The sequence below is a fragment of the Arachis ipaensis genome, chromosome B8 (genome assembly GCF_059453495.1).
Source record: "Arachis ipaensis isolate K30076 ecotype BB chromosome B8, ASM5945349v1, whole genome shotgun sequence".
NCBI classification, from domain to species: Eukaryota; Viridiplantae; Streptophyta; class Magnoliopsida; order Fabales; family Fabaceae; genus Arachis; species Arachis ipaensis.
This window is the reverse complement of record NC_142443.1, coordinates 129894626-129955573: the sequence shown is the minus strand read 5'-3', so window position 1 is coordinate 129955573 and position 60948 is coordinate 129894626. Positions and strand designations below refer to the sequence as shown.

The 60948-nt window shown below is 34.8% G+C and overlaps 5 protein-coding genes and 2 non-coding genes across 8 annotated transcripts in view; 5 read left to right on the top strand and 2 right to left on the bottom strand.

The window, feature by feature from the left end:
- Positions 1-17316: 17316 nt before the first annotated feature.
- On the top strand, positions 17317-17424 carry LOC148549846 (small nucleolar RNA R71). The gene has a single exon (XR_015897291.1). It is a non-coding gene; the product is annotated as a small nucleolar RNA R71 (small nucleolar RNA).
- A 9670-nt stretch (positions 17425-27094) lies between these two features.
- On the top strand, positions 27095-31499 carry LOC107611575 (putative choline kinase 2). 2 transcript variants are annotated; one of them, XM_021109823.2, is made up of 9 exons: positions 27095-27192; positions 27350-27817; positions 28386-28507; positions 28613-28808; positions 28912-29029; positions 29209-29256; positions 29338-29438; positions 30332-30455; positions 31239-31499. In XM_021109823.2, the coding sequence occupies exons 2-9, from the start codon at positions 27449-27451 to the stop codon at positions 31334-31336; spliced, it is 1176 nt and encodes a 391-aa protein (XP_020965482.2). In that variant the 5' UTR covers positions 27095-27192; positions 27350-27448; the 3' UTR covers positions 31337-31499. The 2 variants fall into 2 exon arrangements, with proteins under 2 accessions (XP_020965482.2, XP_020965483.2); XM_021109824.2 differs by having other exon boundaries at positions 30332-30460; positions 31239-31346.
- A 2414-nt stretch (positions 31500-33913) lies between these two features.
- Positions 33914-37299, top strand: LOC107613902 (proline-rich family protein). The gene is made up of 3 exons (XM_016316093.3): positions 33914-34354; positions 36099-36233; positions 36758-37299. Exons 1-3 carry the CDS (start codon positions 34172-34174, stop codon positions 37130-37132), a joined length of 693 nt encoding a protein of 230 aa, XP_016171579.1. The 5' UTR covers positions 33914-34171; the 3' UTR covers positions 37133-37299.
- Positions 37300-52418: 15119 nt separating this feature from the next.
- Positions 52419-53924, bottom strand: LOC148549845 (uncharacterized). The gene has a single exon (XM_088496802.1). It carries the CDS (start codon positions 53922-53924, stop codon positions 52419-52421), a length of 1506 nt encoding a protein of 501 aa, XP_088352928.1.
- A 643-nt stretch (positions 53925-54567) lies between these two features.
- On the top strand, positions 54568-54671 carry LOC148549844 (small nucleolar RNA R71). Its single transcript, XR_015897361.1, has one exon. It is a non-coding gene; the product is annotated as a small nucleolar RNA R71 (small nucleolar RNA).
- Positions 54672-58297: 3626 nt separating this feature from the next.
- On the top strand, positions 58298-60087 carry LOC107614323 (dirigent protein 21). Its single transcript, XM_016316533.3, has 2 exons — positions 58298-58686; positions 59654-60087. The coding sequence occupies exons 1-2, from the start codon at positions 58372-58374 to the stop codon at positions 59888-59890; spliced, it is 552 nt and encodes a 183-aa protein (XP_016172019.1). The 5' UTR covers positions 58298-58371; the 3' UTR covers positions 59891-60087.
- A 619-nt stretch (positions 60088-60706) lies between these two features.
- Positions 60707-60948, bottom strand: part of LOC107612104 (uncharacterized) — a 4383-nt gene continuing 4141 nt past the window's right edge. The window contains exon 4 of the mRNA XM_016313928.3: positions 60707-60948. This exon is cut by the window's right edge and continues 591 nt beyond it. Coding sequence (XP_016169414.1) covers positions 60775-60948 — 174 coding nt within the window. The 3' untranslated portion in view covers positions 60707-60774.

The window sequence follows — 60948 nt, the reverse complement described above, 5'->3', positions numbered from 1 at the left end:
AATTGCCCCTGACATCAACCCTAATTTTGGTGTTGGGATTGCATCACCCACCAAGGAGGAGGTTCCCAAGAAGAAAGTACCCAGAAGATGGAGGAACAAAAAGATCCCTACTGAAGGTTTCTCCCCACGAATGAAGGTGGTGTTGACTAGTAGTCTAGTGTTACCTCATACAGTGAATAAGATCCTCTCTCTTGAGCATATTGAGTTAATCCATGAAAACACAAGGATTCGTTCACAGTGAGAAGGGAAGAGTTGAAGCACTATGTGATGGTAAAGAAGTGCTTGTTGGGAGGCAACCCAACCATAGTTTCCTTTTGATTTTGTGCTTAGTTACTTTACTTTTTATTTATGTGTGTATTTTAATGATAATTCTATAATTTTTCCTTTTTTTATATGCCTTTTATTCATGCAGAGTGATTAGAACAGGAACAGATGCGATCAGATGGAATTTCGGACACCCTAGAGGAGCTAGACTCGGATTGGGTGGCGCCTAACTTGGCTCCATGAAGTTAGGCGCCACATCAAACGCAATTTTTGAAAAAACACCCTGGGGGTAGCGCCTAACTGACACCACATGATGCATACAATTGGGGAATTGTTGCTAGGTGGGTGGCGCCTAACTTAGCTCCATGAAGTTAGGCGCCACCAATGAAGTTTTTCTTGCAAATTGACACTACAAGGGTGGTGCCTAACTTGACATTTTTGAAGTTAGGTGCCACTCCTCAAAAAAAAAAAAAAAAAGAAAAAAAAGAATAAGAAGTGGGTGGCACCTAACTTGGGCTGCACCAAGTTTGGCATCAGCTAATGGAATGCGTTGCTGAGCATACGACGCCCAACTCAAGTCCTACCAAGTTAGGCGCCAGCTTTGTGGTTTTGTCCCCATTCAACATAAACCTCATACAATTCCTGAACCAAATCCTTTGGATTTGTTCCCCACCTCATGCCCGTATTCCCTTCCCAAAAAATTTTATTCTCCAATTCCATCCATCCTTTTTTTCCTTCCCCATAGATTCCTTCCCAAAACCCTTTTGACTAAAGACTACTCCCCACCAACCCTCCTGAAACTAACGTCCCTCGCCCCCATCATTCCCTATATAAGTCACCTTCCTTCAAACCAAAACCACACACAATTCAATCCTACATTCAACCCCCTCCCCTTACCTACGTCTCCTTCCTTTTCTTTCAAGTTCTCAGCATATAATTTTTTTTATTATTTCCATTCTATTTCCTTGGCCCTCTTCCTCCCAGTAACTCCTCCATATTATCCCTACTCCTTCTCTCTTTCTTCATCTTTGCTATATTCTATTTTTGCTCGGGGACGAGCAAAGATTCAAGTTTGGTGTTGTCACCTCACTTGTTATTTTTCTGTTTATTTTCATGGCACCAAAAACTATTGAGGCCTCAAGAAAGAGGAACGGCAATGAATTGGCCTCAAGAGACTCAGCGCCACGAGCTTTTTCAGCTAAGACATGACTTTGGGTGACTGAAAGGATCATATGGACCACATCCTGAGGAATGAGATGGTCACCGTGGCAACTGAGGTGGTTTAGTCCTTTTTTCACTTCCTATTTCCTTCTGTCACTCTTATGTTATATTCATGTTTTCTGTTGCTTTGATTGCCTGTATAATCTTTAGTATTTTCAGTTCTTAGGTTTTTGTTTCATTCAGTTTCCTTTTATTTTACTTTATATGAAAAGATTTCTCATGTACCACTCACTGATCTTGAATCTAAAAAAAAAGAAGTGATGTATTGCATGAGAAATTGAGCCTATGTTTAAGAGTATTCTTATTTACTTAAATGTGTTTGTATTATCTGTTCTTCTGAATGCATGATATGAACAGTGCATATTTGAATTTGAATCAAAGGATGTTGATACATGAGAAACAGGAATTTAGAGAACTATTATGAATTCTCTGAATTAAACAAAAACCTAATCCTTGAAGCAAAAGAAATAGCAAAAAGAAAAGCAAGGTCTAAGGCTCTGAGTATCAATGGCTAGGAAGGTCAAATATGATTAAAAGCTCAAAGAGTTATTTTCCTGGCCATATGCTTGTGATGTGAATGTGTCAAGTAACCCTTGAGACAGAGCACTAAGAGTCGAGATCAAGTGCAACTAACAGAGTATGCCAAAGGCTTTGAACACCACTGTTTGGGAGTAATTAAAAGAAAAATAAGATCTCAAAGAGAGTTTCCCAGTTAAGTGCTTGTGGTGTTTTTATGTCAAGTAAAACTTAAGACAAAATATTTAAAGTCATGGCTAGGCTCAAGGTGCAAAGCACTAAAGAAAAGAGAATGAAAGTAAAGTTTCTGTGTTCAAGGATTAATCCGAAATAAAGGGCCAGAGAATTCATAATACTATCCGGATTCTAATCCCGAATGACAGTGACATTCCTCATATTCAAAGGACAGTGAGATGCCAAAATTATTCAGAGTTTCAGTGTTATAAATCCCACTTTGAGACAGACAGGAGCTTAATTGAGTACTCACTTCTCATACAAATTTACATCCTAAGTTTGTATTAGTTTTGGTTACTTGAGGACAAGTAACAATTCAAGTTTGGTGTTGTGATGCGTGAGCATCTTTCCTATCTTTTCCTAGTAAATTTGCATTCGAATTTGTTAAGTTTAATCAAGATTTAAGTATTTTTTGAGCCACTATAAATGCTACTTTGAGTTGTGTACAATTTGGTTTATTTCAGGTAGTATTCAGACGGATTTGACAGGGTTCGTGTAGAAGAAAAGGAAGAAAGTGGATGATGCTGTCAACCTTGAAATTATTGCACTCCAACGGATATAACTTGAGCTATAGAGGTCCAATTGATGCGGTTCTAGTGACATTGAAAAGCCAACATTCAGAGCTTTCCAACGATATATAATAGTATAAACTTTTTCACCAAACAATACGGCCTTGGTGGTGCCTAACTTGGGATTCTCCAAGTTAGGCGCCAGATGAAGAAAAAGCCTCCAACCCATGTGGCCTTGGTGGCGCCTAACTAGGGTGCCAGATAAAGCAAAAGCTATCAAAGACACACGACCATAGTGGCGCCTAACTTGGCTCAGCCCAAGTTAGGCGCCAACCTTGAAGAATCAAGTGGTCCCCTTCGTCCTCTAAGCGCTATTCGAAGATTTTATTTTATTTTGATTAAAACTTTATTTTATTTACAAATAGGAAAAGATATTATTTAGTTTTAAAAAAATATATATTTTACATTAATTAAGTTAGATATAAAAGAAAAAAGATTCAGCCCTTTGGGCTCACTTTTCTCTTACGCACCTCATTCTACAGTTTACACTTTGGAACCCTAGTTTTCTCTCTGACCCATGAGTAACAAAACCTCCACTGTAAAGGTTAGGAGCTCTTTTTATTTTATGGATTGATACTATTACTATTCTATTTTAATTAATATATTGATTTCAATTTCAAGAATCTTTTTTCGTTCTTCATCTTAAGGATTTGGGTAGATCGGAAGAATAACCCTTATTCTATTTGAGTTCTTATAAACCTTGGAAAAGTAATTTATTTGAACAACAGCTTGAAAATAATTTCTCCTAAATCACTAATTATCTGAACTGAATGGTATACGTGACACTCTTATATTTGGATAGTTAGGGTTTTTGTGGTACATAAACTTGAATTGGACTTAAACCTTTAATTGAAATTAAGTGACCAAGGAATTGGCGGTTAACTAGGTTAGAGGAGACTAAATTACTAAGGAATTAGGGTTTAGTCAAATACAGTTTGCCATGAATTGAATCTTGCATGATTAAAATAGTTGGTAAGAAACAGAAATCAGGAAGATAAACAACTCTGAAACCTTAACTGTTTTCTCTCATATAATCTTCACAACCCGTTTACTGCTTACTTTCTAATTCTCTAATTTTACTATTTAATGCTATTGCACCCTCAAACATCATTTTTTGTTTGTTTGACTAAGCAAATCACTCAATCATTGTTGCATGATCCATCAATTTTCGTGGGATCAACTCTCACTCACCTGAGGTATTCCTCGGTACGACCTAGTGCACTTGCCGGTTAGTTTGTGGACATTCTAATTCTGCACCACTCACATAATTAGCCTTTTTCTCAATTACAAAAAGATGACTTTAGATAGCCATAACAAAAAATCAGAAATGAAGCACAAATAGAAGAAAAAGAATTCAGCTCAAGTATGTTTGGATGATGCTCTTGAATTTTCTCTCTTTTTCTTGTCTTGCAAATGTTGGAGTGAGGCCAGTTTTATAGATGCATCTTAATCTTCCAGTCCTTCTCCATTGCTTCTTCCAATTCCTTGTACCATGTGCCTGTTGAGGCTGTCTCCATTGACATGCATTTCTTTTTTCATTCTGCTCCACTAACTCTGCTTGTAGAGGAGTTGCTCCACCACCTTTGCTCTATGAAATTTCTCCACTACCACTGCTGTCCTTGTGTTGCTTTGTTGCTCGTTGCATTTTGCTCTTTCTTTTCTCTGAATGTTGATCCTCTGATGTCCTTGTAGTGGTGTGTTGATGTCCTGGTGTCCCAGATGTTCTTGTTGTGATGTTAATGTCCTTTTGTTTCAGCTGTCCTTCATTTTTCATAATGAAGACAAGTTCCCCTTTATCACTTTGCAAATTCAGAGCCTTCTTTTCTTTGCATTTTACTGAACGGTGCTTGTTAAAGGCATTGGACTTAAACATTGAATTGAAGCATTAGAGGAATACTCAAGCAACATTGTTGGGCTGAGAAATGAATAATGGGCCTGCATCACTAAAACACACATTAAACCATATTTGGGCTTTTAATCCAATAAATGTTTGTCATCATAATTTATTTATCAAAATCAATCTTAAATCAACAATCTCTTCCTTAATGACAAACATGATAAAAGAGGATAATTGAATTTAAAATGATAATTTAAATGAGTTGAGAGCATTTCCCTTTGATGACCGTACCATCCGAAATGTGTAGTGCTCCCCCTTAATGTTAGCATTTCTCCTCCTTAATCATGGCTTCCTCTTGGAATAGAGATTACACAGAACAGCCACAAAACCAAATGCAATATAACAAGGAAACAATAACTAACAATAACACAGCAGATAAAATCAACACTTAATAAAACAAGTGTCACAAGTGTCACCAAGTTATCATCCTAATCCAAATATTTCTAAGCCAATCCTAACATCTTTTTTTATTTTCTCCTCCCTTTGGTCATCAAGGAGGGAAACGAAAGACCTGAAAAAAACTGTTAGTGGCTAAACACAGGCAGTTTTCAAGTATTTAAAGTAGTTAAAGGTTTACAATCATCCAGCATGAAATAAAAGAAGTCTAAAAAAAATAATCCAAGTCACAATAGAGATGAGAAAGCCTAGGCATCAGAGTTTAATTCATCAGAGGCTTCATCATCATCCTCATTATCAGTAGTTGTGAAGCTAGCCTCAATCTCTTCCACATAGTTCCTGAGAATCCGAATTCTGCCTTTAGTTTTCTTAGGTGCATTTTCCTCCATAACTTCATTCCTTTTGCGCTCAGCTCCATAGTTGATAAGAAGATTGGTCAAATTAACGAATTCTTGGAGTAACATTCTTCGTGGTTCTGGTCAGGATTCTGATCTTAGAGGAATGTGATTTGGGAATTAGGGGATCGTCATCATGGGATGGAGCGTCAGTGTCTTCATCAGTGCTGCGACGCTTAGTTGCTGTTCTTTTTGCTGCACCACTGCCTTTTATGTAAGAATTACATTCTTGAGAAATCTCAGCCCTGAAATCAATATTATAATATTGAAAAAGCATTTTTTGAACTAACACAGGCATGCATGTGTCTCACTAGTAAATAAGCAAATGAAATACGAATTTTGGAAAGAAGAGCAAACATAACCAATATATCACAGAAGGAAACTCATTGAAAAGACCCACTTTGAGGCATAATGATGTGATTCACAATCCTGTGCAATTGGGCACGGATTGGACCAAGTGATTTGTGAGTGGGAGTGGTACCTTCAAGCTGAGGAATGTTGACACAGATAGTCCTTAGGGCTTCAAAGTATGACACATTCAGAGACTCATCCCACTTACCAGAGGTGAACAGTCTAGTCCCCTATTCTGGTAATCTAGGACTTTGCTGATATGATACTTATCGAGAATAAATAGTGCGACCCTTGACAAAGGAAGTGATTCTCCCTTCTTTGTAGGACATGTTACTATAAAACTGTCTCACTAGATCAGGGTAGACTTTTTCACGAATGGGGATCCATCCTTGATATACAAACAAAGGCATAAAGTTCAGACCTTTTCTACGAAGTTTTTCGAGATTGACAAGTTTAGAAGGACAGAGAGTACGTTGACTGATGTCTTTGCAGAAAAAAACATATGGTTCATGAAGGAGTTGTAGCGACGAAAATCATAGGAAACTTTTGAAAAATCAGCGTAGAAGGATTTATAGGAAATGGGATTTGAGAGTTTAGGTTCAAAAATAGGGCAAAGTTGAAAATCAATGACTGTACCGTGACTATGGCGAGCAGGGGATGGAGGGATCTCATTTTCTTCTTTGCAAATGGGTCTCTTGCCACGGGATAAACTAGGTTGAGAGGAACTTGGCTGAGAAGCATTTGGCTGAGATGTGGCTGGCCGAGGGGTCATGCCAGGACAGCGAGCAATAGTTTTGGTGCAAGAATTTGGGAACCTCATATTCACACAACATAGCTCTTGCCATTTCTTGCAAACTTTTATTTCTTCTGTCCACAACACCATTTTGTTGTGGTATTCTTGGATAAGAGAAGTTGTGGGATATGCCATGTTCATCATAAAAGGATTCAAAATGTTGGTTTTCAAATTTCTTTCCATGATCACTCCTAATTGAAATCATTTTTAAACTCTTTTCATTTTGAATCTTCTTGCTAAAATTTTCAAAAACAGAAAATGCTTCATGCTTATGAGCTAGAAAGAACATCCAACTAAATATAGTGTAATCATCCACAATAACCATTCCATAACTTTTTCCTCCAAGACTTTTAGTCCTAGCTGATCCAAACAGATCAAGATGCAACAGTTTTAATGATTTCTTAGTAGAGACATCCTCCTTGGGTTTAAAAGAAGTTTTTGTTTGTTTACTCATTTGACAAGCATCACAAGTGATGTCTTTATCAAACTTAATGTTAGGAATACCTCTCACTAAGCCTCTTTTAACAAGTTTAGAGATTTGGAACATACTAGCATGCCCTAATCTCTAATGCCACATCCATTTTTCAGATTTCATTGATGAGAAACATGTCACATTTTGGACCTTAAGATCATCTAGTGTGAGACCATAAACATTGTCACTTCTTTTTGCAATAAACAAAATAGCCCCTGTTTTCTCATTAATGACCCTACAATCTAATTTCCTAAAGGTTACTGCATATCTAAGGTCATACAATTGACTTATGCTCAATAGATTATGCTTTAACCCATCTACTAAAAAGACACTATCAATGCAAGTAGAAAAATCTTTGCCAACTTTATCAATGGCAATTATTTTTGTAACACCCTACCACACAGAGCTTTATGCTTAAGCCATAAAACAGAGGTGGCGTGGTATTACGACCTCTAAAATAAATATATATATATAATAATATTAAAAAATATGCAGTATACAAGGAGCCTTGAAAAACGGATAAGGCAAAAATCGCAAAATAAAAAAAAAACACAACACTCGGGAGGCAAGATTACTTGCGTGCGAAGAAAACTAAAGTTCATAAGTATAACTAAACAGGAAGTAGGAGTAGAGAGCAAAGAGTACAAAATAACAAGCTCTAACTCAGCCTGCAAAGTCAAGGCTGGCCGGAGAATATTTACATACAAAATATACAACCCTTAACCTAAAATCCATATTTAAAACCCTAGTTCTCCATAAAACCTCTAAGAGGTACAAAAGCAAAGTATATATACAAACATGAGGAGAGTCTATACATATATATAAAAATATCAAAAGTAGGGTCCCAAAATATCCACTTCGCTACAGAACTCCAAACGCCTACCGAGGTGCCTCTCGACCTGCATCTGAAAAATAACAATATTGTATGGAATGAGAACCGAAGATTCTCAGCATGGTAAAGATGCTACGCACATAAGATATAAGGTCCTGAGAATGCCAGAGGCAATTCTAGAATGCCGACACTTAGATTATAAGGCTTAACGTACTAAAACAGAAACCATAACAGGTGGTCTTCTAAGGATATCTAAGCCTAACTTAAACTTAACTTTAACACTAAGTCATTCCACCTTTCCTCCGTTCCTCCATCTCCGGTAAATTTGCACAGACAGACAAGCAGACAATGACAAATACAGGTAGATTACAACTAATACAGATAGCAAATATAACAATTAACATGTTATAAACAATTAGACATTCCCAAGTAATGCACAAACAAGCAATTCAAACAATATGCACATGATGCATGCCTGTCCTATGGCTGATGAGGCTCATCTGTTGCTTATCAAGCCAACCCGACAAGTTCAGCTGCTAAACCCTGGACTGTCCCCCATCGCGCATCTCCATGAGTCTACACATAGCTTTTTCTCTTTCATTCATAATTCATACATATATATAACTTTACTCAATGGGGGTTAACCTTCCTGGGAATTTATAAATGCCCGGTCATCCTTACGACGTAGGGTCAACAGAGTATCGAGTCTCGACCTGGAAAACATAGTGGCAAGCCATGGTACTTTACCCAGGAAAACTCGTATCTCACATAATTGAGTGCATAAGCCAATAAATATTCATAATTATTTGTAAACATTGATATTCATATCATCAAAGTCATAGCACCAAATGCACCCCAAGTATTCACATTTTCCTTATATAATTCATCATTTTTACAACCTTATTTCACCCCCAAATTACCTCAATTTCCTAGCTTTACCTTATCTCACAAAATTATGATCCTTAACAACGGCGCCAAAAACTTGGTGCTCAGAACGTAATTCACACACTTTGTCACAACTTCGCACAACTAACCAGCAAGTGCACTGGGTCGTCCAAGTAATAAACCTTATGTGAGTAAGGGTCGATCCCACGGAGATTGTCGGCTTGAAGCAAGCTATGGTCACCTTGTAAATCTCAGTCAGGCGGATTCAATTGATTATGGAGATTTAATAATTAACAGATAAATAAAACATAAAATAAAGATAGAGATACTTATGTAATTCATTGGTGAAAATTTCAGATAAGCGTATAGAGTTGCTTAATTCCTCCTGAATCTCTGCTTTCCCACTACTTTCATCCAATCCTTCATACTCCTTTCCATGGCAAGCTGTATGTTGGGCATCACCGTTGTCAATGGCTACATCATGTCCTCTCTGTGAAAATGGTCCAATGCGCTGTCACTGCATGGCTAATCATTTGTCGGTTCTCGATCATACTGGAATAGGATTTACTATCCTTTTGCGTCTGTCACTACGCCCAGCACTCGCGAGTTTGAAGCTCGTCACAGCCATCCCTTCCCAGATCTTACTCGGAATACCACAGACAAGGTTTAGACTTTCTGGATCTCAGGAATGGCCATCCATGGGTTCTAACTTATACCACGAAGACTCTAATATCTCGGACTCGGTCCCCTGTATTAGATATCTAATAGATACTCATTCTGTCTCGTCTTCATGTAGAACAGAAGTGGTTGTCAGGCACGCGTTCATAATCATCACATTCATCATGTTCTTGGGTGCGAATGAATATCTTAGAATAGGAATAAGCTTGAATTGAATAGAAAAACAATAGTACTTTGCATTAATACTCAAGGAACAGCAGAGCTCCACACTTTAATCTATGGTGTGTAGAAACTCTACCGTTGAAAATACATAAGAACAAGGTCTAGGCATGGCTAAATAGCCAGCCCCCCCAAAACGTGATCAAAAGATCAAAAGACAATCCAAAGATGTAAATACAATAGTAAAAAGTCCTATATATACTAAACTAGTTACTAGGGTTTACAGAAATGAGTAAATAATGCAGAAATCCACTTCCGGGCCCACTTGGTGTGTGCTTGGGCTGAGCATTGAAGCTTTCATGTGTAGAGGTCTTCCTTGGAGTTAAACGCCAGTTTATAATATTTTTCTGGCGTTTAACTCTGCTTTGCAACCTGTTTCTGGCGTTTAACTCCAGAATAGGGCAGAGAGCTGGTGTTGAACGCCAGTTTGCATCGTCTAAACTCAGAAAAAGTATGGACTATTATATATTGCTGGAAAGCCCTGGATGTCTACTTTCCAACGCAATTGAGAGTGTGCTTTGGATTCTTGTAGCTCCAGAAAATCTACTTTGAGTGCAGGGAGGTCAGAATCCAACAGCATCTGCAGTCCTTCTTCAACCTCTGAATATGATTTTTGCTCAAGTCCCTCAATTTCAGCTAGAAAATATCTGAAATCACAGAAAAATACAAAAACTCATAGTAAAGTCCAGAAATGTGATTTTTAATTAAAAACTAATAAAAATATACTAAAAACTAACTAAATCATACTAAAAACTATGTAAAAATAATGCCGAAAAGCGTATAAATTATCCGCTCATCACAACACCAAACTTAAATTATTGCTTATCCCCAAGCAACTGAAAATAAAATAGGATAAAAAGAAGAGAATATACTATAAATTCCAAAGTATCAATGAAACTTAGCTCCAATCAGATGAGCGGGACTAGTAGCTTTTTGCCTCTTGAATAGTTTTGGCATCTCACTTTATCCATTGAAGTTCAGAATGATTGGCATCTATAGGAACTTAGAATTCAAATAGTGTTATTGATTCTCCCAGTTCAGTATGTTGATTCTTGAACACAGCTACTTTATGAGTCTTGGTCGTGGCCCTAAGCACTTTATTTTTCAGTATTACCACCGGATACATAAATGCCACAGACTCATAATTGGGTGAACCTTTTCAGATTGTGACTCAGCTTTGCTAGAGTCCCCAATTAGAGGTGTCCAGGGTTCTTAAGCACACTATTCTTTTTACTTTGGACCTCGACTTTAACCGCTCAGTCTCAAGTTTTCACTTGACACCTTCACGCCACAAGCACATGGTTAGGGACAGCTTGGTTTAGCCGCTTAGGCCAGGATTTTATTCCTTTAGGCCCTCCTATCCACTGATGCTCAAAGCCTTGGATCCTTTTTATTACCCTTGCCTTTTGGTTTTAAGGGTTATTGACTTTTTTTGCTCTTGCCTTTTGGTTTAAAGAGCTTTTGACTTTTTCTGCTTGCTTTTTCCCTTTTTTTTTGCCATTTTTTTTCTTTTTTTCTTTTTTTTCTGCAAGCTTTGCTATTCACTACTTTTTCTTACTTCAAGAATAATTTTTATGATTTTTCAGATCATCAAATAACATTTCTCCTTTTCATCATTCTTTCAAGAGCCAACATATTTAACATTCATAAACAACAATATCAAAAGACATATGCACTGTTCAAGCATTCATTCAAAAAAAAAACAAAAAGTATTGTCACCACATCAAAATAATTAAACTAATTTCAAGGATGAATTCGAAACTCATGTATTTCTTGTTCTTTTGTAATTAAAACATTTTTCATTTAAGAAAGGTGATGGATTCATAGGACATTCATAGCTTTAAGACATAGACACTTAAATATTAATGATCATATAGTAAAGACACAAACATAAATAAAACATAAGGCTCAAAAACCGAAAAATAGAAAAATAAGAACAAGGAAATTAAGGAACGGGTCCACCTTAGTGAGGGTGGCATCTTCCTCTTCTTGAAGAACCAATGGTGCTCTTGAGCTCCTCTATGTCTCTTCCTTGTCTTTGTTGCTTGATGACAAGTCATCTTAGCCTAGTTTTACTAGCCTTTTTCTTTGTTTTTACTAGGTTTTATGCACTTTCTTGTATTGTAAGTAAGTAATTTAGAATGGAATTGCATGATTTCTTTGAATCAATCAACCACCCTTTAATTGATGCAAAATCATGAAGTTTAAACTAAAATTAATTGGTTTTAAATGAATTTTAAGCTTTGTGAATTTTGTGATAATTTGATTAGTTGTTTTGATTACTTGTAGGTGAAGAAAAGAAAAAAATAAGAAAAGCGTAGCCTAAGGAGCATGATCTAAGCAAAGAAAGAAAGCGTGGCACAAGGAAAGGAAGCGTGGCTCAAAGAAGGAGAAGCATGGGTGCATTCAAGAAACAAGGGTATAAAGCTCTTGCCAAGAGCTTTAAAGCTCTTGTGGAGAGCTTTCCTTCAAAGAATCAAAAGCCAAGCTCTTGCCAAGAGCTTTGAAGCTCTTGCCAAGAGCTTTATCAAGAACACATGAAGAAGGAACCAAGAGCCAAGCTCTTGGCAAAGAACTTTGAAGCTCTTGCCAAAGAGTTTTTTCGGGCATGCCTTGGAGAAAATCAAGAAGGAAAAGCTCACTAATGCACTCACCAAGACTTGAACCCATGACCAAGGGAAGGGGGCCAGCGCTACTTCACAAGGAAAAACAAGCCAAAATTAGCTTGTTTTCACTCACCAAGGTTCGAACTAGGCACCTCAAGGAAGCAAGGCCTTGTGCGCTACTCATTTGCCAAGGAAAATGGCCAGCAATTTTCTTCACCAAGGATTGAACCGGGCACCTCAAGGAAGCAAAGCTTTAGGCGCTCCTCTTGTGCCAAGGAAATTAGCTCCACAAGTGCTCCACCCAAGACTTGAACCAAGGACCTCAAGGACAAGTAAAGCTCTTGCCAAGAGCTTTCAAGATCTTGCAAAGAGCTTTGTTCTCTTGTCACAAAGGACCGTGCGCAACACATTGGAAGGAAAGGGGACCAAAGCTCTTGGCCAAAGCTCTTGCCAAGAGCCGAACTCTTCCCTGGGAGGTGCACCATGGGCTGAAAATTGAACTAAAATCCCAAATTAATTCATTTCTTCACCAAATTAAAAGCCCATCCAAATTCCAAAATCCAAGAATAGAAAGTGTATAAATAGGAGCTAGTTTAAGGTAATTAGAACCTTTTTTTGAAACCTTTAGACTTTACTTTGAATTTTTCCTTTTATTTTTCATTTTCATTTAGAGCTTTTACTTTTGAATTTAGATCTTAGAGAATTGGGAAGGAGAATTGATCTCTCTTCTTCCTTGTTCTTGCTTGAGCACTCCTTTATTTTCTTGCTTTTGATCTTGGGTGAAGAATTGAAGAACTTCTGTTTCAATCTCACCTTGAGATCTCTTATTTACTTTCTCTGCATAATTGAATTTCCATTTCTGTTTACTTTACTGCTTCATCTTCTCTTTAATTCTGCAATTTGCTTTTCTTTATTTCTTTTGCAATTGTTCTTGTTGGATCAAGGAAGGATTTGAGATCTAGACTTGTTTTCTAGTCTCTTCCACTCCTGAGATCTTCAACAGCCTTTTAATTTGCTGCAATTTAAGCACAAGTCATTTTCTGTTTTAATTTTCCAAGCATTTCTACTTTTCTATTTAGATATACTTTACTTCAATCCACATTCTACTCTTCTATTTTATTGCAATTTACTTCCTCTTATTTAAATTCTGCAATCCCAACTCCCAATCCCTTTTACAATTCAAGCAATTTACATTTCTTGCACTTTAAGATTCAATCATTTACATTTCTTGCAATCTAAGTTTCTACAATTTACATTACTTGCACTTTAAGATTCAGCACTTTTACTTTCTTTGCTCTTTCATTTACTGCAATTTCCCCTTCTCCCTTTTCATTTTAAGCAATTTAGTTTCTGTCAAATACAGACCACTCAACCAATACTTGATTCGCTTGACTAAATCAACCACTAAACTAAAATTGCTCAATCCTTCAATCCCTGTGGGATCGACCTCACTCATGTGAGTTATTATTACTTGATGCGACCTGGTACACTTGCCGGTGAGTTTTGTGTTAGATCATTTTCCACACATCATTGCTCCTCCCTCATAGATCTTTGATCTTCTCTAATCTCATGGAGAATGATGGAATGCTCTTGATGCTCTACCCTTAGTTTTCCCATGATGGAACTTAGTTCTCCTAGGGAGGTGTTGATTTGCTCCCAATAGTTTTGTGGAGGAAAGTGCATCCCCTGAGGTATCTCAGGGATTTCATGGTGAGAAATTTCCTCATGCTCTTGTTGAGATCCATGATCTCTTATTTGCTCCATCCTTTTCTTAGTGATCGGCTTGTCCTCTTCAATGAGGATATCTCCCTCTATGTCAATTCCAGCCAAATTGCAGAGGTGGCAAATGAGGTGAGGAAAGGCTAACCTTGCCAAAGTAGAGGACTTGTCAGCCACCTTATAGAGTTCTTGAGGTATGATCTCATAAACTTCCACTTCCTCCCCAATCATGATACTATGGATCATGATGGCCCGGTCTATAGTAACTTCAGACCGGTTGCTAGTAGGAATGATTGAGCGTTGAATAAACTCCAACCATCCTCTAGCTACAGGCTTAAGGTCCAATCTTCTCAATTGAACTGGCTTGCCTCTTGAGTCAACTTTCCATTGAGCTCCTTCTACACATATGTCCATGAGGACTTGGTCCAACCTTTGATCAAAGTTGACCCTTCTAGTGTAGGGGCGTGCGTTTTCTTCCATCATTGGCAAGTTGAACGCCAGCCTTACATTTTTCAGACTGAAATCTAAGTATTTCCCCCGAACCATGGTAAGCCAATGCTTTGGATTCGGGTTCACACTTTGATCATGGTTCTTAGTGATCCATGCATTTACATAGAACTCTTGAACCATTAAGATCCCGACTTGTTGAATGGGGTTGGTGAGAACTTCCCAACCTCTCCTTCGGATCTCATGTCGGATCTTCGGATACTCATTCTTTTTTAGCTTGAAAAGAACCTCAGGGATCACTTTCTTCTTGGCCACAACTTCATAGAAGTGGTCTTGATGGACCTGAGATGAATCTCTCCATCTCCCACGACTCAGAGGTGGAAGAAATTGCCTTCCCTTTCCTCTTTCTTGAGGTTTTTCTGGCCTTAGGTGCCATTAATGGTTATGGAAAAATAAAAAGCTATGCTTTTACCACACCAAACTTAAAATGTTTGCTCATCCCCGAGCAAAAGAAGAAAGAAAGAAGGAGAAGAAGAAGAGAAATGGGGGAGAGGGAGAGAGGTGTGTATTCGGCCAAGGGTTGGGTTTGAGAGGGAAAAGAGTTTGAATTTTGGAGGTAGGTGGGGTCTATGGGGAAGAGAGGATGGATGTGAGTGGTGAAGAGGTGATGGGGAAGAGTGATTGAGGTGATTAGTGAAGGGTATTTGGGGAAGAGAGTTATGAAAAGGTGTGAAGAGGAGAGAAGAAAAGGTAGGAATCCTGTGGGGTCCACAGATCCTGAGGGGATCCAGTGGGTCCACAGATCAAGTGGGGTCAAGGACTTAACATTCCTGCTCCAATTAGGCATGTAAAACGCCCTTAGCATGCATGTCTGGTGTTAAACGCCAGCTTGCTGCCTGTTTTTGGCGTTAAACGCCCAAATGTAGCCTGTTTCTGGCGTTTAACGCCAGGTGGATGCTTGTTTCTGGCGTTTAAACGCCAGACTGCTCCTCCTCCAGGGTGTGCTATTTCTTCTGCTATTTTTCATTTTGTTTTTTATTTTTCAGTTATTTTTGTGACTTCACATGATCATTAACCTAAAGAAAACATAAAATAACAATAGAAAATAAATAAATATAATTAGATAACATTGGGTTGCCTCCCAACAAGCGCTTCTTTAATGTCAATAGCTTGACATTGAGCTCTCATGGAGCCTCACTTAGATGTTCAGAGCATTGTTGGAACCTTCCAACACCAAACTTAGAGTTTGACTGTGGGAGCTTTGGTTGACTCTGCAGTGAGAGAAGCTTTTCATGCTTCCTCTCCATGGTTACAGAAGGAGATCCTTGAGTTTTAAACACAAGGTTGTCCGCATTCAGTTGAAGGACTAACTCTCCTCTGTCCACATCAATCACAGCTCTTGCTGTGGCTAGGAAGGGTCTTCCAAGGATGATGGATTCATCCTCTTCCTTCCCAGTGTCTAGGATTATGAAATCAGCAGGGATATAAAGGCCTTTAACCTTTACTAACACGTCCTCTACTTATCCATAAGCCTATTTTCTTGAGTTGTCTGCCATCTCTAATGAGATTCTGGCAGCTTGCACCTCAAAGATCCCAAGTTTCTCCATTACAGAGAGTGGCATTAAGTTTATTCCTGACCCCAGGTCACACAGAGCTTTTTCAAAGGTCATGGTGCCTATGTTACAAGAAATTATGAATTTACCAGGATCCTGTTTTTTTTTAGGTAATTTCTGCCTATCCAATGCATTCAGTTCATTGGTGAGCAAGGGAGGTTCATCTTCCCAAGTCTCATTACCAAATAATTTGGCATTCAGCTTCATGATTGCACCAAGGTACTTAGCAACTTGCTCTTCAGTAATTTCTTCATCCTCTTCAGAGGAAGAATACTCATCAGAGCTCATGAAGGGTAGAAGGAGGTTCAATGGAATCTCTATGGTCTCTAGATGAGCCTCAGATTCCTTTAGTTCCTCAAAGGAAAACTCCTTATTGGTTACTGAACGTCCCAGGAGGTCTTCCTCACTAGGATTCACGTCCTCCTCCTCCCTTGTAGGTTCGACCATGATGGTCAAATCAATGGCTTTGCACTCTCTCTTTGGATTTTCTTCTGTATTGCTTGGGAGAGTCCTAGGAGGAGTTTCAGTGACCCTTTTACTCAGCTGGCCCACTTGTGCCTCCAAATTTCTAATGGAGGACCTTGTTTCATTCATGAAACTTACAGTGGCCTTAGATAGATCAGAGACTATATTTGCTAAGCTAGATAGATTCTGCTCAGAATTCTCTGTCTGTTGCTGAGTGGATGATGGGAAAGGTTTGCTATTGCTAAACCTGTTTCTTCCACCATTATTAAAGCCTTGTTGAGGCTTTTGTTGATCCTTCCATGAGAAATTTAGATAATTTCTCCATGAGGGATTATAGGTGTTTCCATAGGGTTCACCCATGTAATTCACCTCTGCTATTGCAGGGTTCTCAGGATCATAAGCTTCTTCTTCAGAAGATGCCTCTATAGTACTGTTGGATGATTCCTTCAATCCATTCAGACTCTGAGAGATCATATTGACTTGTTGAGTCAATATTTTATTCTGAGCCAATATGGCATTCAGAGTATCAATTTCAAGAGCTTCCTTCCTCTGAGGCGTCCCATTACTCACATGATTCCTTTCAGAAGTGTACACGAACTGGTTATTTGCAACCATGTCAATGAGTTCTTGAGCTTCTGCAGGCATTTTCTTTAGGTGAATAGATCCACCTGCAGAATGGTCCAATGAAATTTTAGATAATTCAGACAGACCATCATAGAATATATCCAGGATGGTCCATTCTGAAAGCATGTCAGAAGGACACTTTTTAGTCAGTTCTTTGTATCTCTCCCAAGCTTTATAGAGGGATTCACCTTCTTTCTGTTTGAAGGTTTGAACATCCACTCTAAGCTTGCTAAGCTTTTGAGGAGGAAAGAACTTGGCTAAGAAAGCCGTGACCAGCTTATCCCAAGAGTTCAGGCTGTCTTTAGGTTGAGAGTCCAACCATATTCTAGCTCTGTCTCTTACAGCAAACGGGAAAAGCATAAGCCTGTAGACCTCGGAGTCAACCCCATTGGTCTTAACAGTATTACAGATCTGCAAGAATTCAGTTAAGAACTGAAAAGGATCTTCTGATGGAAGTCCATGAAACTTGCAGTTCTGTTGCCTCAGAGAAACTAATTGAGGCTTTAACTCAAAATTGTTTGCTCCAATTGCAGGAATTGAGATGCTTCTTCCATGTAAATTAGAATTTGGTGCAGTAAAGTCACCAAGCATCTTCCTTGCATTGTTATTATTTTTGGCCATGTCTCCTTCTTTTTCGAAAATTTCTGTCAGATTTTCTCCAGGGAGTTGTGCTTTAGCTTCCCTTAGCTTCCTCTTCAGAGTCCTTTCAGGTTCAGGATCAGCTTCAACAAGAATGTTCTTATCCTTGTTCCTGCTCATATGAAAAAGAAGAAAACAGAAAAGAAGAGGAATCCTCTATGTCACAGTATAAAGATTCCTTATGTAAGTATTAAGAAGAGAAGAATAGAGGAAGGAAAAGATAAGAATCCAAACACAGAGGGGAAGAGTGGGTTCAAATTCTTGGGTGGAAGAGAAGTGTTAGTAGATGAATAAATAATTAGAAGGAGATGAGAGAGAAGAATTTTCAAAAATAATTGAAAAGAAAAGAAAAATATTTTTGTTTTGATTTTTAAAATTAAAGTTAAAAATTCAAAAATTAAGAAAGAAAAATAAAATTAAATCAGATTAAAATTTAAAACAAACAGTTAATTAAAAAGAAATTTTGAAAAAGAGGAAGGTGATTTTCGAAAATTAGAGAGAGAATTAGTTAGGTAGATTTGAAAAAGATGTGATTGAAATAGTAGACTTTTAAAATCAAACAAAAAGTCAAGTAGTTAATTGAAAAAGATTTGAAAATCAATTTTTGAAAGATAAGAGGTTAGAAAAGAAGTTAAAAAAGATTTTGAAATTGATTTTGAAAAAGATGTGATTGAAACTTAATTTGAAAAAGATTTGAAAAAGAAATTTAAAAAGATTTGATTTTTGAAATCAAAGTTGATTACTTGACTAACAAGAAACTAAAAAGATATGATTCTAAAGTTTAAAGATTGAAACTTTCTTACTAGGCAAGTAACAAACTTAAAAATTTTGAATCAATCACATTAATTGTTAGCATTAATTTCGAAAATATGAGATAAAAATAAGAAAAGGATTTTGAAAATCAATTTGAAATTTTCAAAATTTATAAAAGAAAAACGAAAAAGATTTGATTTTTGAAAAAGATTTGAAAAAGATAGAATTTTTAAATTGAAAATTTGATTTGACTCATAAGAAACAACTAAATTTTAAAAAGTTTTGAAAAAGTCAACTCAAATTTTCGAAAATTTATGAGAGAAAAAGGGAAAGATATTTTTTTGATTTTTGAATTTTTAATGATGAGATAGAAAAACATCAAAAAGACTCAATGCATGAAAATTTTGGATAAAAACACAATGCATGCAAGAACACTATGAATGTCAAGATGAACACCAAGAACACTTCGAATGTCAAGATGAACATCAAGAACATATTTTTGAAAATTTTTAAGAAAAGAAAAACATGCAAGACACCAAACTTAGAAATTTTTAATTTTTAGACACTAATATATTGAAAATGCATATGAAAAATAAGGAAAGACACAAAACAAGAAATTTTAAAGATCAAACAAGAAGATTTACCAAGAACAACTTGAAGATCATGAAGAATGCAATGCATGGATTTTCGAAAAATGCAAGAAATAGATAAACATGCAATTGACACCAAACTTACAATTTTGACACAAGACTCAAACAAGAAACACAAAATTATTTTTTTGGTTTTATGATTTTATTAAAATTTTTGGTATTTTTCGAAAATTTTTTGGAAAAATCAAAATAAGGATTTCAAAATTTTTAATAGGAATTCCAGGAATCTTGCAATGTTAGTCTAAAGCTCCAGTCCAGGAATTAGACATGGCTTACTAGCCAGCCAAGCTTTCATTGAAAGCTCCGGTCCAAAACACTAGACATGGCCAAGGGCCAACCAAGCTTCAGCAGATACAAATCAGACATACAACAGCGGATACTTCATCCAACTTCATTCTATGTGATAAGTGGAAACTCCAGTCCAAATGAATTAGACATGGCTTTACAGCCAGCCAGGCTTCAACATGCTTCATGAAACTCTAGAATTTATTCTTAAAAATTCTGAAGAACATAAATTAAATTTTTTTTTTTTGAAAATTTTTCAAAAATAAAAATAATAAAAACAAAAAAAGCTTAAAATTAAAATAAAATTACCTAATTTGAGCAACACGATGAACTGTCAGTTGTCCAAACTCGAACAATCCCCGGCAACGGCGCCAAAAACTTGGTGCACGAAATTGTGATCCTTAACAACGGCGCCAAAAACTTGGTGCTCGGAACGTAATTCACACACTTTGTCACAACTTCGCACAACTAACCAGCAAGTGCACTGGGTCGTCCAAGTAATAAACCTTACGTGAGTAAGGGTCGATCCCACGGAGATTGTCGGCTTGAAGCAAGCTATGGTCACCTTGTAAATCTCAGTCAGGTAGATTCAATTGATTGTGGAGATTTAATAATTAACAGATAAATAAAACGTAAAATAAAGATAGAGATACTTATGTAATTCATTGGTGAAAATTTCAGATAAGCGTATAGAGTTGCTTAATTCCTCCTGAATCTCTGCTTTCCCACTGCTTTCATCCAATCCTTCATACTCCTTTCCATGGCAAGCTGTATGTTGGGCATCACCGTTGTCAATGGCTACATCCCGTCCTCTCTGTGAAAATGGTCCAATGCGCTGTCACTGCATGGCTAATCATCTGTCGGTTCTCGATCATACTGGAATAGGATTTACTATCCTTTTGCATCTATCACTATGCCCAGCACTCGCGAGTTTGAAGCTCGTCACAGCCATCCCTTCCCAGATCCTACTCGGAATACCACAGACAAGGTTTAGACTTTCCGAATATCAGGAATGGCCATCCATGGGTTCTAACTTATACCACGAAGACTCTAATATCTCGGACTCGGTCCCCTATATTAGATATCTAAGAGATACTCATTCTGTCTCGTCTTCATGTAGAACGGAAGTGGTTGTCAAGCACGCGTTCATAGGTGAGAATGGTGATGAGCGTCACATAATCATCACATTCATCATGTTCTTGGGTACGAATGAATATCTTAGAATAGGAATAAGCTTGAATTGAATAGAAAAATAATAGTACTTTGCATTAATACTCAAGGAACAGCAGAGCTCCACACCTTAATCTATGGTGTGTAGAAACTCTACCGTTGAAAAAACATAAGAACAAGGTCTAGGCATGGCCGAATGGCCAACCCCCCCCCCCCCCAAAAAACGTGATCAAAATATCAAAAGACAATCCAAAGATGTAAATACAATAGTAAAAAGTCCTATATATACTAAACTAGTTACTAGGGTTTACAGAAATGAGTAAATGATGCAGAAATCCACTTCCGGGCCCACTTGGTGTGTGCTTGGGCTGAGCATTAAAGCTTTCATGTATAGAGGTCTTCCTTGGAGTTAAACGCCAGTTTATAACGTGTTTCTGGCATTTAACTCTACTTTGCAACCTGTTTCTGGCATTTAACTCCAGAATAGGGCAGAGAGCTGGCGTTGAACGCCAGTTTGCGTTGTCTAAACTCAAGCAAAGTATGGACTATTATATATTTCTAGAAAGCCCTGGATGGCTACTTTCCAACGCAATTAAGAGCGCACCATTTGGACTCCTGTAGCTCCAGAAAATCCACTTTGAGTGCAGGGAGGTCAGAATCCAACAGCATCTGCAGTCCTTCTTCAACCTCTGAATCTGATTTTTGCTCAAGTCCCTCAATTTCAGCCAGAAAATACCTGAAATCACAGAAAAACACACAAACTCATAGTAAAGTCCAGAAATGTGATTTTTAATTAAAAACTAATAAAAATATACTAAAAACTAACTAAATCATACTAAAAACTATGTAAAAAAAATGCCAAAAAGCGTATAAATTATCCGCTCATCACTCGCATACGCATCCTCTTGCTTGCGTAAACGAGATACCCAACCCGAATGGGTTGGTTGCGTCGCTTGCAAGTGATTGTGTATGCAACCCCTCAAATTCATGGTTTGTGTACGCACACACCTTGCTCGTGTACGCGAGATGCCCAACCCGTAGGGATTGGTCGCGTTGCGTGCATGTGGTCACGTACGCAACCCCCTTAAAATCCTTTGCTCAAATACGCATGCACCACCCCGCGTACGCGAAACGCCCAACCCGAATGGAATGGCCGCGTCGCGTGTGGTGGTCGCATACGCGGGTTATGTAGAACCAGAAAAAGTTTAAGTTGCAGAATTTCACTTTTTAGTACCAAACTTCCGACGCTCATAACTTTTTCGTTTTAAAATATTTTTCATTCGTTCTTCAAACGGTGTAAATTTCAGGGACCAATTTTCATTTGAAATAGGTTTGAAATAATTTGGGGGTCCGGAAGCCGAGTTATGGCTCACCGAAATTCGGCCAAAAATTCGTTTTACACAAAATCGCAAACCTCAATTTTTATCAAGTCACCTATAAAAATCAACTTCCATCCATAATTCAGCACCAACTCATACAATATCACAGCAACATCACTCCACATCCTTCCACTACCAATTAAACTCCAATCTTAAACAATTCTAGTACATGGGCTTCACAATTATATCGACAAAATCATCAATAATTCATTATCTATGCAAAACCATTACCAACAACTTGTCAATCGTCATTAACGCATCCTTTAACATTCTATTTCCATACCCAATATCAAACAACAACCAACTCTCAACCTAATTCACAATTATCATCAAGGCACTATTCAATTTAACATGCACATGCATTCATTCTTATCCTATGGTTGTCTAGCCTAAGTTTTCACAGAACATTATATATTAAATACGAGAAACCTAAACCATACCTTGGCCGATTTTCACGTATTACCCAAGGAAACCCACCAAAGCCAAACACAGCCCTAAAGGTCTAAAATCACCAAAGTATTGACTCCCAATCCTCCACCAAGCCTCCAATGCCCACAATTCAAGCTTCAATATATATATACCTAATGCATTTTTTACATATCCATATACAAAATTCAATACCCACACACTAAATCAATGAATTCACTATGGTTGAGAACTCTTACCGTACCCATGAACCAAACGAACCAAGCCCAACAATTCTTGCAAGCTAGATCGAACCTAAAGTACCAAAGTCAACAAATTCTCAACATGTATACTCACAATTTTCAAAAATCAAAGAGGTAGAATAACTGGAGTAAAAGTGAGGCTTACCTATGAAATTATTTCGATAGATTCATAGAGCTCGACGCGATGGTCGCATGGTCGCAAACGATGCGACGATCGGAGTTCGGAGCGGAAAGTTACAGTGGTTGGAATTGGATTCAAGGGTTTTGAGTTCTTCTTCCCTTTCCCAATAGGTTTGCAGTGTGAATGAAGAGAAAGGAGGAAGGGGAAGCTGTGTTCATTAAGTGTTATGGGGCTGAATTGGGCATTAGGCCCATTTTAGGCTCGATTCGCCCGGTTCGACCCGTTCAGCCCAATCTTGGGCCAAATTATTTGAAATTAGTGTCAAAATTCTTATTTTAATTATCTCTATCCTATTTTACTATAAAATTTACATTTCTAATTCTTTTATTAAAATTTAATTTATTGATTATTTCTTCGCTAATTTTACAATGTTTACAATTTTGCCTTTACCATTATCTCCGAAAGTGACAAATCCTCCATCATACCTGTTGAGTTTGATGAAGAAAGTCCTCTTTCCAGTCATATGCCTTGAACATCCACTATCAAGATACCAAATGTCAGATTTTTTCTTGGATGTAAGGCAAACCTGCATGTTCTTCAACTAACCTTAGATACCCAAATCCATTTGGATCCTCTTATCTGAAATCTTCTTGGTTGCCCAAGTGCATTGGAATCATGAGCAACTTTATATAATTTGTTATCATTATCAAAAGATTTTAGAAAGATAAAGCATTGTTAAGGAACATGACCATTTCTATTGCATTTATAGCAATGTTTCTCCTTTGCTGAATTTTGAGGCTTGCTTGAAATTTTTGGCTTAACGATCTTGGAAGAGGAAGCTTCAGATTTTTGAAATATTAGTTTGAAAACAGATTTGCTTTCCTCTTTGAATCCAAGTCCTGATTTTTTAAAGCTGGATCTTTAATAAGCAAGTATTTGTCAAGATTTTGCGAACCTTGAACAAATTTTGCTAAGTCTTCATTAAGATTGTTAATTTTCTCATTCAGCCTTTCATTTTCAGCAATTAAATCAGTAAAGGCTGAAACCGAATGCTTGAGTTTGAATTTATTTAATTCAGCTCTCGAAGCATTGTTTTCTTCTACTTGTTGTATCTGTTTTCTATCTGTGTTTTTCTTATTTGCATTGTATGTCTGTTCAACTGAGAGGCCCCTTGTTTGGCGGAGGAGTGACGAGGGCAGTTCCATCGGAGTTTTGGAGGATTGGAGGAAAGTGAGAATTGAAAGGTTAAGTTAGAATTGGATTAGAGCCTAAATGCCTTAGATAACCTATCTTATTTATGGTTTTAAATTATAACTTTAAGTTTTAAATCTGAATGTCGGAGTTTTAGGATCGCTTTTGGCTTTTCCGGGACCTTATATCTTATGTATGTGGACACTTTTACCATGCTGAGAATCTCCAGTTCTCATTCCATATATATGTTGTCATTTTTCAGATGCAGGTCGAGAGACACATCACTAGGCGTCTGGAGTTTCTGAGCAAGCAAAGTTTAGCTTTGGGATGTTATATTTTAGACTGTTGGTTATGTATTTATGTTTATAGACTCTCCTATGTATATGTATAACTTATGTTTAATGAGGTTTTTTGGAGAATTAGGTGTTTACTTTATATATGTTGAGATATTTTGGTATATACTTATATATGTATGTATGTACATATTCTCCGGTCGGCCTTGACTTCACGCGATACGCTTTTCTTTTCACGATTTTGCTTAAACTTTTCTTCAAGGCTCCTTGATTATTAAATTCCTTCAACTATTGTTATGTACATATTTCATTTTAGAGGTCGTAATACCACACAACCTCTGTTTTACCGCTTAAACATAAAGCTCTATATGATAGGGTGTTACAATCGTGCTACATGACGAAGTCTTTTTGGTAACTAAAATCTATCTGAGTTAGTTTAGCCCAATCAAATTCATTATTTTCAACCTAAATTTCATTATATAGAATGATATTAACATATTTAATCTCAAAATTAAGGATAATTAATTATAATAACCTATGGGTAGGATTCGGTATTCCCCATTGCTGAGCTACAAGCAAAATGGGTTGCAAGGATTCCATTTGGCAAAATTGTGTTACTTCATTCAACAACACTATCAATTCATGCAAGAAAATGGGTTGGCCAAGCTTTTCACTCACTTCCTTCGTTCTTTTCAAGTTTGCATACATTAGTTGTTTTACTCATCATTATAAAACATGTTAAATACGTACAAAAAATCAGATTTATGTATTTATTTTTTCACGAGTAAATTTTCATGCACAAAACAAATGAGCAAGACAACAGGAATACATACAAAAGGTAGTGTTTTGCACAAGGAGTATTAGAAATTATAATTAAAAATAAACAAATATGAAAATAACAATTTAACCAATTTCATATCAGGACCAGACATCTTTCTAGGCTAGAGGTTTAGGATTTGACCGGTTTACCAAGACTCAAACAAACATTATCAAAAGTTTCAAATACATATCTTAAATTAAATTTTTTTTGAAATAATTTGATGGTTTGATTTTAATTTTAATTATTATTGAAAAAGAATATTTTTGTTATAAAAATATAATTATTTATAAAAATATTTTTGTATATATAGTAACATAAAATTAAAAAATAAATAAATAAAAAATAAATGCTGACTGAGATAAATATAATTTACATAGTACGTCTAAATTAACAAACAAACAAACGTACTGAGCAATTATCATTTTAACAAAGTTAGTCACTTAATATGTTTTTAACTTTTTAAATGAAACAATTTAATTATTTTTTAAGTAATATAAAATAAAATTTAATTTTTTCATATTTTATATTTTTAAATTAAAAATAACATTTTAATATAAATTTTTTAATATTATAAAAAATTTACGACATAATAATTGACAATGAATAAACAATATTTATTGTTTTTATACGATTATACAAGTTATATTTATTTATTTAAAAATAAAAGAGTTTATATTTATCATTTTAAGTTATATGTAAAAAAATTATTTATTTATTTATTTATTAATATATTTTATATTTATTAAAATCTATTAATACTTTTTTATTATCTTGCTTGATATGTATTATTAAAGTTTATATTTATTAAAGTCGATCAATATTTTTATTTAAATATTAGTACGTATTAATCTAGAATGAGAATGGTTAGTACGAAGTAAGAATAGTTGTTGAAAATCATGGAAATGACAAAAATAAATAAAAAGAAAATAGAATATTAGACAACAGTTTATAATGCACATTAATTCATTAAATATGTGGAGAGAAGTAATAAATACATAGGCTATATATAAAAAGTTTAGTTACAAGAGTTGTATGGGTAGGTAAATAGCACTGAATGACATAAAATCAACGTACCAATAAATGTAACATGAAGCGAAACAATAAGAAAATATTCAATAGACGATGAAGAAATTTTAATATATAGCATACATGATAATAGATACTATTATTATTGTGCCTCATGTAGGATATTATTGGTGTCATTAGGTCTTATGTATTATTTTGAGGGTGATATTATTAGATTGTACAATTGTATTTAATATTTTGTTGATAATAGATGTAACTTATTTTTTATGATAATGTTGAACAGAATAGTTTAATAAACTATAAGATATTTGTTTTTGCTTCTTTTCGTGGTTTGAATAGTATGAAGTATGAACAATCTAAAAATAAGTGGAGTACAGTAGTTGACTAGTTGGCTAAAAAAAAGTAACCATAAAACATATGAATTTATCTTTATAAAATAGTAAGAGAGACTAAAAAAAACGTGACACCTATATGCTATCTATCATGTATATTTTTTTTAACTTTATGGCAATTTGACAAGCATGATAACAAGACATATTTTTTTTGTAGTGATAAACTATTGTAGATATTATGAGTTTGTGACTTTGTCAAGTTACAATAATAATAAAAGCTCTACAAATTTTTTATGAATCAAATTAATAAAGTCAAATGTAAAAGAAAAAATTCCAATAATAGTTTAGTGAAATCTATTTATAGAAGCGATGTTCTTTATTTTTCATAAAACATCAATCGTCAAATTAATAATCTTTTTTAGTAGCATCTAATTTTAACAATTGATATCAGAAGTAAGCTGGTGTGGTCCATCTCAATCCCACAATTTTTGGCATTTTATTCTTGGTAGTTAAGATCACCATATATATACATACCCAGTACCTTTCAAAATTAACAAAATCTTTCTCATCACGTTTTCTCTCTTCATCAACAACGAGGTCATTGGTCGTTGGTCATCAACCATTGACCATTGACTATCATAACATTGCCCTAGCAAGTTATTCCTCCAGGTTAGTTTGTTTTGAATTAATTGAAATGTTGCAATAATAACTTCATATGTAGATGCTTGTTAATGAGGTTACTATATCAACATTAGAAAATTATCATTATTGTTGTCCTTGATTATATTAATAATATTTATTTATTTATTTTTTCATGCTCAAATAGGGCTTCATATTGGAATCGTACGTTCTATAAAGATTAATAGCACGCACCTTTTTTACCTTTTGAAATTAAAAGAATTGTAAAAGTTTATAAAGATTAGCAATGGGAGCAACAAATGAAGATTTTTATGCGAAAAGCCCTATAAACAAGGTAGATTATCTTCCTAGAGAGGCAAAAGAAATATTGAAATCATTGGCAAGTAAATGGAAGAATGTACTTGACCCAAATGCAATGGAGGTTATCAATCTGAAAGGGGCAATGACAAATGAGGTTTTCAAAGTCAAATGGCAAACACCAACTGGGGAAACTTCACAAAGGGTTCTCGTTAGAATGTATGGCGAGGGCACCGAAATTTTCTTTAACCGAGATGATGAGATTCGAGCATTCGAATGCATATCCAAATCTGGATATGGCCCTCGTTTGCTTGGCAGGTTTGCAAATGGCCGAATTGAAGAATTCATCAATGCCCGGGTAAATTTTAATTAAAAAAAAATTCTTTCCAGTAAAAAATATTGATAAAGGAATAAAGTAAGAATTAATCACTATTGAATTTGTAACTTTTATTACATGTGAATTCTTGTGACTAATCACTTAGGTAGCGTTTGTTTTGAGATAATAGGATAAAAATTGGAAGATTGAGATTTAGTATCATGTTTGTTAGTCCTGATATTAATTCCAGTATTTCAGTACTTCTAAAAAGTGGTACTTCTAAAAAGTGAAGATACAGGGATTGAAATTTTTAAAGACGATGACTGAAACTTTTTGTATACTTAAAATACTTTCATTTCAATTAATTAATTTTAATTTTATTCTTTGTGCAAATTTACACCAAATACAATACTAAGACTTATTTCGGTCTCTGTCTCTCTTTCAAATGCTACCTTACTACTATCTTATTTTATTAACTTTTTCACTTTAAAGAAGATTGATGTATCTTAATTACTGTATTAATTATATTTAATGTGTTAAGTATGGACTATCTTATCTATGAAATTAATATGCTAAATATATACAATAATATATGTTGTGGATTGAACAGACATTATTAGCATCAGATCTACGAGATCCATCTATTTCTGCTCTTATAGCTATCAAGATGAAAGAGTTCCATGATCTTAACATGCCAGGACCAAAGAAGGTTCACCTTTGGGATGTATTGCGGTATGTAATTAATTATACATAAAATACTAAAACAAAGGGAAGGAAAAAATCACATCATCAAACTTTCATTATTTTGAAAAATATATTTTTTTTTCAATAATTTAGGAAGTGGCTTGTTGAAGCAAGGAAACTAGCTTCCCCTGAAGAAGTTAAAATGTTTCATTTGGATGCAATGGACAACGAAATTTCACTTTTGGAAGAGAGATTATCAACTACTCACCAAAAAATAGGGTTTTGCCACAATGATCTACAATATGGTAACATAATGATTGATGAAGAGACCAAATCCTTGACTTTAATAGTAAGTTCAACTTTTATGAAAATTCATGTAAAAAAAATTCCTACTAAACAGCACATTATAAAAAGATAATTAAAAAATATTCTTATTTATTTATTTTGTCTAGGATTATGAATATGCAAGTTATAATCCTATAGCATATGATATAGCAAACCACTTTTGTGAGATGGCTGCAAACTATCATACAGAAACCCCTCATATTCTTGATTACAGTAAATATCCTGGTATGTTGTTTTATGTGTTATTTAATTTATTTTTAATATATTTTTTATTTTAATATATATTCTATACGAATGATAAATTTAATCACTAATTTTTTATGTAGATATAATAAAAAATTTTTTTTCAAAAATATCTATTATGATTTACGAATAATAATTTTAATTATTTGTTTTTTTAATAGATTTGGAAGAACGTAGATTATTCGTTGAAACGTATTTGAGATCTTCAGGTAAACTTTAATTAAACAATAAATAATCAACTAGCCATATAACATATGATACAATTATGATATTATTGGAGTTGAACTCAGGTGAAGAACAAATTGATAGCAAAGTGGAGCAACTACTTGATGATATTGAGAACTTTACACTTGCAAATCATCTATTCTGGGGATTTTGGGGAATAATTTCGGTATCGCCACTTTTTCTTCTTAATTAATATTTTATGCTTTTCATGCACTTAATTGATGAAGGTTCCAAAAAGTTTAAATACACTTTTCATTAAGAAAATTACGAGTTATCATGAAAAAAATTTGTGATCCTATCTTGGAATACATTTTTTATCTAAAATATAAATATGTAAAATTAACTTTTAATTAAATAACGTTAACAAATCTTTTAATCTTCATTTGTTTTTTTTTTAAAGTTTAGAATTTGGAGTTAAAATTTATAGTAGTTCAAAATTTAAAAAGATTAATGGATATTAACTAAAAAAATTAGAGTAAAATGACAATTTGATCTTCCAAGATGTTGATCTTGGACTAATTTGTCTTTGAAGAAAAAAATATCAATTAGGTCTTCTAAGATAACAAATGGTAGAAATGTATGTCCTTCTGTCAATAAATAGTGCGAAACCAAACTGAATTGTCCATGTATTTCATTATTTACAGTGGTGCATGTCTCGTTACTATCACATGAGCAGAAAAACGATATAATTTTGGACATTGAAACATTTATTATCTTTTGAGTTTTTATATATCCTTTATCAACTGTTCTCTATTTATCACAAATTCTATTTTTACTCCAAAAATTGTTATTTACATTACTATCTTTCATAGATAGATATGTCAGAGTAATTAACAGTATATATAAACACCACCGTTAGATTTTAGTTGTTGAAATATTGCTTTCGTGAAAGATTAAATTGATATTTTTTTAGAGACTAATTTATTCAAAATCAAAATATTCAAAAACCTAATTGTTACTTTACAAAAAATTAACTCTCTAATTAGACACTTTTATGTTTTGTCTTTTAACATACTAAAGAAACTTCAAGTATACTAAATTATTCTTTTGTGTTTGCAGGAGCATGTAAATAGTATTGACTTTGACTATAAAGAATATGCAAATCAACGGTTTCAAGACTATTGGTTGAGGAAACAATACCTTATGAGTTCTCCTGCATCATCCCATGATTTATCTGCTAAAGGTAAGGTACTTCACTCAATTTTTACTTTCTAAGGGTGGTATGCAAGTTGATTCATTTATCCTTCTAATACTAGAAGAATAAAGACAAGAACTAATGATTTCTAAACATTATTGTGTATTATATTTTTTCTTTTTGGTGACTTATTGTGTATTATATTTAATTTTTAAGGATAGAAATTAAAAGAGGTCACCTAATTATGATACTATAATTTTTTTGGGCGTTTGAAAAAATTTTAAATTTTGAGAAAAGGACAAAAAAGTCCTTGACTTTTGATTCGTAAACATTTAACTATTTAAGTACTCGAAAATTTGAAAATATATTTAAGTTTCTAATATTTTCAAAATCTGGACATATCGATCTCTCATACTTAGATCTAACAGATCCAATGGAAAAATCAAATGTGACACTTATGGTTGATACGAATGCACACGTGAGAGAGTTTTTAAAATGAGACAAATTAGACCCCAAAAAATTAAGGATCAATGTGTCCCAATTTTAAAAATGTTAGGAATTTAAATATATTTTAAAATTTTCAAAGACTTAAATGTCAACAAATCAAAAAATCAGAGATTGTTCTTTTTTCTAAATTTTTTTATTATAAAAAATTATCTTGTATATCAAAAGTTTAATCTGATGAAAAGAGATTCACGAATAATTATATCTAGGAATAATTTGGTGGATATTAGATGAATAAGCAATGTCGTTTTATATTACTCACATAGCTTGAATATTGAGATATTATGATGATTGGTTGCACATATTGTTTTCTTTTTTTATTTTCAGAGGAAGCATTAACGCCAACTATGAAAGCAACCCCAACAAAAAAATCAAATGGACTTGGAAAGTTGAAGAAAATGTTTAGTGTTAACAAGTCAAAATAACAGAGCCCTCATCATAAGTGATGATATACATTGTAGAAGGGACAAATTTTATGAGCCCTCATATGTATTTTTGCATTAGTACTTTTCCTAAAAATTGTTTGGATATTATTTGATTCTTTTCTGTAAGTCTGTTTATTTTTGTATTGGACAAGTATTATTTTTGTCCCTGCTATTTTGGATGAATATTAATTTTGTATTTAAAAAATTTTATTTTTATTTATATTTAATTTTAAATATTTTAATGTTATTTTTCATCTTTATTTAATATCGCCTAAAATATTAATAAAAGATGTTTATTTTTTCAAACCCTAGGGTTTTCAATCGTGCAGTAAAATAGAAACACAATAATGATATGAAGTAGATTGAGTGTTAATGGTTAACAAAATTGAGTGTTGATGGTTAACAACTTAAATATAAGCAAATAATTTTATTAATGGTCATCTAATAATATTTTCTAAAGAGTGTAAATGTATTAAGGAATTTTTCTGTAAGAAACATAAACAAATTAGATAAAAAATTAAATTTGAAAAAGCATAAAATAATTCCAAAAATTTAGTCTGTGTGAACTGATCACCTCAGAAGCAGATTTAATAGAGAGAGCATCCTTATTTTATGTTCAAAAAAGTTTAAAGCAGGCACGTAGTAGTGCTTACCTTAGAAATACATTGACAAATTAAAATATGTATTTTGACACCAATGTTTAAAAATAAACATGTCCAACTAACAAACATTTACAGAATATCTTTTCTTTCACCTCTACAGACTACAACTATAATACAAAAGTAGCATACATAAAGGAAAAATAAGTATGTGCAAGCAAAAGCAATTGTCATATTCTCTTTTAATTTCTTTTTAAAAATCAAAGTGAGTGTAATAGAAGAAGATTTTTAACAGATCTTTAATGTTCTCTTTTATATATATATATATATCGGTAATTTTATATGATCAAATTATTGTTGTAACTAAGTTAAGTTAATAGTTTATTGGCACAATAAGAACTAATTGAAAAAGAAAGGAGAAATAGACAAGAAGGAAAAAATTTTATTAAACTTAATTACAAAATAACTTATTTATATAGAATTTTTAAATATATATAAAAATTATTGAATTTATGAAGAATGCAATGGAAAGCAAGGAGAGAAGAGAGAATGTAGGTTGAAGTTCAATTGAGGTGCATCACTAGATGTGAAAGTATGTAGTTACAGAGAGGGATAAAAAGTTCAAAGAAGGAAAAGGAGCTTCACTTTATTCATGCTACTATATACTTGAAAGACCGAGTCACTTTAAATCCAAAGAAGAATTTAAACTTGTTCAAATTTTTAATTTTAAAGAGATCATTAAGGTACTATTTGACCCATTTGATTTCAGATTTGTTGTTCCTTGTCAAAACTATCTCATCAACGTAAACCAACAGAGCGATAAATGAATCAAGGGACTTGAATTCTCAAATCCTAAGAGAATAATAGAAGAAATTTACAAATGAGAATATACGACGGTTAATTACTTACCAAAATCAAATATTTATTAATAAATTTTATAAAAAATTATATGTTTTAAATGTTTTATCAATATAATTTTTATTTTAAACAATTTGTTAAAAGTGAATATTAATTTTGTCTTTAATATTTATATTTTATTTTAATTTTATTCTTAAGTTTTTTGGTTTCAATTTTTCTTGTGATGTTCCAAACTTTTAATATGTTTAATTACATTACCTTTTGAAACATCATACAATGTGGTAATTCTAAGATGATGTGTCACTAACACGTGAAAATTTGCGTAACATTATTAACGATCAAGGGTATAATTGAAAAGTATTTAAAATATTAAAAATATTATGGAAAAGTCTAGGGCCAGCAACTTTGTTAAATTTTGGCCAGCACGTAACCAGCAAAGGAAAGTGAGCCATTTGATGAATTCTCACACCAATCTCACACCATTAAAACCATCATTGATGACTATTTGATGGCTAAAATCACAAAAGTTGCTGGCCCCTAGCATTTCTCAAATATTATACGTACACTTTTTTGGTGTCTTACACTAAAATCAATAACTAATATATTTGTATATAAATATATATAATTTAATTTATTTTTAATGTATATTTATATTTTTAATATACATTTAATTAAATTGAGTTAGTCTAATTATTAACTCACTAATATACTCGAGTATCAGAAATTTAAATCTCATCTTATACATGAAGTAATTCATTGAATAACAACAAATTATTAAAGGAAGCTTAACACTGTCACATATCAGTCTTTAATAAAAAAAATTTACGAAAAAAATTTAATATTAAAAGTATTTTAAAAAATTTTCGGAAGGTATCCTTTAAATTTTTATTAAATGATATGATTTTATAATTTTTTTATTAAAGATAAGAAGACTCAAACTCATGATCTCTTAGATAATAATTTAAATTACGTTACATATTACAATCTCATTTTTTATTTTTTATTTTTTTTAGTATTTTAATTTACTATTTCAATTTTAGTTAAAATCTAGATTTTTATTATTTTTTCTAAAGGTCGAGTCTGAATATATATTTTGATTTTACCAATTATATGCTTGTCATTTTAACAAGTGTGATGCAAGGATGCCCACAGTCAAAGGATCTCTATAAACAAAGCTCGACCACCAGACACTAATCCTCAATCCTGTGCTTTGTACTCCTTCCACCTTGCTTCCTTCACTCCCACCCAACAATTCCCCCTTTCTCTCATTCAAATCCCTACCAAACAAAACTATCCCCAAATTTCACTTCATTTTTTCAGAAACAAAATATTCTTATATAATAACTCTATTCAATTGGTTTGGCTTTTAACCACACCTATGGCTTCTGCATTGCAAGCAAATGTTGCTGCAAACACGTGCACGTTTTCTGCTGCCAGAAGCTTCTTCTCTTTGAAGAACCAAAGAGCTTATCACAGGCGAAGTTCTTGCTTGTTCATAGTGAGAGCTTCTTCATCTGATGACTCTGATTGCAATGATGAAGAGTGTGCTCCTGATAAGGAAGTGAGTTCCTTTTATTCCAACTTGCCACTTTCTTTCAAATATGTTCATATTAGATGAGGTCAAGATTAATTATACCCTAAGTACAAAATTTCCACTCCAATTTTCAGTTATTGATTACAAATAATACTTCCGCCCATAGAATCATGTGTAACAAGGTTGAGAAATCAGAACTGGAATTAGGATGAATTAGTGGAATCTGTGTGTGGATGTAGGTAACTCAAAACTGAGAAGGATTGATGGAACAGAATTATTGAATCAGAGAGAAAACGATTATAGAGAATAGAAATCAGAGAATAGTGAGTGTTTGTTTGATTGTGAATGGAAAATATGATGAGGAAACGAGTGTGTGTGTGACTGTGTGTGCAATTTAGAAGGTAAGGGAGTAATTACACTCTTCTGATGGTGAGTATGCAATTTAGAAGGTAAAGGACAAGTAGAATACAGAGAATATAGAATTTCAGAGAGAGGAAAACTTCAACTCGGTTCACATAATGCTCTTGCTTTTTTCTTTAGCCCCTTTTTTGGGATCTACTAGGTGTTGATCATCGGGTATCTGCGAACCGATAGCCAGTGACTATCCCTAGCTCCATTGGAGTTAATCATTAAGTGGGTAAGGAGTTTGCCACGAAACATGTTGCATACACAACATCCAAGGATTGGACGTGATGGCGTTGCTATTTATACTGTTATCTTTCTTAAGTTTATACATGTTACACTCTTCTGATGGTGAAATGTAGAGTCCATTCACAATTCACAACATCCGGTTTGTTAATTTACGCGCTAGTTCAGATTCTTTATAGAGCAGCACTGAGAAAGTGATTGTAGAGAAAAAGTTGATGCTAGAATGAACAGAAGAGTAAGATAGAATGATAAAATAAAGAAAAACCTACATGATCTTGAGCATACAGTTTTGCAGCCACTATATTTGGTTTTGTTCTGGGTCCATATTTGGTTTCCTTGCCATAAATTAAGGTAAAACATGAAACTAATGGACTAGGCAGGATGGTTTCAGATGAAGTTATGTGTTGTTCACATCATCCTTTGTCTTGTAGAAATTGCTAATTTTCACTAAGGACCATGATACCATCATACTAGAAATGAGATGAGTTTTAGAGACACCCCAGGGGGATGAGCAGAAAGCGGTTAAACCAACTGATGGTTAACCGTAATTTACTCTTCAAAATAATTCTATGAACAAATATTTCACTCACAAATGAGAAATTTCTGCGCTGAACAATGTGAATGAGAAGTTTTAAAGGTTTGCAAAATGCAATTCCTCAGAAGTTTTGATATGTTCATGAGCATAATTTATCCTGGCTATTTTTCTAGTTGCCTATCTGTGAATTGTATACTCTGTTTGGCCTTTGAATGGACAATTTTTGTTCTAAGTGTGACAGGGCATCCATAGTGTTTATTAAAATCCGAAATTATGTTCTTGATATTTTTGCTATGATAAACTTCACCTTGTTTGCAATGGGTTTCCAATCAAGCTCGTTCATGTTTACTGAAAGTGTGCTTGGTTGAGTTTCATCTAAAGTTTAATGTGTTTCTAAGCATTTTACCATTTTATCCTTTATTTGACATTCTAAATTTCTGATCATGCCTATCTCTTTACTTTTACTTACTAGCACCAACCTTTTGTCTTTCTCACGTATATTGTAGTATCCAAGATTTAGTAAGTAGCTGCATAAGATATTGCTAAACATGTAAATAAACTGCTATTCTTCGGTTAATCTTGATTCAGGTTGGAAAGGTCAGTATGGAATGGTTAGCAGGGGAGAAGACTAGAGTAGTGGGTACGTACCCTCCTCGGAAGCAAGGCTGGACTGGCTATGTTGAGAAGGACACTGCTGGGCAGACAAACATATATTCTGTTGAGGTTAGTGTTTCTCACACATATATATTAGTTTGCTTGGGATGTCGAATTACATAATTAACCCATTTTGTTTTTTAAGTTTTAATGTATTTCGATCTGGGGAGCGTGTAACATGTAGAAAAGCCAGCTAGAATATTAAGATATTATGATTGAGGTGACTGTAGCTATGCAGTTTGATATTAGATTCAGTTTCAAGGTTTGCTGGGATTTAATGTTTTATTTATTTATTTTTCTTAATTCCAATTTTGACATTCTAATCCTTAATTGAATCAATTAGAAATCCCGTCTAATTTGTTTAGGGGCCAGTTTGGATGTTTACTATCTAATTTATTTGCTAGAATGATGTGGCATGTATGTCGGCCATTGGAAGAACATGCAGTGCATAAGACTTAATTTCATAAAAAACACCCTTTGTATTCTGGGAAAAAAAAATACAAAATAAAAAATATGTATCAGAAAGTAATATGCATGATAACACCTTTCTTGGGGGTAAGATTTTTGTCTAATACTCAAATAATCTATTCCAGCCAGCAGTTTATGTGGCAGAAAGTGCAATAAGTTCAGGAAATGCAGGCTCTTCTTCTGACGGAGCCGAAAACACAGCAGCAATTGCTGCAGGCCTTGCCCTGATTTCAGTTGCTGCAGCATCATCCATATTGCTCCAAGTTGGTAAGAATAGTCCACCACAGGTGCAGACACTGCAATACTCTGGACCATCACTTAGTTACTACATCAACAAGTTCAAGCCACCGGAAAGTGTTCAAGCATCGGCACCTGCCAAGATTGAAGTATCATCGCCATCAGAACCTGTCCAACCTGAAAGTTCGCCAGAAGTATTTTCTGAAGTTCAGGTTGAACCTGAAGTTCTAAAAGAGTCCTCAAGTGAGAACACTGTGTCATAGGGTGATTGAACTTATATCATTCCTTTTGTTGCAAAGAAAAAAAATATATCAGAGCGCTGTATTTTCTGCCAATAATTTTTTTTTTAAGTATTTGACCTTGTCGCTTATTGACTCATTGTATACTTGACTATATGTTAATGATGTATTGAAATGAATTTAGCTAGTAATTGAGTGTGTACCAGCTGAAAGTATACTTATATCTAAGATTTGAATTTAAATTAAAAGAAAAATATTAGGAAAATAAGTGATTTCTAGCTAAATCTCAACTAAATCCTGGTAATTTCTAGCCACCTTTCAAATAAGGGGTTCTTTATCTTCTATAACACGTTTGAAGTTGATTGGTAGAGATACATTAAATTATCATGGTTATCACTAACCATTTATTTAACTTAATTTTGACAAACCAAATAGTCAACTATAGTAAGATCATATTTGTAAATTCCAAGAGTTTTTAAAACAGGCTCATTTTACAAAATTGCAATTTTCCTAAACAACTAAAATTCTAAATCTGTTTTTAGCCAAAAAAAAAAAATGAAATAAATGCTAGAAAAATTCAAAATAAATCAAATTAAAAGGAGAAAAAATAGGGGCATTGGAGACGGTTAAGAGGCCATGCAAATTATAGTCATTGATAAAGGATTAACAAATATATATATATATTAATTATGAAATATTATTATTTTAAATGTTATATCATGAAGTATTATCATTCATAATGGAGTATGAAACATTATCAATTAATGAGTATAGATTTTTCTAATGTATTTCTACTAATTAGAAAGTGGTTTAGATAAATAGTATCCTATACTATTATTTCATTCAAAACCTTCATCTATAAATAAATTCTAAAAAAAATATTTTTCAACACAAAAAATAACACATAGCAAAGAACCCGCATGGCTTATCTCAAGTAGTCCTTTTTTTTAAATCAAAAGATAAGAGACTCGAACCCGCAACCTCTTAATTGAGTATGAGAAGACTGTGCCATTTGAATTATAACTCATTGGCATCTCAAGTAGTCCTTTAACTCTTTTGAAAAGAATATTATGTATGCAATATTAATATGAATGTGTTGTTATATTGAGTGATACATATTGAGAACTAATAACAAAGTTTTCTTATTCTCTCTTATAATTTTCTAGTTCTATTTCTATTTATCCATCTTAATTTCATAACACGTTATCAGCACAAAGACTTTTAAGGTAAAAATTTTTAATTATCTAAAATATTTCTAGTTTAAAATTTGTACCACTTCATATTTCTAGAAAAAAAATATTTATCATGATCGTAGATGTTGAAATTCACTTTGACTCAGTGAGTCTCGGTAATGCCATTAAGCAAATAATAATATAATGCTAAAGGATCACGCTACAACAATGAGTTTCTTTCGTCGTCATTTTGACAAACGATTGAAAAATAAATATCTTATTATAAAAAATTCAGTAGAACTATAGAACAGTCTAGAAAAAAGGTATTATCATAAAAAATCGGTAATTTTTTCAAATATCCGATATGAATGGTTACATTTGCAATTACAGAATTTTAAATCCATTGTTGAACATAATTTTGCAATGTTCAAAAATAACTTCACAATTAAAATTGTATGGAAAAAATATTACTGATAAAGATATATTGAAGAAAACATTTTGACCTTTCATGCCTCGAATATGCTCTTACAGTAGCAATATCAAGAGAAGGGATTTACAAAATATTCTAAATTAATTGCATGTCTTCTTGTGATAAAAGAGAATAATAATTGCTCATGAAAAATTATAAAGCTCGCCCCTGTAGTTCTACTCCATTCTGCGAAGTGAATGTGACACATTGTAATCCAAAAAATGATAAAGGTCACTATTTTAGTAATAAACATGATAAAAGAAAGAAGAAAATATTCTTTAATAATAAAAGATCCTACAAAAAGTGAGATAATAAAGAAAAAAATGGACACAATAATAATATAGAAATCAGATGTCATTGTTATGATGATAAAAGGTCATTGAACGCATTGTTGTGGTATGCCAAAGCACTTAGTTGAATTTTACCAAACATTTTTAAAAGATAATGAGAAAAAGATAGAAACTAATTTTATTTTAAAAGATTCTCTACAAATTATGATTTGTCTGATTTTTTGTAGATGCTGAATTAAATATTCATCATCTGATCAATAATAAAAATGTTGAATACTTTATTTCTTTATTGTATGTTTGATTTTCAATATATTAATGTATGCTTTTACTTATTTATATTTGAATGTATTTAATTTTAAATATATCTTTTTATGTAAGTTTCAAAGAATCAATATATAAATTTGTGCTATTATAATATGTGTACAATAAATAAAATAACTATGTAAGTAAGAATATGATTTAACTCATTACATATAAAATAATTGAGTTATAAATTTCAAAAGAAAATTAATTTCAAAGATAAATCATACATTGAATTGTATTTTCATATGTTGTTTATCATTTCTTGTGAAGAAAATGGTGAAGGTACAAGATAAAACATTTGTCTTGTGGATAATGTATGTATATGAACTATTCTCAAAAGTAAAATTATTTTATCAACCTTGTACATGAAGAGGCAAGTATTGGCTGTATTGCTATCATTATTGGTATAGGTAAAATTATTAATGGCTCTAAAGAGCTATTATTTTGTTTATTGGAGGAACAAAACTCATTATAGATAATGTGTTATTATCTACAAAGTCTGAAAGGAACTTGTTGAGTCTTAAAAATATCCATAAGAATGGATATTTTATTGAAACAGTAAATGAAGAAAACAATATCATATCTACAAAGTCTCAAGCCATATAGAGCTCAATTTAATTTGTAGACTTGATCAGAGTTGGAAGATTCAAAGCCCAGAGGTTGTTGCATATAAACCAACTCAGATAAATCACCATTTAAGAATGCGTTGTTAAAATCAAATTGTCGAATTATCCATTTGTGAGTGAGTGCCAAAGTCAGAATTACTCTTATAGTCGCAGCCTTAATGACAGGTGCAAACACCTAATCAAAATCGATTCCTTCGATTTGATGGTTGCCTTTGGCAACAAGCCTTGTTTTATATTTCAAGATCCGATCATCTGGATGTCGTTTAATAGCATACACCCATCTACAACCAATAATTTTAGTGGATGGGAGTGGAATAACTAAATTCCGTGTTTGATTTTTGGAAAGAGTATGCAATTCTTCTTTCATGGCATTCGTTTTCAGTGTTCAAATTTTAAGACAGTAGTAACAGTTTTAGGAACATTTTCATAATAATCAATAAATGATGAAGTATTAACAATAGTAGAATTTAATTTAGGCTTAGAGATACCACTATTTGACCGAATTTGCATAGGATGAGAATTTGGTTTTGGGGGATGAGGAAGCTGAACCAGAATACTAGAAATTGGTATAGGTGTAGGATGTTGAGAAATAGGTTGTGCATTGAGAGAAAAAGGCTCTAAAGAGGGGGTCCCATGTATATGTAAGGAAGAAGTGGATGGCACTGGAAGAGATGGGGTTGGTGAAGCAGAACTTGAAAGGGAAGAATTAGAAGAATCTGTGGAAGTGGCATGGTGAGGAGTATCATTAACAAAAGATGAGGGAATTGGCAAAACAGTATGAGGATATTGAATTTTGGTAGGTGAGGTAGTATTGTGGACAAACATAGAAGAATTAGGAAATATAAACTCATCAAACAAAACATGTCTACTAATAAAGATCTTACCACTAGCATCCATACACTTATATCCTTAATGATTTGGAGTATAACCTAAGAACACACATTGTTGGGATTTAAATTCCAATTTATTATGTGTATAAGGTTTAAAAGAAGGATAGCAAGCACAACTGAAAACTTTCAAGAAAGAATAATCAGCCAATTTGTGATGCAACAGTACAAAAAGGGACTTATTAGAGGTATTGGAAGATGGTAATCGATTAATGATATAAGTGGCAGATAGAAAAGCATCATCCTAATGCTTTAAAGGCAGTGATGCTGAAGCAAGCATTGCCAAACCAGTTTCTGTGATATGGCGATGTTTGCGCTCAGCTCGACCATTTTGTTGTGGTGTATATAGGCAAGAAAATCTATGAGCAATGTCATTAGATGATAGGTAATCAGTGAATGCAAAAGAAAGATATTTCCTTCCATTATCACTATGAAATGCTTTAATTTTTAAACCTGTAAAATTCTCCATTAGACGTTTAAATTGAACAAATACAGCAAAAACCTGTAACTTAGAATGCAGCATATAGATACATGTATAGTGAGTTTAGGCATCATAAATACAACATAATAACTAAAACCATGAAAAGAAAGAATAGGGACTGATCCCCAAACACAATCACTATAAATCATGTCCAAAGGAGCATGAAACTGATAGGAATCAAGAGTAAAAGGCAAATGATGCATTTTTTTTAAGCAACAATCTTTACAAAGAGAGTTAGAAGATGGAGGAGTAAATGGAATATTTCAAGTTCTTAGTACAGTAGCAACAATTTTAGGTGCTGTATGTCCTAGTCTAGAGTGTCAGAGTGAGTAATTATCAATATTAGCATGAAAAGCTTTTAGTGCAGTACTAGTGGTTGATCTTGAATTATAAAGAGCTACATTTTCAAATGCATAAATTCTAACTTTAGCATAAAACTAGTGGTTGCCTGAGATTTGACACAGCAAAAATCAGCATAAAACTAAAAAAAGCACGCATTGTCAGCTGTGAATTTTGCACACTTACAAGATTATGAGCTATATCTGGTGCAAGAAGTAAATTATTCAAAACAAATTGTTTATGATTATCAAGAGAATAAAGATTTGCATTGCCAATATGAGTAATACACGTACTTGACCCATTACCTAACATAATTTGTTCTTGACCAGTGTATGCTTCTGCTTCAAGAAAGCTAGATGGATCATGTGTGTTGTGATGAGAGGCACCAGTATCTAGAAACCATGAAGCCTCAGAGAGAGAGTAGATGGTGTAGCAAGATAAGCTCGAGGATTATGATAGGATGGAGGTGGTGGAGCTGGCATAGGTGATGATGCAGAATTGGGGGCATTAAAAATCAGAGGTGACTGTTGATAACTTGGATCATATCTGTGAAAGCAAGAAATGGCAATGTGGCCAAATTTGCCACACACTTGGCATTGAGAATGATTTTGTTGAAAAGAACCTCGGCCCCCGCGATTGAATCGTCCGTCCCTTCCTCGGCCATGATTAAAATCTCTAGCAGTGCCTCGCGAAAATTGAGAAGTGGTTCGTGTAAAATTGGCTTGGGGAAGGGATAATTGAGTTTCTCGGAATCGTGCAAGCATGGTTTCATGCCCAAGAAGCAAGGTTTCTACCTCAATAAGAGACAAAGACTCAAGCGTAGGTGCGATTGAGGAAATGTACATTGCATAATCCTCATCAAGACCTTCAGTAATGGCTTCGACATGATCTTCAAGAGAGAGTAGATGATCCAATGCAGCCAAAGAATCAACAATTGATCGAATGCGTTTGAGATAGTCAGAGACAGTCATCCTTTGCTTTTTGATAGTTTTGAGTTCTGCTTTGAGTTGCTTGATTGTAGCTTTTGCTGATTTAGAAAAATAATCTTGAATTCGATCCCATACCTGATATGCAAATTTGCAGTCTAACATCTTGTTTCTGAATGAGATATCCATTGATTGAAGGAGTCATGATATGAGAAAGTGGTCTTTTGTAGTCCAAGATTTGAATGTTGCTGATTTCGTTCCTGCTAATCTTGCTGGAACCTAGTCCTTGAGAAGGTGATCACTGAGTTCATAGTCACTAATGATGTGAAGAGCAAGATGTTGCCAAGTCTTGAATGACTTTTCATCTAATTTGTCAAGAAGAGGCATGATGGGAGTAGAAGAAGGTGTAGTAGTATTAATTGGAACAATAGACCCCATGAGATCTGAACCTCAACTCTTGATACCATGAAAGAATCAAGATAGAGATGAATTGAGAGACTGAAATTGAATTGTAAATGCTTATTATAATTGTTTTGTGTAAACCACAATGGACATATGACGGTTATATATATAACAACTATTATAACTGACATAAGTTAATTTATCTTGCTGTTAAAGCAAGTAGCTTAGTTTCTTGGTTTTCTTGCTCTATTCCCTTATCACTTACCATAATTAATAATTATTTGCATAAGAAAGACTGGTGCCTATAACGGATTTTTTTTGAATAAATAAATAAATCTTTTAATTACGAAAATATGTAATTTGTAGTGTTTTTACTTATTTGAATTTTATGTCTTATCTCGTTTACAATGTAAATGAAATAAGATTCTATGTATTTCATTTACACGGTAAACGAGATAAGACACGATACAACGTGGTCGTATGACATTAGCATATGTGTTGTGTAACGTCCTTATTTCATTTATATTGTAAACGAAAGAAGTGATACACGCGTGCTTATATATAGAACTCGTTTACAGCGCCATTTGACTTCACTTTTCATCTATTTCTTCTACTTTTCTCCCACTTCTAGCCTTTTCTAATCATATTATCGAGGCATTCGGAGATTATGGCGCACGCAGATGCACAGGATGAGGATATTAACCGCCTGAACGTGATGTGGTATATCGCTAGGATAATCGACTTCCAGATTAGTATTGTTATTTTTATGTTTAAATTAAATAAACATATAATGATAGTCATAGTTAGAGTACTTTTATAGATATAGTATATGTTAGGTGATAGAATGTATTGTTAGTAAGTGTTAATTGATAGGTATAGTTTAAGGTTTAGTTAAATTATTTTATCAATTAAATATTTATTGCATTTTGTTATGTTTTAATTTAATTTCTATATTTTTAATTTTAATTTTGATAACTTGAAAGATATCTTTTTTTAGTCAGTGTTAATAGATAGATGTGAGTTTAGTTATTAGTTAAATTAATTTATTAACTAAATTGTTATTTCATTTTGTTTTTATTTAATTTGATTTTTATATTTTTAATTTTAATGGTGGTACCTTTGTATGTAACTTTTTTTTTAACTGTTATTTAATGTTTTAGTTGGACTTATGAACAATTGATATGTTTTTTCGAACGGTCGATCTTTATAAATTAATTATTCTTTTTCCTATTGAGTTATGAAATGTAGAATACATGTTTAGTATATTTTTTATCTTTTTATTTTGACATTTAAATGTTTATTTTTGAAATAGATTTTTTATTCCAATTTTTATTTTTTAACAGAGGCCTTGCCTACTTCTCCCTAGGTGAGTGAGTTGATGCGTGAGCATCTTCTCTATCTTTCCCTAGTGAATTTGCATTTAAATTGTTGAGTTTAATCAAGATTTAATTACCTATAGCCACTATGAATGCTACTTTGAGTTGTGTGCAATTTCTGTTTATTTCAGGTAGCATTCAGATGGATTTGACGGAGTTTTGTAGCAGAAAAGGAAGAAAGCGAATGATGCTGTCAACCCCGACCTCCGTGCACTCAAAATAACTTGAGCTACAGGGGTCCAATTGACGTGATTTCAGCGGCATTGGAAAGCTAACTTCCAGAGCTTTCCAACGATGTATAATAGTGTACACTTATTTTCCAGCACACTCGGCCTTCACGGCGCCAAACTTGAGGAAGCTCAAGTTTGGCGCCACAACCAAGTCTTTTAAGGAATGCATGCGGGAAGCTCCACGCCAAACTTGAAGGAGTTCAAGTTTGGCGTCAATGAAGGAAAGCCTACTGCCATCTCCACGCCAAACTTGAGTTTACTCAAGTTCGGCGCCAACACAAGAACTCCAAAAAAAGGTTACGCACCACTCCACGCCAAACTTGATCATTGTCAAGTTTGGCGTCAATATGAAGTCCCCAAAGAAAGCCACACGCACCATCCCACGCCAAATTGGAAGAGTCCAAGTTTGGCGCCACAAGCAAAGAAGCTCCAAGGAATCCTCTGCCTAGTCCACACCAAACTTTGATTCTTCCAAGTTTGGCGCCAACCCTCAATGAAGCCAGTGGTCCCCAATTCGTCTACACAAGACTACGAGAAGCAATTAATAAATTTTGATTAAACTTTATTTCTTTTATAATTAGGAAAAGATATTATTTAGTTTTTTTAGAAATATATTTTACATTAATTAGGATTATATATAAAAGAGAAAAGATTCAGCCTTCGGGCTTCTCTCTTCTCTTCCACCTCATTCCGCAATTTACAGTTTTACAAAATCCTAGTTTATCTCTCTGAACCATGAGCAACTAAACCTCCACTGTTAAGGTTAAGAGCTCTGTCTATTGTATGGATTGATACTATTACTTTTCTATTTTAATTCATGTACTGATTTCTATTTCAAGAATTATTTTCGTTCTTTATCTTATGAATTTGGGTGGAACGGAAGTATGACCCTTGTTCTAATTGGGTTCTTGTATAACTTGGAAAAGCTCTTTACTTGAACAACATCTTGAAAATAATTTCTCCTCAACTTCCAATTATCTGGACTTAACGGGATACGTGACATATAATCCTCTTATATTTGGGTAATTAGGGTTTTTGTGGCATATAAACTAGAATTGAACTTAACCCTCTGATTGGAATCAAGTGACCTAGGAATCGGCGGTTGATGAAAGTTAGAGGACACTAAAAAGGTCTAAGGAATTAGGGTTTAATCACATATAGTTTGTCATGAATTGAATCTTGTATGATTAAAATAGTTAGTAAGAAAAGTCAATCCGGAAGATAGATATCTCTGAAGCCTTAGCTGTTTTCTCCCATATTATTCACACCAATTTACTGTTTATTTTCTGATTCTCTGATTTACTGTTTAATGCAGTTGAACTCTCAAAACACCATTTTCTGTTTGTCTGACTAAGCCAATCACTCAATCATTGTTGCTTGATCCATCAATCCTTGTGGGATCGACCCTCACTCACCTGAGGTACTACTTGGTACGACCCGGTACACTTGCCGGTTAGTTTGTGGATTGTAAATTCCGCACCATGAGTCACACGCTTGCACCACCGAACGCCATTGTCCTTTACTTGAGGAAGGCTAGGTTTGGTGACACGGTGCCGCTCAAGGACTTCGTGTTTGACAACTTATTGATTATGGCATTCGTGGAGCACTGGCGTCCGGAGATCCTCACTTTTCACCTGCCATGGGGTGAGTGCACCATTACCCTGTAGGATGTTGCATACCACCTCGGGCTACATGCTCATGGAGAACCAATGGGTGGGTGCTTCCGTGATTTTTAGATATAGTACGGGCACTCGACCTAGGATTGGGTGGAGCAGCTACTTGGTACCAGGCCTTCTCATGGTCAGTAGCAGGGTGCATAGAGGAAGGAGTCTTTCTCCATCAACCTGACATGGCTTCGGTACCGAGTCCGGCATATGCCTGATATCGCTAATCCAGCCACCCTACGACAGTACACGAGGCGTTACATACTGTTGCTGATTGGGGGTTACCTGATGATTGACAAGCCAAACAATCAGGTCCATCTCCAGTGGCTGCCACTATTGGATGACTTCCAGAGGTGCTGTGATCTGTCTTGGGGGTCCACTGTGCTTGCATAGACCTACCACTCCCTAAGCTCTGCAGTACATTGGGACACCACAGACATTAGCGGATGCACTCCACTTATACTTTCTTGGATCTACCATAGATTTTCTCAGTAGTGTTCACTTGAGACAGGTTTCGATGTATCCCAAAGATCCACCAAAGATTTCTTCTTCTTCATTTATCTAATTGAAGATCCTCATGCATAAATTGATACACTGTTGTTCTTGCATATGTCCACAGGTTGATAGGTATGGCCCAGCAGAGTAAGGATCAACACGAATAAAGAGTCCTCAGATGGCAGGTAGCCTTGGATCGATTACAGTTATATGAGGTACACGAAAGACTTTTAGTTAGTTATAAATAAATGAATAACATATCCGGTGTAAGTAACTATTGATGATGATTACATTACATGTTATGTTGTAGTTCTTGTGGACGCTGTATGACGACCTTGCACTGTAGGCCCTGTGCCCGGATTGGCTGAAGGAGGAGGCAAAGTGAGAGACATGGATGTCTGTTGTTCCTCTTGTCTGTTTTAATATTTTTGAGTTTCACCATGTTGATCGAGTGAAACATCAGTTTGCTGGCGAGAAGCCCGTGCTTGGGGCCCTGGTCAATGTTGACAAATTCCTGACCACCACAGAACGTGACGAGTACGTCTAGCGGCCTACTCGACATGAGTAGTGGTATAATGGCTGGAGGCTTCAATTTGAGGATGGCCATCGGATCTCTATTTAGCCGTTCATAGACTATCAGTCGACGCAAGAGTACTGGGACTGGTTTTGGCAAGCTTGCTGCGTTAGACATTTGTCAGGCCAGAAGGTGCTTGATGACCCCAGACTGATGGATTTACCGGGTGATGTCCAGCCTACTGCCAGCTAGCCTCGGGACGTTCTTCACCTTCTCCAAGACATCCCTGATCGTCGTAGGTGTGCCAGGAAGGTTTGAGCGGACACCCGGAGGCCAACCAAGAGAGAGAGAGGTGCTAGGGAAGGCAGAAGAGCTGCAGGGCCTCGGAAGGAGAGGGTCAGGTCTCGTAGGGAGCAGTTGGATGTGGAGTCTGAGGAGGAGGCTGAGTATCACCAGCAGGAGGAGCACATTGATATGGCAGCCGGCTACAATGACTTACCACATCCACCCCACCCCCACCACCACCTCCACCTCCACCTCCACCACCACTGGGGTCACAGTCACAGGCAGTTCGAGATGATTGGGATATTACCCCACCTGGCTGGGTGGATCTCGGGCCATTGAGCAGTCGTCAAGAGGCCTCTATGGTTGACAAAATCTTGTTCGACGAGGCATTCCAAATTCATACCACTGACTAGCATATGATGCAGCATATCACAGAACAGTTTTGCACACGCGGTGAGCAGAGTCTCAGGCAGGTTCATCATCATTCGTCTGCTTTAGCGACTACCTCAGTTTGCTTGCTGAGCTTGTCACCAGGGCCTAGCACCTCACACGGCATGGTGAGATTGCTGTCTAACCGTCGATGGTCCTGAGACATGGTGGGTGCTAAACACGTATGCGCACCTCCCTAACGAAATAAAATATATATGGTAGGCATTTATAATAAATATAATTATGATAAATAAGAAACTACACCCTAATTAAGGGTTAAGTACGATTTTGGTCCCTAAGGCATGGGCCAAAAAATTTTTGTCCCCAACTTTTTTTTTTGCATACAAAATCATCCCCAAGGTTTAAAACCAAGTTTTAAAATTGTCTTTTTTACTTAAATATTAAAATTTTGGACCAAATTACCTATAACAAAAAAATTATAAAATAAAAAAGAAAAAAAGAGAAAGAGAGTGTTTCTGCTCCTGCGAAGGGGGAGGGAAGACGAAGAAGGGGGAAGGAAAGAAAAAGAAGAAGCTGTCAATGATCTACCTCTACCTTCACTTCCGCCGCCACCTCCGTACGATTTTGGTCCCTAAGGTAAGGATAATTTTAAAACCAAGTTAAACCTTAGGGACGATTTTATATGCAAAAAAAGGTTCGGGACGAAAAAGAATTTTGACCTATACCTTAGGGACCAAAATCGTACTTAAGCCCCCCCCCCCCCCCCCAAATTAAACTTAAATTCACCAATAACAAAGATTTTGTCGGAGGACAACACGGAGACTCCAAGGACATCCTACTGCAAATTGTCAGCAATGCACATAGTACTTTAATCGGTCCGAATCCACGACTTGGTACTCAACACTTTTGTGAATGCTATAATTCTTCACACCTTGCATTACTGCCTCTCTGTTTTTGAATCTATGACCAACCCGAAACTCTACACCACTATCTAAGTTGTAATTCTCTCCACCCATATTGGAAAATAGAGTTTTCTCATGCATCACATCCTGATTTAATATATGATAGTAGTGCGGTATTTTTATAACCACACTTACTAACCGACAAGTGCACCGGGTCGTATCAAGTAATACCTTACGTGAGTAAGGGTCGATCCCATGAGGATTGATGGATTAAGCAACAATAGCGTTTGATAGGATTAGTTAGACAGACAGAAAATAGTGTTGAGATGCAATATAAAAGACATTAAACAATATCAAAAATATTGAAGAAAGGCAAGTAATTAAGATGGGAATAATATATGGAGAAGATAGTTAAGGTTTCAGAGTTATCTATTTTTCCGGATTAACTTTTCTTACTAACTAATTTAATTATACAGGATTTAATTTATGGCAAACTGTATGTGACTAGACCCTAATTCCTTAGACCTTCCTAGTCTCCCCTAAAATTCATTAACTGCCAATTCCTTGGTCAATTAATTCCAATTAGAGGGCGATAATTAATTTCTAGTTTATATGCCACAAAAACTCTAATTATCCAAGAGGTAAAAAGATTATATGTCACGTATCCTATTAAATTCAGATAATTAAAATTTAGGAGAAATAGTTTTCAAGCTGTTGTTCAGGTAAAGAGCTTTTCCAAGTTTTACAAGAACTCAAATAGAAAGAGGGTCATACTTCCGTTGCACCCAAATTCATAAAATAAAGAGCAAAAACATTTATTAAATTATAAATCCACACAAAAATTAAAATAGTAAAAGCAATAAAATTAATCCATAGAAATAGACAGAGCTCCTAACCTTAACAGTGGAGGTTTAGTTGCTCATGGAAAAGAGAAAATAAGGATTCAGGTAAAAATGTACCGAGTTCCAATCTGATGGCATCAGATCCCTTTTTATAACTAATCCTAATAAATTTAAAATCTAATATTTAAAATTAAACTTAAAATAATATCTTTTCCTAATTTAAGATTTGAATTTAAATTTAAATTAATTAACAGATCTTCAGTTGATGGGTGGGGACCACTTGTTCTGTCCATTCTGCAGCTTCTAATCTGTGTTTTCTGGGCTGAAAATTGAGTTAAAACAGCCCAGAAATCGCCCCCAGCGTTTTTCTGCATTTTCTGCACGTGGCGCATGTGACGCGTTCGCGTCATTTGTGCAGATTCCAGTCCACGCGTTCGCGTCAGGCACGCGATCGCGTCATTGTGATTTCCTCCATTCCGCGCGGTCGCGTGAGCCATGCGTCCGCGTCGGTATTCGCTGGTCATCTTCTTGGCTTCTTCTCTTTCTCTGCAGAAACTCCATCAAATTCCGCCAAATGCTACCTAAAATAAACAGTATTGTACAAAATTCAAAATAGCATCCATAGTGGCTAAAATATAATTAATTCTTAATTAAATTCAACAATTTAGATGCAAATTCGCTAGGAAAAGATAGACAAGATGCTCACACATCACAACACCAAACTTAAACTGTTGCTTGTCCTCAAGCAACCAAAACTAACATAAGCTTAGGATGTGAATTTGCATGAGAATGAGAGTTCGATTAAGCTCATGTCTCTTCTTATAGTGGGGTTTACAACTGCAATCCTGAATAGTTTTGACATCTCACTTTATCCTTTGAAGTTCAGAATGATTGGCATCCATAGGAACTCAGAATCCAGATAGTGTTATTGACTCTCCTAGTTCAGTATGTTGATTCTTGAACACAACTACTTTATGAGTCTTGGCTGTGACCCTAAGCATTTTGTTTTCCAGTATTACCACCAGATACATAAATGCCACAGACACATAACTGGGTGAACCTTTTCAGATTGTGACTCAGCTTTGCTAGAGTCCCCAGTTAGAGGTGCCCAGAGTTCTTAAGCACACTCTTTTTGCTTTGGACCACGACTTTAACCGCTCAGTCTCAAGCTTTTCACTTGACACCTTCACGCCACAAGCACATGGTTAGGGACAGCTTGATTTAGCCGCTTAGGCCAGGATTTTATTCCTTAGGGCCCTCCTATCCATTAATGCTCAAAGTCTTGGATCCTTTTTACCCTTTGCCTTTTAGTTTAAAACGTTATTGGCTTTTTCTACTTGCTTCTTTTTTTTTCTTTATTTTTTTTTTCTTCGCCAGTTTTTTTCGCAAGCTTTGTGTTTTTCACTGCTTTTTCTTGCTTCAAGAATCAATTTTATGATTTTTCAGATTATCAATAACATTTCTCTTTTTCATCATTCTTTCAAGAGCCAACAATTTTAACATTCATAAACTTCACTATCAAAAAATATGCACTGTTCATGTCATGCATTCAGAATCACAGAAAATACCACCACATTTAAGTAAATAAGACTATTATTCAATATAGACCCACTTTCTCATGCAATATATCACTCCTATAATTTTTTTTTTATTTAAACTCAATGAGTAATACATGAGACATCTTTTCAGAATTAACACAATAGGAAAACTAAACTAGTCCTAGGATTCTAACTAATAAAGGATAATGCAACAAACAAAGCAAAATAACAGGAAACCGGAACATAACATAGAAAAAGAGGGGAGGAATAAAAAATGAAAGGAACTCAACCACCTTAATTATCCTAGCGGTCGCTTTATTCTTCATGTTGTGCTCCTTTGCGAAGATGATTCGCCTCCCTTTTGTACTAGAAAACCTATAAGCGCAGCGTCAACACCAAACTTAAAGGTTTGCTTGTCCTCAAGCAAAGAAGAACTGAAAATAGAAGAGACAACTATTAAAAGGAAAGAAAAAATAAAAGGATAAGAGAATAAGAGAGAATTAGGATTGGGAGAGAGAGAAAGAAGACTGGGCGGCGCAAGCGACGCGATTTGCGTGCAGCACGCGATCGCGTACGTCGCGCATTCTTCATAATGACGCGATAGCGTCAGGCACGCGTTCGCGTGGATGGCCATATATGCAACTGACGCGAACGCGTCAGTCACGCATCCGCGTGACCAAATTTGTGCTTTTAGCACACTTCTTGCCCCAAGCTGGCACAACTCTCTACCCAAACGCTCTTTTACGTCGAATTTGCAGGTCACGCGATCGCGTCGGTGACGCGACCGTGTGAATGACGAAAATCACAAACGACACGAACGCATGAGGTACGCGATCACGTGGGATCGTTTGTGCGAAAGGCTCCATTCTGGCGCCACTCCCGCGCAACTCTCTGTAACTTTTTATTTTTTTCTTGCACCCCTAAATGACGCGTTCGCGTCAGCGACGCTGGCGCGTCGGGTGCTTTTTTTTTATTTATTTTATAGCTTGAGGTGTTCGGTTCCTGGAAGAACATAGCTGCATGATCAGAAAATTAGTAAGAACTCAAAAAAAAATAAAATAAAATAAAATAAAATAACTAAGAAAACTACTACTACGAAAAATAGCTAAGGATACGAATTTATCGGGTTGCCTCCCGACAAGCGCTTCTTTATCGTCACTAGCTTGACGGTCAGCTCCTCTAAGGAAGAGGATCATAGGGGCTCAGCTCTTCACCCCTTACTTTGAACTTCTTTCCTGTGTCTCCATAACGTAGCTCAATATGCTCCAGAGAGAGGATTTTGATTACTGTATAAACCCATGCTGGATTGCTGGTCAACACCACCTTCATTCCTGGGGAGAAACCTTCAGTGGGGATCTTTTTGTTTCTCCATCCTCTGGGTATTTTTTTCTTTTTGGGGACCTCCTCTTTGGTGGATGATGCAGTTTCAACACCAAACTTAGGTTTGATGTCAGGCGGAATTTTATCGGTTGTCACCACAGGAGGTTTGAGTTGCAAATTCTGCTGTGCATCATCAGGGGGTTCTTGAAGGTTTGGATCAATAAGCTCAGTCTGCATGCACCTCTCTTCTTCACCTGTTGAATGTACATCTTTGAAGACATGAAAGACCAGTTGCTCATTATGCACTCTAAGCACTAATTCACCCACTTCTACATCAATCAGAGCTCTTCCAGTGGCTAGGAATAGTCTTCCTAGAATTATAGAGGCATTCTCATCCTCCCCTGTATCAAGAATCACAAAATCTGCTGGGAGGAAGAACTTACCCACTTTGACCAAGATATTCTCCATTAATCTGTATGCCGGCTTCATAGATTTGTCCGCCATCTGTAATGCTATCTTTGTGGGTTGTGCCTCTTGGATCTGCAGCTTCTTTATCACAGACAAGGGCATTAAATTGATGCTTGCTCCCAGATCACATAAAGCTTTCTCAAAGGTTGTGCTCCCAATAGTGCATGGAATTTGAAAGCTCCCTGGATCTGGCATCTTTCTTGGCAAGTTATTCTGAATTACAGCACTACATTCCTTAGTCAGGACTACTGTTTCATCTCCCTTTAAACGCTTTTTCTTTGACAACAGCTCCTTCATGAACTTGACATAGATAGGCATTTGCTCCAAAACCTCAGCAAAAGGAATATTAATTTGTAACTTTCTGAAGATTTCCAAGAACTTTGAGAACTGTTTGTCCTTGGTCTCCTTTTGAAGTCTCTGAGGATATGGCATTTTAGGCTTGTATTCAGGAGCCTTTGGCAAAGTAGGATAAGTGTCAAGAGAGTCTGGGAATGGTTTGTCCGCACGCTTTGGAGGGGCGTGTTCTACTTCTTCCTTCTTCTCCTCTGGAGCTTCCTTTTCAACTAGCTCTTCATTGGCCTTGGTCTCAGAGCCAGCTACTTTACCACTTCTTAATTGAATACCCTTGCAATCTTTTCCTGGGTTCACCACTGTATCACCTTGAACTGTACTTGCAGACCTCTCAAGTATTTGCTTGCTCAGTTGGCCCACTAGCACCTCTAAGTTTCTAATGGAGGCCTTGGTTTCCTGCATAAATTGTGCTTCCGCACTTGCCACTTGTTCACTTATTATGGTGATAGCCTTGCATTCCTCTCTTGGATTTGGAATTGTGTTACCAGGAAGGCTATTAGTGGTCCTCTGATCAATTTCATTGACCTTTGTGGCTAATTGACCCATTTGAATTTCCAGGTTCTTGATGGATGCTCTGGTTTCCTGTCTAAAACCTGTCAATATTGCTTCCAAATTATTGTTCTGCTGGAAACCGCCCTGAGAACTATTGTTGACGTTCTGAGGTCTCTGAGGTTGGTCCTTCCATCCAAAATTTGGGTGATTCCTCAATCCCTGGTTGTATGTCTTAGAATATGGATCATTGTTGGGATTTCTAGGACCACTCCCCATGTAATTCACCTGTTCAGAAGAAGGTTGAGTATAATCATAATTATCATTTTGCATAAAGTTACCTGCCATGTCATAGGAGACTTCCTGTGGTGGATTTTGGGTGTTGATAACTGAGACTTGCATGCCACCCATCTGTTGAGTAAGTAGATTTATTTGCTGAGACATCAGCTTGTTCTGAGCAAGAAGAGCATTAACAGCTTCTACTTCCAACACACCTCTCTTTTGAGAGATTTCAGAGTTCACAGGATTCCTGTTAGATGAGTAGAGATATTGGTTGCTTGCAACTAATTCAATCAGCTTAATAGTCTCCTCTGGTGTCTTCTTCTTATGCAATGAACTGCCTGCAGAGGTATCTAAGCTCATCTTTGACATCTCTCCTAAGCCTTCATAAAAGATATCCAGCTGGGTCCACTTGGAGAACATGTCAGGAGGGCATTGCCTAGTCAGTAGCTTGTATCTCTCCCAAGCTTCATAAAGAGTTTCACCCTCCTTCTGTCTGAAAGTCTGAACTTCCAACCTAAGCTTAGTCAGCTTCTTTGGTGGGAAAAATTTTGTGAGAAACTCAGTAACAACCTTGTCCCAAGTATTCAGACTCTCCTTTGGTTGGGAATCTAGCCATAACTTTGCTTTATCCCTCAGAGCAAACAGGAAGAGCATGAGTTTGTACACCTCTGGGTTCACTCCGTTTGTCTTCACAGTATCACATATCTGCAGAAAATCAAAAATAAACTGATTTGGATCTTCATGAGGGAGTCCATGATACTGGCAGTTCTGTTGCACCAGGGTGACCAATTGTGGCTTCAACTCAAAGTTGTTTGCAGTTATAGGAGGCACCACAATGCTCTTTCCATAAAGATCTGCAGTAGGAGCAGAGTAAGAGCCAAGCACTCTCCTTTGTTGATCATCCCCATTCGGATTTACCACATTGGCATTAGCATTATTATTTTCCATAGTGAATTCTGCAGCCTTGCAAAGTCTTGCTTGTTGTAAACGTCGCCTGAAAGTTCTTTCAGGTTCAGAATCAAAGTCTAAGAGATGTTCTTTATCTCTATTCCTGCGCATACACAAGCAGAAAACAAGAAAAAAATGGGACTCTCTACGTCAGAGTGCAGAGAAGTCCCTGTGAGGTAACCTGTGTAAAATAATAAAATAACAATACTAAATAAATAAATAAAAAATTCAAAAATCTAAAAGGAAAAATAAACAGAAAAAATAAAATTAACTGGGTAACACCAAACTTAAATTCAGAAATAAAAAAAAATAAATTTTTAGTGCTATTTTATTTATTTATATATATTTTTTATTTTTATTTTTTTTATTATTTTTTATTTATTTTTTATTTTTTGAAGATAAAAAAATAAAATAAAACTAATAGAATATAAAAAAATGGAAAGAAACGAAAACGAAAATAAAAGAAAATGAAAATAAAAAGAAAATAAAATAAAAATAAATAAAAAAATTAAAACGGACTAAATAAAAAAAATTGTCAAAGAAAAAGAAATAATGAAACTAGAGGGGGAGGGAAACGAACGCAAGTGTACGGAAAAAGAAAAAAAATTAAAAATTAATAATAATAAAATAAAATTAATTAAAAAAAATTATCTAATCTAAGCAATCAAACAACGAGTAGTTGTTAATCACAGTCAATCCCCGGCAACGGCGCCAAAAACTTAGTGCGGTATTTTTATAACTACACTTACTAACCGGCAAGTGCACCGGGTCGTACCAAGTAATACCTTACGTGAGTAAGGGTCGATCCCACGAGGATTGATGGATTAAGCAACAATAGCGTTTGATAGGATTAGTTAGACAGACAGAAAATAGTGTTAAAATGCAATATAAAAGACATTAAACAATATCAAAAATATTGAAGAAAGGCAAGTAATTAAGATGGGAATAATATATGGAGAAGATAGTTAAGGTTTCAGAGTTATCTATTTTTCCGGATTAACTTTTCTTACTAACTAATTTAATTATACAGGATTTAATTTATGGCAAACTGTATGTGACTAGACCCTAATTCCTTAGACCTTCCTAGTCTCCCCTAAAATTCATTAACTGCCAATTCTTTGGTCAATTAATTCCAATTAGAGGACGATAATTTCTAGTTTATATGCCACAAAAACTCTAATTATCCAAGAGGTAAAAGGATTATATGTCACGTATCCTATTAAATTCAGATAATTAAAATTTAGGAGAAATAGTTTTCAAGCTGTTGTTTAGGTAAAGAGCTTTTCCAAGTTTTACAAGAACTCAAATAGAAAGAGGGTCATACTTCCGTTCCACCCAAATTCATAAAATAAAGAGTGAAAATATTTCTTAAATTATAAATCCACACATAAATTAAAATAGTAAAAGCAATAAAATTAATCCATAGAAATAGACAGAGCTCCTAACCTTAACAGTGGAGGTTTAGTTGCTCATGGAAAAGAGAAAATAAGGATTCAGGTAAAAAAGTACCGAGTTCCAATCTGATGGCATCAGATCCCTTTTTATAACTAATCCTAATAAATTTAAAATCTAATATTTAAAATTAAACTTAAAATAATATCTTTTCCTAATTTAAGATTTGAATTAATTAACAGATCTTCAGTTGATGGGTGGGGACCACTTGTTCTGTCCATTCTGCAGCTTCTAATCTGTGTTTTCTGGGCTGAAAATTGAGTTAAAACAGCCCAGAAATCGCCCCCAGCGTTTTTCTGCATTTTCTGCACGTGGCGCATGTGACGCGTCCGCGTCGTCCACGCGTTCGCGTCATTTGTGCAGATTCCAGTCCACGCGTTCGCGTCAGGCACGCGATCGCGTCATTGTGATTTCCTCCATTCCGTGCGGTCACGTGAGCCATGCGTCCGCGTCGGTATTCGCTGGTCATCTCATTGGCTTCTTCTCTTTCTCTGCAGAAACTCCATCAAATTCCGCCAAATGCTAACTAAAATAAACAGTATTGTACAAAATTCAAAATAGCATCCATAGTGGCTAAAATATAATTAATTCTTAATTAAATTCAACAATTTAGATGCAAATTCGCTAGGAAAAGATAGACAAGATGCTCACGCATCAGATAGTGACTGGGTATAGCTAATAAGGCTGAAATTGGGTATTGGGCAGGCAGAAGATACCAAATGATGTGTCAACTGGCGTTTCTGATACAAACTCCTCCTCCTCATCATCTTTAGGAGAACAACTATCGTTGCTATTGGCAACATACTCCTCATCGGAATCCTCACTATCCACGTTCATGTCTTCCGCTAGACTAGCACAATGTAGCGGTGATGATGCTTGAGGTAGATCATCCTGCACGAAATTCGAGTGGTCAGATCTACCACCACCGCAGAAAGTTCCATCACTTGTTCCGCTATGGAGTCAAAACAGACGAAATCGAAAAACTCTATTTCTCATCAGTGCTAGCAACCTAAACCTAACCCTTCCAACCCCTTTTCTCCCACTAGCATAAACGCTCCTCAATATCAGATTTTTTAGTTCGGATAAAGAACTTACTTGTTGAGTGCGTAATAGAATGAGATTATCACACTCAAATATCACTTCAGTGTTACTGTTTCTCATATGATAATTGGGATATACACTAACAACCACGTATTCACTACTACTAGATATTTTTTTTTAATTTTTGGAAGAAAAACAGAAGAGAAGATGTGAAATGTTTATGGAGAATACAAATGGTTCTAGCTCCTTTTATAGCTGCTGAAATTTTATGGTATCGTATCTCATTTACAGTTCATCACTTTTCATCATTTTTTATGTATCTCGTTTATACTATAAGCAAAATATATATATTTCACATATCGTATCTTATTTCGTTTACCGTATAAATAAAATATACAATATTAATTCGTTTACACTATAAACGAAATAGGACACAAAATTCAAATCAATAAAAATGATACGAATTGAATATTTTCGTAATTAAAAGTTTTCTATTTATTTAAAAAAAGTCCTGCCTATAACTCTCTTATTATTATTTTATAGACTTATATGAAGCGGTTTACGACGCACGTTTCTCCAAGTGGGAATGTTTGCCACGTGGCACGTGGGTGACAACAACAAACCACGTCTTAGCGTCTCAACTCAACTCATCTCAATCATATGAAGACGACCTCGAGATCGCCGTGGGTAAAAAAGAAATATTAAACTTAAGAATTTCTAATTGCAAAAAAGGTCCTATAAGTTTGTTCCAAATATAGCTACTTGATGAGTTACCACAAACATGGCTTCTGCTCTCAACTTCTTGCTAATAACTCTAATAATCTCTATCTCCTTCACTACCATTACCCATGGAGCGTTTTCAGAACAATCCTACATAACTTTACCCTCAGAGAAACTAACCCATCTCCACTTCTATTACCATGACATCCGAAACGACAAGAACCCAACGGTGGTGCAAATTGTGGACACACCCAAGAATGTTCCCAACGGTTTTGGGTCCATTTTTGCCATGGATGATGTTATGACTGAAGGGCCTGAGTTGACTTCCAAACAAGTTGGAAGAGCCCAGGGTTTGTTTGCTCTGGCTTCTCTGCAGGTGAAGTACTAACATAGGTTATGGTAAAATTAGCTATGGAGTCAATTATGAGAAAGAAAAGAGAGAAAGATCCTTTGTATCCAAAATGCTTTATTGATTTCACTGCTTCATCTAAGTAGTCGTTAATTTTTGTCATAGATAGTTTTACTGTTAAGGTTTTAGTTTGAGAAAACGATCAATATGGTTCTTGAATATTATTTGTCCGCATGAATTGCATAAATTCACAAAAAACCAGCCACCAAATCATTTATCATGTATATGAATATTCTTGCTGTTAAATTTATTTTTAAATTGTATAACTGATTTGGTATCTGCTTTTTGCATACATAACATTGTTGAATTAAGTATTATATTTGATGGGTTAATAGTCAAATTAGTCTTTGAAAGATAAGATATTTTTTAAATTTGTTCTTGAAAGATTTTTTCAATTAAATTGATCCTTAAAAAATTACGAATTAATCATATCTGTCATTCAGTTACTCCACTCATAATTTTCGTCAATGATTGATATGTTAACTGCTAGAGCTACATGGCACATAATATGTTCAATTAGACCTTGACTAAATATGTTTATGAAAACCTATTAATTTAGTCACTAGGTCATATTAGAAATAGAATTTTTGTAATTGAAAAAAATGGCTAAATTAATAAATTTTTATAAATATATTTGATTAATATCTAATTGGACATATCAGGTATTATATATGTTATCAATTAATGTTTTACAACATCAATTTTTGAAGAGAATTGTTAATGGAGTGATCCGAGGATAAATATGACTAATTCGCAATCTTTGAAGACTAATTTGATTAAAAAAATCTTTTAAGGATAAATTTGAAGAATGTTTTATCTTTCAAAAACTAATTTGACTATTAACCCTATATTTGATCCCAGAGAAAGATGAAATTAAATCTGAATCCATGAAAAATATCATTAAAAATGTCTGGATGTGTCTCTAAATATGCAGGATCTTGGGATGACAATGTTGACGAATTTTGCATTCACGGAAGGGATATATGCAGGGAGCACAATAAGCATGCTTGGGAGGAACCCTATCTCTGAGGAGAATAGAGAGATGCCAATAGTGGGTGGTACTGGTGTATTCAGATTTGCAAGGGGATTTGCCATTGCAAATAGTGTTATGCCTATTTCTACTCCTCAGCACTTTGTTGTAGAGTACAATATCACTCTCTCTCATCCCTAGTAACTAAAAAACAAGACAACTTCACTGAATCATCAATGAGACTTTTGTTAGAGAGAAAGTGAGAGATATTGTGTATCGGCAAAAGCTTTGGTCAATAACTGGCCAGAAAAGCTATGCTGGTGGCATGTATTTTATTAATTTTATAAATTTTGGTGTGAAATGGATACCTTAGTGAATAATACCTCACATTGAATTTAGATCATGTGAAATGAGAATATTGGTAAAGTGATAAGAGCTAAAAGTTATGTTGAATTTATAACCCTCATTATAAGTGAGTTTTGCTATTTTAATTTAAAAATGATTAATTTTATATTTTATCACTTTACTAACTTTTTCACTTTAAAGAATTTTGACCCTTTAAATCTGTTATTAATTTTTACTCTTCAAATCTATTATTAATTTTGGCCTAAAAAATGCATATTTTAAAAGATTTAGAGTCACAAGCTATACATAACCCAAACTTTAAGCTTAAAGGAAGTATGGCGAAGTTATATTTTAACAAAAATATACATTTAGAAAAAAGTTATTTCCAAGATTTAGTTATTTAAAATGTACCTCTGCTATTTACATGACTATATCTGGATGAAATTGGTATCACTCAAGATACTGTCACCTAAAAAAATCTATGAACATCAACCCTTTAGTTGTAAAAATGTTAAGCAAAATGTTATATAGGCTCCATCATTTGATATAATAGATAAATATAATATAATGAACTATAGTTGTGGTACTAAAACTAAAACTATAGTTTAAACACACAAGTAATGAGCAAATCCTTTATGATTTAATTTTCTCATATCATAACAGTTGCATAATTCTAGTTTCAATAACTTCCCTCAAGTGAACTAGAAAACATTAAAGTGCAAAGCACAAATAATCAAATATCACACCTTATATTTCAAAGGTTTTGGCTTTGTTTCTTTCTCAGCTTGATTATTGATCCCTGATTTTCTAGCTTTCACCACTTTCTCTACCATTTTACTTCCCATAAAATGTGCTCCATTTTCGTTGCCTCCACCTGCTGCAAGAGTGAACTTTTCCTTTTGTGCCCTCAAACT

Coding starts and splice junctions, on each gene's coding strand:
- LOC107614323 (XM_016316533.3), top strand. CDS start 58,372: ATGGCTTCTGCTCTCAACTTCTTGCTAATAACTCTAATAATCTCTATC. Junction 58,687..59,653: donor TTGCTCTGGCTTCTCTGCAG/GTGAAGTACTAA, acceptor CTAAATATGCAG/GATCTTGGGATGACAATGTT.
- LOC148549845 (XM_088496802.1), bottom strand. CDS start 53,924: ATGGGTCAATTAGCCACAAAGGTCAATGAAATTGATCAGAGGACCACT.
- LOC107613902 (XM_016316093.3), top strand. CDS start 34,172: ATGGCTTCTGCATTGCAAGCAAATGTTGCTGCAAACACGTGCACGTTT. Junction 34,355..36,098: donor AGTGTGCTCCTGATAAGGAA/GTGAGTTCCTTT, acceptor ATCTTGATTCAG/GTTGGAAAGGTCAGTATGGA. Junction 36,234..36,757: donor CAAACATATATTCTGTTGAG/GTTAGTGTTTCT, acceptor AATCTATTCCAG/CCAGCAGTTTATGTGGCAGA.
- LOC107611575 (XM_021109823.2), top strand. CDS start 27,449: ATGGGAGCAACAAATGAAGATTTTTATGCGAAAAGCCCTATAAACAAG. Junction 29,030..29,208: donor TGATTACAGTAAATATCCTG/GTATGTTGTTTT, acceptor TTTTTTTAATAG/ATTTGGAAGAACGTAGATTA. Junction 30,456..31,238: donor CCATGATTTATCTGCTAAAG/GTAAGGTACTTC, acceptor TTTTATTTTCAG/AGGAAGCATTAACGCCAACT.